A 72089-nucleotide genomic window follows, 5' to 3' on the forward strand; every position below is an offset into this window, starting at 1 on the left:
AACAAATGTTGAATCAGAAAATCCAGACCAATACCTAACCAGTGATTTCTCCAAACTAAAAAGAAACACTTTAGCAAGTCCTAAAAGGTAAATTCAGCAAATCTAGCCAATGTACATCCAAGATTTTAATGAAATGCAAAACCTGAGCATTCTATGTGAATCTGATGCAAACTAGCTCAAGCAAAGAACACAATGTTGCAAGGCCAACAAATCAATTTCAAATTACACAAGAAAAGTGAGGACTTTGGGGAAAATGGTGACTTGAAGGAAGCATTTTTTAAATGATCCAGACCTATCTAGCTGTTTGTACTTACCATGTCAGAAAAGACCCTTGCCTCTTCCCCATGGGGGAAAATCAACTGACAAGTGAACCATGAGGGGTATGTGTGTGATCTATCTAGCTCTACCAAGGTCTGATTCTAGCAAGGGCAACGGAGACAAGGTGGCTCCTGCTTTCAAAGTCGATCCCTTCAACTTTTATTTTCTCTTTTTTATTTCTCTATCAAACTTGTAAAAAAAATGTGTTTACAGTTCTTTTTAAAACACTTTACCGGACTATCGCTCCAACACAGGAGATAAGCAGATTGGCAGCAGTGGCTTATTGCAGTGGGAAGAAGAGACATATTGAAAAATTATGGCTTTAGGAAGTAACATGTCAGGAAAAGAGAGAATTTATTTCTCTACTTGTGACCTTTAAATAACATATACTTAACAAAAGATTTATGTGAACTGTGCTGAATATGTTGTTGGACGGCCATCTATCAGAACCTCCAGTTTCCTTGACCTGTTGTGGACTAGTTCAAGCAGAGTTGTGTGAAGTTAAATTCAGCTAACACAGAGGTCCTCTGACCTGGCCTGGTGGAACATACTGCCTAACGAATTCAGGGCCATTCAGGACCTTAAACAATTCTGCAGGGTCTGTAAAATGGAGTTGTTCCACCAGTCCTATGGGTGATGTACCAAAATCACATCTGAAAATTGCTGGCCTCCCTTTCCAAGTTTACCTTATTAATTTACATCTGGGGGCTATTTTGTTCTATTTATTTGATTTCTATTACCACCCCTCTCAGTGCTGCCAGCTTGGGGGCAGTTTATAACATTTAAAACCATACAAAGTTTCCAGCATACATAGAGATGGTGGTAAAACCAATAAAATCAGTATGAAGTCATAAAACCAATCAGACCAACTACTGATGTCCTACTCACTAGTTACTTATCACATTTAGGGGGTTTATTTGTACTGAGGGGAGCCTAGTAGATGTTATATTTCAGCTACATTCCATCTATTGTCTCCTCCTTTTCTTCTTTTTTTTTGCTAAAAGATACAGTGTTAAGAAACTAGTTTTTAAATTCATTATAAATTAGTTTTAAATCTATACATTTTAAAATCTTGTAATCCACCCTGAATGTCTGGGGAAGGATGGACTAGAAATCCAATAATCTGTACTATATAAAATACAGTTGAGGTTGTGGGAGGAGTTTTTGACCAACTCACCACATACCTGATTGGGCATCTGTCCAATGAATGGCCAATCAGGTAGGCTGTCTCACCCCTGACCAAAGTTCTGAAGTCTCCAACTACTGCTCTTGCTCAGGATTCCCCACCCCCACTTCCCTTCAGGCCTGCTGTGAAGGAAACCTCTGACTGAGGTGAGGGATGAGATCTCCAATCCCCCCCCCTGTTGGCTATTCCATGTTGGAAATATCCCTTGAGGTTTGAAGGTGGGGCCTCAAAATATTATAATGCCTCAGAGTCCATCCTCCAAAAGAGCAAATTTTGCATGTAGAGCAAATGGGTCATAACCACACCACTCTACTCCACTCCAACTTCAGTCCATAAGCCAATACTATTGTCTCTGCTATCACTGCTTATCTCTAGACTATAAAGATCATTTCTGCAGACAGAAGTTGCTGCTTTGGAGAATGGACTTTGAGGCATTGTAATGTTTTGAGGCCCTGCCTTCAAACCTCAAGAAATATTTCTGATCTCATCTCTCACTGCAGTCAGGGGCTGTCACAGGCTTTCTTCACAGAAGGCCTGAAGGGAAGAGTGTTTGTGCAGAATCCTGAGCAAGAGCAGCAATTGAAAACTTCAAAACCTTGGTCAGGGCAGGACAGCCAACCTGAATGGCTATTTTTTGGACAGATGCCAAATCAGGTATGCAGTGAGTTAGTAAAAAAATCCTACCACAACCTCAACTGTATTTTATATATGTTTCAGATGAGATATATGAGACTTTCCTTTGAGCTATTAAAGGTTACAGTGAGTTTGTAGAAACAATGAAATATGTAATATTGAATATGTAGTAATGGTGAAACTAATAATGAATTCAACAAAGAATGAGGTGGCTGGATGGAGTCACTGAAGCAGTCGTTGCAAACTTAAATGGACTCCGGGGAATGGTAGAGGACAGGAAGGCCTGGAGGATCATTGTCCGTGGGGTCACAATGGGTCAGACACGACTTCGACCTAACAACAACAGCAATAATGAATTTGCAAAATAAATCAGTTACAAAATTTGAAATTTAAAATGTTGAATGTAAAAGTACCCCAACAGAAGTAAGGATCATTGTATTTGATAGATAATATCTTTAAAATTATAATGGATGTTGGAGAGAAATTTTTCTAGTTTTTAAAATTTATAGACCACCACTCTTGGCCCGGCCAGCTTGTGGCAGTTTACATTTAAAATATTAAAAAAAAAATTACAACCCAATGTAATTAATACGATCAATACAATTTGGTGGCAGCAACAGTCAATACCCAATCCTCTCCTGTAGAGCCTCAATTCTTCTTTTCACAGTTATAGTGTCAGAATAGATGACCCCAGTCAAGGGGGTGCAGATTATATGATCCTTCTTTTCCTTTTTGTCTCCCCTCTATACTATTACTTGGTTTTCTAATAGCTCTAGGTGTGTGTGTGTATAGAGAGAGTACACAATAAAAGCCAAAGCAACATGACAAGCTAATATGCAGAAGAAGACACAGAAATACAGTAAAATTAAAGGGAGAGGTGAGTCCTGAAAGCCTTCGAGATTGATTTAATCAGGTTTGGGGAGTCAGCCAAGAGTCAGGAACCTCAGTTATCAAGCAGTCTAAGTCAATTATTCATAGTCAAAGGAAGTTGTAGAGGATTGAGACAAAAAAGCTTTTTATCAAAGTACTCAATAAACCAGTCCAGGATCTGTTCACTTTTCATCATGCCCATAGGAATTCCTGCTAGTTTCATTGGCCTCTAATTTAATGTCAAGCTGAATATTTTATCCATGCCTCTGGCAGTCTAACTTAAGGATCTTTCAGGGTTAACAACTATAGGGGTTCCCGTAGGGTTGTGTGTGTGTGTGTGTGTGTGTGTAGACTTGTAGGTATTACTGGAAGCAACAGTGAGTGGCTGAGCATATTAAACCAGCATTGTAGTCGCCCCTCTCCCCTGCTTTGTCTGTCTTCTTTTTTTCTGTGCTGGCCTCATAGCAGCTCATGTGTATCTGTAGTTTCATTTTTAGGAAACAACATAAGAGGAAAATATAATGCTTCATTCTCCGGCTCTGTGATCCTGATTCAAATTCTGCCTTCTGCTGCTGTTTTTTTTAATGCTAGACAACATATTTTGGTATCTAATCACATATTTCTCCTTTAACATATAATGGAACCCTGACACATTATAGAAACTTTTATTTCTAAATGTTATTCTATTATTATTTTTTATGCCTTGAGAGACAGAGCTATTCCACCAGGCCTATGATTGAGGCCAGGAATATAATACTCATAGCATCTCACTCCTCAATAGAACACCTGCCCAAACATCGAGAGGAAACTTCCTAAGAAAGATTTCCAAAGATTTCCAAAGAATGGAAATCCTCCTCAGTGATTGAGTTAATTGGTGGTGGCATAGGAAGTTCTAAAATGTATTAACTATTTTAAGATACTTTTAATGTTACTTATGACCATTTTACTGATGTTTCCCCATACCAGAGCTAGGCTTTTCTAGAGGAAGAGGAAGAGGAAGTGGAAGAGGAAGAGGAAGAGGAAGAGGAAGAGGAGTTGGTTCTTATATGCAACTTTTCTCTACCTGGAAGAGTCTCAAAGTGGCTTACAATCACCTTCCCTTTCTCCTCCCCACAACAGACACCCTGTGAGGTAGGTGAAGCTGAGAGAGCCCTGAAATTACTGCTTGATCAGAACAGCTTTATCAGTGTTGTGGTGAGCCCAAGGTCACCCAGTTGGCCCCATGTGGGGGAGTGAGGAATCAAACCCGGCTCACCAGATTAGAAGTCCAGGCTCCTTACCACTGCACCACCACTACACTACACCAAATATTCTTTAATGAGTACATTTTTTTAAAGTATGGCAGCAAATATGATATTGTTCCAAGAATAATGTTGTTTTGAGGCACTCCTTTTTGAAGTCAAATGTGAAGTTTCTTATGTCACCCTTAATTCCCACAAATGGGTATGCCTCAAGTCTGTTTGTGTTCCAGTCAGTCCACCAGAGTCTCTTTCACATCAGAGTTTTCACCTAAACATTTGCAACTGCAATTTGAGTTTTATATTTGTAGGTTATTCATTGAGGAGCTGTTCCTTCTGCCTTGTAAATCAAACTATAGATTTTTGTAAGGTTTCACAGGGCCATTTTAGGTAACTTTTAATTTTGTTTGCAAGTTGAATTTTTCACATAACAACAGAATTTTGTATTAGGCACATTACAGCCCCAATCCACAATCCAATTAAGTTGAAACTGAAGTACTTTGATTTAAACTGATTTATGACCTGATGCAATAAGCCACTTCACTAACCCAATGGCACATAGATTCAGGAATAAAGACCCAGAACTGCTGCTGGAACACAACCAAACAGGATTATTTTAAGCTTCAACGATGTTATAAATTGGACTTCCTTTAGCATGGGCCAGAAAGATCAAAAGTAAACTGCTGGAATGGAAGCAGCTATCTGGGTCCTAAAAAGTTTTTGGGTTAGTTCAAACTTGAAATGATTGCATTATAAAATAGAAAAGGTATGTGCTGATTTTATTGCAATAAAGTTAAAAGATCATTTGAAATAACTGATTTGACCTTAAAATAATCAGTATTTTTTGGATTCAGATTTTGAGAAGGCCCTAAGAACTGATATTCATGGTTGCGAGGACCCTTCCCATACCATTTCAGGATACATGTTCAGTGTGTTTCGGGATTCTGGAAAATTTGGGTTCCATTATTCTCTATGGGGAACTTTTGGGAGGCAGGAGGAGCTGAGGTGGCTGTTTTTTAAGCACATAACATCAAAATTACGGATAATTCCATAGTTGTGCACTGAAAATGTTTCATACAAATCTGACTAAGGATCAAGCACTATAGGGTTGTAAACAGGGTGCCCTCAGCCATCTTACTTCTCTCGGTTGTTTCCTATGGTGAGAAAAAAATCAGAGAAGCCAATAACTAAGTACCCAAGAACAACCAGTGGTAAAAGCCTCCAAAGGCAAATGGAACCAACAAGCGCATCAGAACCAATGTTATGTTAGAGAATCCCAGCAGAGACATGGATCATTTTGGCAAGCTCAGTACAATAAATGTCAAAGCAGAGAATCACAAGGCTGATGTGACAAGTCCAACAGAACCAGCAGTATTTCACCATTGGTGTTTCTGTTCTCTCCCACCCTTGTAAAGAAGAAACATAACAGCAATACAGAACGTATGAGCTTAATTTTGGATGCTTTAGCCCATCCCTCCCTGTCCTGACTATAAAGCTTATACCCAAGGATGACTGCATCCCATTGATTTCCCCCAATTCCACCATGTTTCTGAGACACCCATTATATCTAAATTGGCATTTAGCACCAAGAACTTCAGCTCCATAATCTTGGCTCAAAGATTTCTAACATTGGCCTATGGACCTTTATAATATATTTCCCTCTTCTGCTACCCTCACCTACTTCTACCCCTTTGTCACACACATGGTCTCCTTTGCCCTCCTGCCCTATTCTGCTTCTATCGATATTTCCCTGAATATTTATTTAATCAACCCGCCGGATTGACGTGTCCTGAATCTAAGACTTTCCAGTACCGATTGGTTTTTTTTGTGAACATGTAGATGCTATTATATGGTGGGGGGGGATATATATCTGTCAAATTTATATTGGGCCACAGTAATACAATGGCTTTGTGGCAGATGTGTTGAACTCATTTATTAAGAGGGCCAAATGTGACACAAATGTGATTTTGTCAGGCTGGGCCCTGTGTGCCATAAAACAGAATGCCAGGTATTGGAGATATAAACTTTATACAGGATAAAGGTAAAGGTATCCCCTGTGCAAGCACTGGGTTATGCCTGACCCTTGGGGTGATGCCCTCTAGCGTTTTCATGGCAGACTCAATACGAGGTGGTTTGCTATTCCCTTCCTCAGTCATTACCGTTTACCCCCCAGCAAGCCGTTTACTCATTTTACCAACCTCGGAAGGATGGAAGGCTGAGTCAATCTTGAGCCAGCTGCTGGGATTGAACTCCCAGCCTCATGGGCAGAGCTTTCAGACTGTATGTCTGCTGCCTTACCACTCTGCACCATAAGAGGCTGTTTATACAGGATAGTAGCTAGTAAACTCTGTGTTGGTATGTTCTAACTTCAAGGGCAGATGCTCATATGCTGCCTGGAGAGGGACAAACCCCTTCCCCAACCTGTTCCAGGGCCACAGGGTAAACATGAAAAATAGCTGGTTGCATGCTCTCCCTACCCTTGAGAAAAGTTGAATGCTCTCCCTACCCTCTCGCCCTGCCTACAGAAGCTGTGTGTGTGTGTGTGTGTGTGAATATGGTGGCAGAGCTGACCTCAGCAGAGGATCATCTGCACATAGAGAAATGTGAACACTGATCACTGTGACTATCTGGAACAGAATCCCCAGTGATGAAGCCAAGCGGAGAGGCATGCAAACTCTCCTTGGAGTCCTGAGCTGGCATTAATGGTGCTGTGGTAGCACCCAACTTACCAGTGAGGCTGCCACTGAAGCAATGGGGTTCTGCTTGACTGCTGCAGATGAGGTTGTTGTGCCTTGCTTCAGCCACTACTTCCCCCCCCCCAGTAACATCCTCCCCCCCCCCATAGCAGTTGCTTGCTGACCAAATAAGAGCCATGGACTGGCTATTTCTGGTCCCTAGGCCTTATGTTTGATACCCCTACTTTATAGGCTATAGGCATCTAAGATCCAAAGTTATATAAGGGTGGACATGGGAAATCTAATTTGCTTCATAGCTAGATTGTGAGGCTAAACAAAATTAATCACTTCAGCAGACTATAGAACCAGAACAAAATTTTATGTTCTAGAAACTCATTGATTTTAGATTTAGGTGGCTAGCCATGTTGGTCTAAAGCAACAGAACAACATTCGAGTTCAGTGGCCCTTTTCTGACCAACAAAGTTTTATTCCCAGTTATATGCTTTTGTGTATACGTGTACTTCTTCTATGGCAGTGGAGCAGTCAGCTGGAACAGCAGGAAACAAGAAACTGTAATTGTGTCCTCAATTGAAGAATATATATCTGAAGCAGAAGCATGAAATGGATACTGCAAGTAATGTAAGACATTGGGATAGAGGAACCCAAACTCTTTGAAGACAACTAAGGGTGCATAAAAATTGCACAGAATGAGATGATCAACTCACGAGTTAAACATATGGATGGGCTTGTTGAGTTAGAATACTGTCCTGCAGATGAAATTATTGCAGATGTACTCACCAAACCACTTTCTCGAGACAAAAGTCTACATAAGAAGATTAATTTTATGGATTTTGTAGACCTTTAAAAAGGTGTTAGAAAAGACAATGTTTGGTGTACAAGAAAGAAGGGCAGAAGACCCTGCAGGGGGCAGCAAGAAGACAATTAGGACAGTGAGTTTCTGAAGAAACACGTGTGCACACAAAAGCTTATACTTTGTTGGACTTAAAAGTGCTACTGACCTCGAATTTTGTTTGCTTGATTCAAGTTTGCTTCCAATAATTAACCTTTAAAGAACTATTTGGAAGCTTCAAGATCTTTCAGCCTGTGGTTTCCCTCACATATAGCTAGCAATTCATGGATGCCTTAAATATGGCATAAATGTGGAGGGCACAGATAACAATGAGAGTATTGTACTTACCATTGATCTAAAAATTGATTCAAATTGATCTAAAACATTTGGAATTGATCTAAAACATTTAAGTGGTTTATACTATGTCATGCAGGGATAGAGGAAATGTCTCTGTACACACAGGCATTGAGATTATTCTTGAGACTTTTAATCCTTAATATTTCTCATGTTCATTTGTCCAACTGCATCTGCTGGTTGAGGACTGATTTTAAAATTCATCAGTAAACCAAATAAAATGCAAACTGATTGCTCACCCATTACCTGATTGGCCCTCATCCAGGAATGGCCTGCCCATGTAGTTTAGACTCAATCAAGAGACAGACCTCAAAGAGGAAGGGCTTAACAGGGATCAGCTCTCCACTTCCAACTTCCTGGTTTCAGAGGTTTGCTGGGTGGAAGAGGAGCCAGCCTGTTGCCAGTAAGTTGCCCTGGCCTACTGGCCCCTTTCAACTCAGAGGACATGGTGGGAAGCTGTGGCAGACTCTGCGCTCCTTCTGGAGATGGGAGTCTGAAGGAGGACTAGAAACAGCCCCCCTGATGGCTCTCTAGGACCCAGGATGCCCAGGAAAAGCCTCTACTCATGAGTAACACATGTGAAAATCGCAATCTGAGAAGGGAGGAATGCTTTGAGTGTAGCCATTATAGGCAATTGTAGCAGGGGAAATAATGCTGATGTGAGTAGAACTTGGAAGATGTAGACTTTCCCTTTCCATATGGATACCATCTTGGTCTTGCTGAAATCTTTCAGAGACCATCACAACAAAGCAAATTTGAGACCACTGGCATGGAAGATGGGGAAACTGTAAGGCGGCACAGAAGCACCATGAGACCATGGGGACATGTAGAGAAGGGAGATGCTGTTTCCCAGTAGCACATTCCCAGTAGAAAAAGAGTTGGTTTTTATATAAGGTGAGCAGATTGTCCCACTTTTGGAGGGACATCTGTTAGCACCTGGCAAATTGTACTTATGTTGCAAGTAATATATATATATATATATATATATATATATATATATATATATATATATATATATATATATATATATATATATATATATATATATTACAATACTATTTTTGCATTCTATACATTCTATGAAAAATTTTGTTGCTCCATATAGACCAAATTTTTAATCAAGAACCCCCCCCCCCCTCCACGGTCAATGGTATACTGCTTTACCAATGTTAAAATCTGGTCACCTTATTTTTATACCCTGCTTTTCACTGCCAAAAAGAGTCTCCGAGTGGCTTATAATCACCTTCTGTTCTTCTCCCCACAAAAGACACCCTATGAGGTAGGTGAGGCTGAGACAGCTCTGAGGGGAACTGCTCTGTGAGAACAGTTTCTAACAGGATTGTGATTAGCCCAAGGCCACCCAGAATGTAGAGGAGTAGAGAATCAAATCCAGCTCACCACATTAGAAGCTTCTGCTCTTAACCACTGCACCAAGCTGTACAAATTGCCATTGCCTAAAAGAGATGCAGCTACAGCTCAGGCAGAATAAGCTGTTGCAGAAGGATGGTGTAACACTTTTTTGACTTATTCAATGACTGTTATGGGATTCTTTTCCTTTAAATTTCAACCTTTTGTCCAATAGCTTCTCAGAGTAATCCAAAGAGGGAGACACTTGGGTATTTCCTGCATGGAAAAATTATTGTGTGGTCAATAAGGTTTACAATTTCAGAGGAAAAGAATGCTTTTGCCTTCTCTGTCTCTCTCTGACTCTGTCTCGGTGTGTGTATGTGTGGAGGGAAGTGCCACACAGCCCCCATCCCATGCAGCGCTTTCCTCCAGGGGAATTCATCTCTGCAGTCCGGAGAGGAGCTTTTATTCTGGGGATTCTCCAGGTTCCACTGGAGGCTAGAATCCCTGAACAGTGGTCGGAATGCCAGCCTCCAGCTGAGATCTGTAGATCCCATGTCTGGGGTTTCTTGAAGCCTGAAGAATATTTCAGGGGTTTCTCAATGCTAAAACTAACATGGAGGCAGTAATTAAGAAACCCACTGTAAGTTCTTTACCACCCAATGTTTTCATGTTTGATTATAACATACATTTGTGATTTACTTTGATATTGAACTGAACTGAAGAATCTACAGACTGAAAGGTTTTCAATTCTTCAAGCAAATTTTGCTATTAATGAAATATTTTAATTGAAGGAAGACATTATGAGAAATTTATGAATTATTTGATGTTTATTGTTATTATCAATTACTACCACATAGCATTTCTCATTGTTTCCCACCTGAAGCCTGGCATCCCAGCACCTCCATGGGATCTAGAGAGTCCCGCCTCTCAAGTAGTCCTTTTCTCCAGGGGGACTGATCTCTGTTGCCTGGAAATCACCTGCACTTCAAGCAAATCCCCAAGTCCTAACTGAAGATTTGCACCCGACAACCTATTTAGGGCACAGTGCCACAGAGTTCCCCCCTTCAAAGTGGCCATTTAATCTCCAGCAGCCTGAAGATGATTTGTCATTGCAGATTCCCCCCTTCAATACAACCATTTTCCATTTGGGATCTCTATAGTCTGCAGATGACCTCCAATTCCAGAAGATTTCCAGGCAACACCTTGGGGTTGGTGACCCCTGTGTTAGGAAAACTCCTTTGGAGGCAGGACTTCAGTGGTCTGGGAAACCCAGCTTGGCTTCTGCATTCTGCCTCCCTGTCTGTCTGTCTTCCTTCCTTATCCTTCCCATGATTTACGCTTTTGCCTTGTAGTCAACCCACCCATGATTTACACTTTTGCCTTGTAGCCAGCCCCAAGGAAGGAAACAGTGCATCCTAGTGCCCGTTGTTTCCCTAGGTGCAGCAGGCTTTGCCTCTAGTGCATATATAAATACATTATTCCTTTATGAAATGTTATTATTACAGCTGATTTTGGGAGATTTTTATAATGTAGACTGTGATTTCTCTCTGGTTCCTTCTGAAGACCTCAAATAACTTTCTAGAAAGGTAACTTTGAGGCATATGATTTACCAATTGCCTGGAGGAAAATATAAAAGGCCACTTTGCTCCCCCAACTGCTTTATGCAACAAAGTCTGGCTGAAAGCTAACTGCAGTCAGCAATTTTATCCACAGTAACAACCCTAGATCGATTCAGTGTATGCAGAAGTCCTGCTGATAATCATGAAGGGGTCTCCAAGCATGCTGAAAACATCATAATTGTCTTCCACTTAAAATACTTGAGAGGCAACTAAAGCTTTAGAGTGACAGGAAAGGACTATTGATCCCTTGATGGGCCACATGCATGTCTAAAAATGACTTTTGCTTTCTGTTAATCTGCTATCTTGGCCCATTTCAGTTTAATTCATGCATTTAAAGAATAATGAATGCTGAAATGGTAGCAAATGGCATCTTCTATGTCACTATTAAAAACTCTTAACCTTCTTCTAAGAAGTTAGGAACCATACCTGGTTCTCCTATCTTCCATTTAATCTTCCCATTAAAACTGTAAAATAAGTTAAGCTGAGAGACAGTGACAAACAGAAGATAAGTGAGAATTTACTGCAGTCTTCCTACTTAGTAGTGTCTTTGCAGTCCTAGTGTGACATACTATACCTCACTGATGTCCTAGTGACATAAGACATGGAACATGAACTGGTGTGTGGTTATCCCAATCTGACTCAGAACCAGATGTACCACTAAAAGTATTTTACTGCTTGCTATATGTTATGTATGGCAGGACCCTGCTCTATAGACTGGCATACTGTCCCCCAACAACCAGTTGCAACCCTCAGTAGTCTAGGCTTATTCCAAAGCCAGACACTATTAAAGTCTGCCAAAACCCAGAAGGGTCAGACTCCCCAGCTTGCTCCTAGCCACAGGTTCAACAAGACAGCTGCAGCCTGGGTCATGTCTTGCCTTCCTCTCTTCCACCCCACTCCATTATATTGCTGACTGAGAGGCTGGCAGAACCACGTTTGCCTAGAGGCTTCTAAGCAATCTCCTTTGTCTCACACCTCTGACTCACTCAAAGCCACTTTGCCAGGGGAAATTGTTTCCCTTGCCTCCATAGCTAAACCCATTGAGACATGATGGTTTCCTTTATTTGAGTTTTTCAGCACCCATCTCTGGACCTGGCTAGGCCATTTCCCAACTTCATACCCATGGAAAATTCCATCATGTGCTCACCTTACCCCTATCATGCCCCTCATCATAAGATCAGGATGACCCCTTCTCCCAAAAACATATAAAAACTCTGACTTTGGCAAGCCAAAGTGTGCATCTGATTCAGACCCCTTCACACTGCTGGCTGGTCATATTGCTTTCTGCCTCTCTGCTCTTCAGGACTGGTAAATATACTGATTGCAATCCTTCCCCCCCCCCTTTTATTTTCCTCTCCACTTGACTCTTAGTGTGCCAGATATGATTGTCTATTTCTTTTATTATTTTCTTCTTACTATAACCACCTGATGTCTGCCTTGATTTCAAAAGGGTTCAATTACCTCATAAACATTGGCAAACATTACCAATCTCTTGTAAAGCAGCTCCCCATTCCTTATATATAGACACATGTTTTGGACATGTCTTGGACATGTGTGTGGGTTTCTGGTAACATGTAGCCCAAAAGCACTATGAGGGGGAGGAGGGAATTTTGTCTTCACTCCGACATGATTGTCCTTATTGAAAATGGTGTGGGGAGCCTTTTGCTGAACTGTTGGGCTGAAAATGGTACCAGGCACATGATCCCCAGCACTATGAGTCCAAGAAAGGGGCAACAAGACCTCCATGGCCATTTCCACTAAGGAAAGCAGCATGGGATGGAAGTCTAAACCCCCTCCCTTGCAGTACTCCTGAGCGATGTCAAGCAATTAAGTACTTTCTGAAGTGAGTCCCATGATAATGTAAGTCCCCCAACTTGACATGTGTCACATGACTCATGTAGCTATGCCCTTTCTTTAATGTAGGGTCAAAATTGCTAGTTGGACCTCTTTCTTTAACTATCTGGTTACTTTATTTCTTTTAAATTTGCTTAATATTTCTCCAATGCAGGTAAGCAAAACAAAATAAAAGATGTAGTATAAGACCTAAAGCCAAATTTTAGGGAGATTTTAGGGAGACTAAAGGTTAGATGTTATCTTTTTTTAGGGAGACTAAAGGTTAGATGATATCTTTGCAAATCACAGTTGCTTGAGATACTTTGTGGCATATGATTCGGAAATATTAATGGAAGGCTGTTGTTTTTTGTAACGTACAGAACAAATTATAGTGATCATCCTAATTTTTCATTTCTAGCAGCTGGGATTATTAATCTTTCCACTGGAATTCTAGGTGGTTTTCTTTTTTTCTTTTTCTTTTCTTTTTTCTTTTTGTTCTCTGGTACAAAGCAGTCAGAGAACATGTGGATGTGTTGCTTGGCTCTTTGAGCTATCAATCATTTAATTTGCCAGGCAGATTTCATTCCTAGAAAGCCTTGAATGTACGAGATTGATGTTTCTTTGAACTGAGTTTGACTAAATGGAAAGAACAGCATCTCACAGCAGTGCCATTCCTGTTCTAAAGAGAGTGAAAATGATTAGAACTGGCTTTAGTAAATAACACACAAAATGGGAGGTTTGATTTTCCATCATTATTATTAACATGGAGTTTGGGGGAAAGAAAATCATACTTTTTACTGATTTTATCTCCTTTTAAAACTTAATGCATACCATGTGAATAGATTGTAGAAGCTCTTTTCCTTCAGAAAAGAGCTTGGCTGAAGAGTGAGGTTAATTGTGTTAACCAAAAGTGACAGTAAAAAATTGAAGAGAATTTATAAGGCCCTGTTTAGGTTCAAAAGACCTATAGGAATTTCAAGATGATCAGATGGATTTCTCTGGGGGAAGGGTTTGTGTATTTCTGATGCTTACTGCTGGCAAATTAGTTCCTGCTGCCTAATGTAAGCCTGCTCTGCTTAGATGCCACTTTAAATGGCCATTTTATGCTGTAGGATGTAAACCTTTTCACTATCATTCTAATGCTGATAGTGTATTGCTGAATGATTACTGTAAATCAATGCAATTAATAGGAATGGCAACACATGAAAGAAAAAGAAAAAAAACAGAGGGTTAATGTATAGGAATGGGCAAGTGAAGGTTTTCATTGCATAGACGTAAATAACATCAATTGACAAATAACACCCCAATAAGCCTCTATTAAGGAGCAAGACTATTTTTTCCAGGGGTCATCAGTTATATGTTATAACAACATTTGGTTAAGATTTATGTAAATATGAAGAGGAATCACTGAAGGTTTTTGCTTATCTTTGAAAATCAGACTCAACCACACCTGCAGTTTTTGAAAGATATTAGAAAGGCATAAAGTAAAAACAATTATTTAAAATGTCAAATTTGAAAGGAATTATGCTAACAAAAGAACAGTTCAGGAAGGTACTTTATAAAGGGGAATAGAGTACAGACTATACTACTGGGTTTGGGATATATTATCTGTTTCCTGTTATCACTGCATTTTTTCTACTGATGCAATATTTTTGCATTATATCTGCACACTATATCATAAACTATGCTCATTATCTGTAGCCATTGTTCTAATCCCAATGCATTAATTATTAGATATTGACTGTATCACTTTACACTGTATAATTTATTTAATTTGTATACTGCCTTCTTAGTAAGCCAGCCCAGGGTGGCAAATAACAATAACAGTCACAATAGTAACAATTAAAAATTAATAACATTTTAACATTAATAACCATATTAAACCATTTTAAAAACACATTCCGTAAACTAGCAGCAGCAATCTGTTCCATTTAATATTTCTGGTAAAACCTTGGAGGAGGAAAGTTTCTCATGGCTTAAGTGCTACTCAGTGCTTAACATCCAATCAGGGCAGCTGTCCCAACCCTCACTGCCTCTTCCTCCAACTGTCTGTCTAGTGGCCACCTAATCATCTTTCGTCCCCCACCCCTGACCACCCCCTCCTCCTTCCATTTCCCTCTGGGGCTTGGAGGTTGCAGATCGCTGCTGCATGAGAGCTGCCCCTGCCAGTGAGTTCCATAACAGCTGCCTGCAGCCTTTCCAGGTCTTGGGGGCAGTGGGAGGCTGTCCACAGAGTTCTTCCATTCCCCCCCTCCCAATCTAACACCTGTTATATTACTAAATGCAATGGACTTGACCCCTAGTTGAAATATATTTCTAGCATGGTCTTGGTTCAGTGATGTTTCCTTGGTGTGTGTGTGTGTTTTAGAGGGTGGCCCATTGATTTGCTTTGAGTATTAATGGAGAAAAAAAGGGATAGGGCAAATTAAAATAGATAGATAGATAGATAGATAGACAGACAGACAGACAGACAGACAGACAGATAATATATTGTAAGTTCTAATGTGTTTTTCTTTATAATGACCATGGTCAAATAATAGACATTCTGTGATTAGTTTTTGATTGATCAATTAATCAGCATTCCATCCTAGACTGAGGCTATTTTTATTATTTGTTTCCATTTTGTGCATACAAATTCTAAACTTACCTTCTGACATTTTAGATGGCAATTAACCAAGCCTTATCATTTGATTTTTGTATTAATTAATAAAACAAATATTTGTAGTCACAATCACCTGCAGGCCTTGGCTTCCTTTCTATTTATAATAGGATTAAAAATAAATAAATCAAGTTAGCAACAATTTATATTCTCTCTTTTATAAAATCTATTTGAGTGTTGAGTAAAAACATTCAAGTCACTATTAAGTGAATTTTTAACGTTCATATTAGCTAGCACAGAAGCATGATAGAACCATATGCAGAAATAAATTATCTTAATTACAAGTTTCATGATTATTTAGTTCTTCAAATACACATACACACCTGCTGGCGAACAGTATTTATTTACTTATTTCTTCTTAGCCTTTATTTATTATATCTGATTACTTTGCCTTTGTCCCATTTTCATCTCACTTTTATTGTGATCATTCAGAGTGACAATAAAATCTTAAGACAATCTATCTGTGCAGCAATTATTAGATCTGAACTAAGAAGACATTACCAATGGCAGACCAGTAATTTCTAAAAACTGTCTCAAAAATTTGTATAAAGTAAGTTACCAACACTGATTGTGGTTACTTGGGGCCATTTCGCACAGAGCTCAAAGTTGCTATTTGGTTGCCGTTTGTGAAAGCGCTACTTCAAGTAGCGAAATGTAACTAGCCGTGCCCGTAACGCACAGCTGCGGTTTTTGCGGAATTTGGCACTTTCACTTCTCGCCACTTTCGTAACCCACAGGCTTCCGGTTCTCCGTCTTATCGCTACAAAGGAGGTCCCTTTTTAGCGCTTCTGGCCTCCCGTGCCCGTCAATCAAACTGCAGGCACACCTTTGACCTCGACCCTGAAGCCGAACTTGTCGGGGTTCCCTTTTTTTTTAAAAAACCCAGGAAACCCCGTAGCAACGCGTTATCGTCCAATCATTGGCGCCCTTGGAACGTGTTTTCTATTGTTTTCTAGGAACCAGATGCATTGACATGTTTGATTGGTTAATCCCCGCCCACAGTACACGCCCACAGGTTACCTGCTTATATGCACCTGGGCAGACACGCGGTCGGCCTCACTCTTTTGTTTGCGTAGCCTACTGCCCGCAGCACAGGTCAACGTTGCAATGGAGAGGCTTATTTTTCAATTGCTGGCTTACATGCTCGCGGTGGTCCAGCGCATGAATATCGCCTTGTCGCGTCGGACGTCTGCTATCGCGGAGTACCGAGAACGGGTGGCCGGAACGCTGACCAGCAGCAGAAGACGTTCTGTAAGGGTAACCATGGCGGCCAAGAAACGCTGGCAAGCTCTGGCAGAGGTCCGGTTCCCCAGACAGTTCTGGGTGGACGAACGATCCTCTGACTGGTGGGAGAATTTTGTGTGGACTCGCTGGGATGATGACCACTGGATTGCCAACTTCAGGATGTCGAGGGGGACATTTTTTGAACTCGTGGAGGCTCTACGTGGACGCATGGAGAGGCAAGTCACTGGCATGCGGCGCCCCGTTCCAGTTGAAAAAAGGGTGGCTGCCGCATTGTGGTACTTGGCCACCCCTCAGTACTTCCGGACAGTAGCCCAGCAATTCGGACTCGGAGTCACTACGGTTGGCGATATCCTTAAGGAGTTCTGCCTCGCCATGGAGGCGGAATTGTTCAGCAAAGTCGTGTGCCTCGGAGACCGGCTTGGAGCGGTGAGTGTCATTCTATCCCCTTTGCCCTTTAAATTTTTTTTCTTGTTTGACAGGTCAGCAACGAAGACGCGATACACCCCACGCTGACATGCCATGGCTTATATTCTTTTCTTTCCCTTATTCCAGAGTATGGACGGGTTTGCCAGGCTTGGATTCCCGCATTGTTTTGCGGCCGTCGATGGAAGCCACATCCCTATCCGTGCCCCCGGGGGAAGCATAAAAGAGTACGGGAACAGGAAGGACTTTTGCTCTGTTCTCCTGCAAGGAACAGTGGACTTCTCCGGCCGGTTTATCGATGCCGAGGTGGGGTGGAGTGGCAGGAGGCATGATGCCCTTGTTTTCAGGGAATCCAACCTCAGGAAAGCCATGGACGAAGGGGTCTTTGTTCCAGGAAACCCCACCGCCACCATTGAGGGCGTGCGTGTGCCGCCGTTGGTGCTCGGGGACGGAGCCTACCCAATACGACGCTGGCTCATGACTCCCTACAAGCGGCCAAGGACAGACGTGCATAGCCACTACAACCTCACTCACTCCCGGGCAAGGAATGTAGTGGAGCGTGCCTTTGGACGTTTGAAGTCCCGGTTCCGTTGCCTGATGTCCCGACTACACGTGCATATAGACAATGTGACTCCGCTGATCATCGCGTGTGTCATTTTGCACAACATATGCGAGGACAAGGGACATAACATCCCCTTCCCTGTGGATGAACCTGATCCTGTTGTCCTTGAGGACACACAAGACATCCCTGAAGCAAGGAGAAGAAGAATCTATGCAGAGGGGTGCAAGGTTCGGGACGCCATAGCCACCCACATCTACAGAAACAGGAGGCGTGTTTAATTGTTTTTCCCACTCTCTTGTTGGTGAATAAAGTTTTGTGTTATTTGTTTAACCTTGTCTTGTGCGGTTTGTGTACTTTGCCAGCAAAAAAACGGGGATTCTCTGGTCCAAAAGCACTTTGACAGCCCTAAATGCTAACTCCCAACTGAAATTGACAAACACAATACGGAAGCGCTGAATGGGGAAAGTTCGGGGAGGCGGGTAGCCAGGAAGTATTGGCGACCCCTGTCAAACCGGAGGATCAATCCACTCATGTTCCAAGGAATAATTTTATTGGTGGGCAGCTTTGATACATTTAAAAAACGGGGTGGTCGATCGGAGCAACGCACGTTCGTTCCCTAACCGTCATTCCGAAGATGCCGAAGCCACGGAAGGGCTCCTTCTGGCAGCGCGCCGAGGCTGAGGCACTTCTGGAGCTTGTGCTACAATCAAAAAGTGTTGGCCGCCTAATGGCCAGCACCCATTGCCACACCAAGGGTGCCTACCTGGTGTTGGCTTCAAAGCTGAGGGAGAGGGGCTACGTCCGGACCTGGGAGCAGGTCCGGACAAAATTCAAGCGCCTTAAGCTGGACTTCCTAAACAGTCTGGAACAGTGGGGGGGGATCCCGCAGCCAAGTGGGAGGACGGTCTTCCACGACCAGATGGTTAAAATATGGGAGAAGGCTGGGAAGCCCCCCCTGGACATGAGGAGGCATATGGGTGAGTGCTGCCCTCGTTGTGTTTTGCCCTTAAACATGCATGGAATGACTAGCTGCCTCTTTCCCCTACTGTCCCCAATGAAATTCGAGAAAGTATTTAGATGCTGTCAACCCCCTCAGACTTAGCCAGCCAGTACTGTAGAACCACTTTGGTTATGCGCTTAGACTCTAACTGTGGTGTGTCTACCTGCTGTGTTTCATCTCTGTTTTGTGTGCTTTTAATTATGATTTGTCTTTTTCTTTGCCCAGCCACACAATCACCATCCAAGCTGGCAACAGCACCTGAGCGTGAGGAGGGGGAGGAAGAGGGACCTTCCACCTCGGGACAGGCTGCAGGTGAGAGTTTTATGCCTGTGCGGGAGACCCATGTGTGTGTACCCCCATGGAGCCATATGGGAGCCTGCTGTGATGCTCCCATTTGAAGTGTTATTAAATTCTTTGTTTGATTTCTATAGCTGAAACTGTGGAGGCAAGGCTGCGTGCCATGGAGGCCAGAGTTACTTCCCTGGAGGCTCAAGTGGCAGAGCTGAAAGGGGAGATTGAGCAGCACAGGCAACAGAGGGAGGCGGAAGAACGTAGGTTATGTTCCCCACTGCCCAACTCATCTCACACTGTGGCTAAGGCCACTTAAAAGTGTATGCATGTAAACTAAAGAAATTTGAAAATATGTGTGGTACTAATGTGTACTTTTTCTCCCTCCCCACAGTTAAGAAGAAGGAGGACGAAGAGCTCTTCCGGCGCAAAGTTAGGGGGACCGTGGGACGGCTGTGCAGGAGAGTTAGGGCGATGGAAGGGGCTGGGGAGGGGAGCGGTGGGAACTGAGTTTTGTTTCCTGTTTGTGTTTTGGGGTAGGGGTTGGGGGGGGGGGCTCCAAGTTTCATTCCCTAATGTTTTTCCCCTGTTAAATGTATACCTTTGTTAAAAAAAAATAGGTTTTCCAGGGGGGTGGGGGGTGGTGGTGCTGGTGGGGCTCCAAGTTTCATTCCCTAATGTTTTTCCCCTGTTAAAATGTTGTTTAAAATAAAATGTTATTGCAAATTTTATAACAAGACTCCAGTGTGACTTCTTAAACTCGCACATATTTAACCCCACACCACACTCCTAAAACTCCTTGAACTAACACCCCTCCAACCTCCAACCCACACAGCAGTACCACAATATACACAATCACTAGAGAGGCCGCTTTCAGCCTTGCAGATTCTACAGTAGGGTACACAGAGACAGAGTCAAAAATATAAACTTTATTCAACAAACAACAAAACACAGATAACATGAAATAGAAAAAGTGGGCAAAACTAGGAGGGGGAGTACTTTTCTGCTGGTTTAATTTTTCTCTTTCCGAGAATAGTCCTCCTTCTTGTTTGGGTGGAGGCATTCTGAGAGGGAGTTGGTGGGGTGGGTGCTGGAAGTGGTGGTGTTGGTGTGGGTGGTGGTGGGGGGGCGATTTGTGGAGGGTAGGCCCTTTCCATGACCGCTACTGCCCTCTCCATGAGTCTCCTTATCAGTCGCACCTCCTCCACGCCTTCGCGTAGGATTTGGTTTGTCTCTCTAAGGACTGCCCTCAATTTTCTCCCCTCCTGGGCAATGAGTGTGAGCATGGCTTGGTCAGCGGCCGCGGCACGCCGTGACTCCTCATAGCAGTGCTCAAGGAGCCTCTCTCCCACGCTTGTCAAGACTGAGACGCGCCTCAGCCTGCCGCGTTCCCTCGTAAGCCTCTCCTCTGCTGGGAGCGCACCTCTAGGTGGTGGGCTGCCTGGAGGCAGGGGTGGTTCCTCCTCCTCATCTGAAAGAACCTCTGTTGGCAAAAAATGAGAAACAAAACTGTTAGTAACATCAAAAAAGTCAAAACACACCATGGTGGACATGGTGTCCTTTTTTGTCCCCGTGTTTTCCTGCCAAGAATTTAAACAATCCCCGGTGAGCACATGGCCATTGTTTGTTTGCCCATGTTGTGCTTTTACTTTTGCCTACTTTCACAGCAGGACTCTCAACAATTAAAAGGGAGCACATGGTTAGTGCCTAGCGACATTGTCCTGCAGCTATGGCTCGAAAGGAACAGGTCATGCACGCTCACCATCTTGAATCTGTATCCGCCTGCGCCGGGCAGGAGGTCCAAGCACCCCAGGCTGTTCCTCCTCCTGTGTTCCGGGTATGAAATCTGCAAAAAAAGGAAAAAAAAAAGATCTAGGACCAAAGGGTGGCAAAGCCAGCTTCAAAGCCTACACCAGCAACGCAGAGGGACTCTCTTCTTTCTCTTAGCAGTGCTGCTGCCCTGCACAAACAGAAAAGCACAAAGCAGTTAAAACAGCCCCCCCCCCTATTTTTACTAATACTTACCAATGTTAGTTGATGCCCCCGAATCACTATCCACGTCAGGTGCTGCTGGAGACTCTAGGGGCCCCGTCCCTGGCAACTGTGTCTCTGTGGACAAGAGCAGAAAATAGTGAAAAATGAGCAAGCATACACCATGAACCACAAAGCAAGCTCCCAAAGTAGTGAGCCAAAGTACTGCAGAAGGCCTATGGGCGAGGCATGCAGCAAATATTTTGGGGCTGTGGGTTAAACATGACCGTTTAAAATACTAACCACATCAAGCACTCCACAGCCAACCATCTTATTAAATCTTTTAAAAATTAAAATTAAATTATAACATTAAAACCGTTTCAAATAGTAACCACAGCAAGCACTCCACAGCCTACCTTCTTTTAAAATCTTTTAAAAATTAAATTATAAAATTATAAAATTAAAACCGTTTCAAATAGTAACCACAGCAAGCACTCCACAGCCTACCTTCTTTTAAAATCTTTTAAAAATTAAATTATAAAATTATAAAATTAAAACCGTTTCAAATAGTAACCACAGCAAGCACTCCACAGCCTACCATCTTATGCGTTGCAACGAACACACGAGAAAACGATGCCCAAACGTCAGAACACACATTTGCTCAAAAGGAAATATAAAATAAAAAGAAAATCACTTACCGGAGGCAAGGGGCGTTTGCTCTGGAGCCTCCTCTGGCTCCCCAGGAGCGATGGCGATCAGGTCCAGCGTTACCGATTCCGCGGCTCGTTGCTGGACGGGGGGTGGAGGGCGAAAGCTGGACGAGGTTCCCTCGCCGGGATCCTCCTCAGCGGGTGGTTCCTCGACCGGGGCAGCCGGCTTCCGAACCACCTTAAGGCTCCGGCCGACGCGCTTCGGCCTGCCGGATCCTTCCCCGTCCCCGTACAGCTGGCGCTGCTCCTCGAAGTAGGGGCAGGTAACCTTTTCGTTGCCGGAACCCTTATTATGGTTCACGGCACGCATGTACTCTGCCCTCATTGTCTTGGTCTTCGACCGGCATTCAAGGCCGGTCCTGTTGTGGCCCAGGGCGCGCATCTTAATAGCCACTTGTTCAAAAACCTCCCTATTCCTGTGGGAGGACTGGAACGCGTCCTGGATTTTCTCCTCCGAGAAAATCCCGATCAGGTCCCTGATCTCCGCGTCCCTCCAAGTAGGGCCACGGCCGGTTGCAGGGACGGACGAGGCTTGAGAAGACGATTCCATGTTGCTTTCGCTAGTAGCTGAGCAAAATGGTGGTGGGAGGTGCAGGGTGCAACGGATCATATACCTTCCCGCACACAAAGACAAAGGGACTAGCCGGCTCCTGATTGGTGGAGGGCAGCAGGGGACACGCACATTGGCCACATCAGGTCACATGTCACGTTCAAAACTCCTCGCGCGGGAACAGGATCTGCTCCTAATGGCCAGATTGGCGCCCTTGTTGTTTGACTTAACGCATGCGCGTATTCGTTTACACGCGAGAAGAGCAGTTTGAACATGCAGCGGGAGCCATTTTAGGAAAATGTCCGCCATTACACAAACGCATGCCGGTGTTCAACCGAGAGCAAGTGCGGCAGTACTCGGCAGTTCCCCAATAATATTCACCAGCCACAGCATAAATCAACCAAACATGACATGTTACTGGCGTACGTTCGTTGGCACGCTCAGAGGAATGTTTTTTAAAATGAACGGGGGACGGCGACTCCGCTTGCCGGAGGTCTAGCCGCCAATGGAAGGGGTTGTCCGCACCCAAGCACAAGCACGCACCGGGAACCACACAAAGACCCACTACACATAAGCCGCCCCTCATGATATCACCACGAATCATGTCTATTGAACCCCTCTAAGCTAAGCAGGAGACTGCGAGCGGCGAACGTTCGTTGGCACGCTCAGAGGAAAATTTTTTAAAATGCTCCCTGTACGTTGACTCCGCTAGGACTGGCCGATGGTAGACGGGGTTTTAAGCTTTGGGCAAATTTTGGGAACGTGACGGTGTGTGCCACTGTGCTTGTGAAAAACTCTTGTGGTGTCCGGGCAGAATTTCCGAAAGTGATCGTGCTTGAAAGCCAGTCGCTGTCCCGTTGCCTCGTAGATCCCCGCTCGCTCGGAGAAAAAAAAAATGGCGAACAGTTCGCCGGAAGTTTGGAGGACAGGCTCGGGAGGAGGGACTTTGAAGAACCCGCAACAATGGTAACGCACAGGTCTTTAGCGCTAGTGTTGCAGATTGGTTGCAGGAGTGTATCGCTATCCGGAGGGTGAATCCAGTTTTCTGGATTCCCCTAGAAGCGCTACAACGAAGCGCTTTTGGCGGTTCGGTTTCAGGATTGTTGCAGATTGTTTACGACGTCGTGCGTTATGGCAAATTAGTAGCGTTTTCAATCAGCTACCATTGTGCTATTTTTAAGCCGTGGGAAATGCCCCTTGGAACCATGTAGCAATTTGTTTTAGATTTTATGGAATAATTCTACATGAATTTAGACATTCATGTAGAATTATTCAGTACATTCATATACTGGAATTCACATGTAAAGAATGGGTGGTATAAAAATTCAAATAAATAAAATAAATAAATAATGGATGTAGCCTTGTTGTAAAGAGACATGGTTGCTGTTCTCCCATTCTTGAAAGGCTGAATGAAAATGTCATCAAGTACACAAGGTGATGAAGTCCGAGACTGCAAAAACAGTATCTTAGGACAGGCTAGACCAGTATGGGATAGCTCTAAACTCTACCATGAGTGATCATTTTGCTACCATGCTTTGGAAGGAAGACACAAGTTGTGTACATGGAGAGCCCCCCTACTCTCTTCTGATCAAAATTTCCACTAAGCCTCAGTAGTGAAAAACTATAAGGTAGGCAGTTTAACTATATTTTAAATTATTTTAAACCTAATTATTTAATTTTAAATAGTATGACATATATTATTGTATTCTATTGTTGTTTTATTGATGTTACCCAACCTGAAACTGTTGAGAAGAGCAGGCTATAAAAAATAAATTTATTATCATCATTTAACTGGATTCATGAAACTGATCTGCAGCTCCTTTTCAGATTAATTGATTCATCCTCAAACTTGTGCAGGCAGTTGTTAAAGCAGACTAATGAAGGCTATCCGATTAAGAGAAAACCCATCTTGGCTCAAAAACCCACCTATTACTTGTTCATCACCTACACAGAATTTTGTGAGCATTACAAGCCTCCATGCTGTACAGCAGCCAGTGTTCAGAGCGATACTGCGTAGCTCCATTTACACTGGGAGCTCCAGTCTTGGGTGGTCCCTTTAATCTCAGATGCCTCAGGGTGCTTGCCAGTGATACCCACCAGCACTTTTACTGGTGTCATTAAGTGTATTTTTAGAAGTGGTTGGGTCTGTTTAGGGTTAACCCTGCAGAGTTTCTTATTGGCTATGTAGATTAAAATAATTTCATTTCAGTAGCAACCAGTAGGCATGTGCACACACAACAAATTGTACCATTTTGAATTTGGCTCAAAATGACACAGGCTGAATCTGAATCACACGAATACCTTATCACTTTTTTGAATTCGGGGTGAGATCGGAAGGCAGCAGGTAGTGCACATGTTACTATCAGCTGTGTAGTGTCCTGCTTACTTAAAATGCTTTCTCAACCTTTGCAGACAAACGATGGGGAAGCATTTAAAGTGAGTAGTGTACCAAATTTGTAGTGTACCAAAGCCAGTTTGGTGTAGTGGTTAGGAATGCGGACTTGTAATCTGGCATGCCAGGTTCGATTCTGCGCTCCCCCACATGCAACCAGCTGGGTGACCTTGGGCTCGCCACGGCACTGATAAAACTGTTCTGACTGGGCAGTGATATCAGTGCTCTCTCATCCTCACCCACCCCACAGGGTGTCTGTTGTGGGGAGAGGAATGGGAAGGCGACTGTAAGCCGCTTTGAGCCTCCTTCGGGTAGGGAAAAGCGGCATATAAGAACCAACTCTTCTTCTTCTTCTTCAAATAGCTGATAATGACCGTGCGCCACCTGCTTCCTTTGAATCCCTCTCCAAGCTGCCTGAGAAAGCAGGGGTGGGGGTGGTGCATTTAAACAGGCCGAATTTTGGCTGAATTGCCAAATTGTAATTTGACCACTGCTGATTAAAACTTTTTAAATGCAGGAATGGATGGTTCAGCTCAGATAGTTTTGAAAAGTACCAAATTCAGCATTGATTTGGGTACTTAGTGGCTTATCCAAACAAATCCACCATGTCTAGCAACCAGTGTTGGTTTTATTATCTTTCTCTTCTTTCCCAAAGTATAGGTATTTTAAATAACCCCTCTTCTCCCTGGCACTTGGGTGTCCCCTATAGTTGTGACTCCTGCTTCTGCCGCAGTGATTTTTTGGTTGGCTCCTCCTTCTACAGCAGCCATTTTGTGGCTAAGCACCTCACCCTGAATCAATGATTCAAAAGTGTTACCGCCTACAGGTTCAAGAAGTTTGGGAACTCTTAATATAATGATTGTTTTTAAGACAGTGGTATAGTTCCAATTTTCACTCATTCATTTTTACTATAACACCTGAAATGTTATGCTGGACTCAAGATGCTCCTCCTCACAGAACCTGCAAGGTAGAATGGCTAACATAGCTTGGAACTTTAGCACCAAATTGGTTGCTTGGGAATCCTGAAAGACCTGATGTGTGATTTGAAAAAGCTAAAATGTTTTGCCATTTTACACGTAATAGAATGGTTCTGCTTTCTACCACTTTTCTGACTCTAGTTCTTCAAATCTGCATGCTTAATCTGTCTTAATCACTACATTGTAGTATCTATCAAAGACTGCATCAATGTTACTGAACTTTGTGCATTCATGGATAACAGTACAAATGAAAACATCGGTAAAGACTGAAATCTGCTACTCCAAGGAGCTTAACATTTGTAAATACTAGATCTTGCCCATCAATAATTAAGTTTTCATTTTGCCAAGATCTATGGCAAGGAGAGCTGAGGGACAATCAGCATTGGACTGGAATAATTTTTCTTGAATCCAGTTCAACATTCTTTTTTAAATTCAATAATTACACATAGTTTAGCTGGCTTCCATTGTCACTGCTGGGGACTCTGTGCCTGGAGGGACCAGGCATGGAGTGAGGCTGTGGGACTGCTAGTTCCAGCATCCCCTATGGTGGTGGGAAATGGATGGGTGCACCATGCAGGGTGGTAAGAGAGGAGGGTCAAGCCAGGTGCCCTTAAAAGGGGCCTGTTCATATTGTCACTAAACTTGAAGTAAGAGAAAAGTCTGAAATCCAGCCTGAAATCCAAGGCAGAGGTGGAATTCAACTGCATCATGAACTTCATGAACTGAAGTTCATTTGGCACCCAAAAGTTCATGATTCACAAACTGAACCAAACCATACTGCATTTTGGGGGGTTTTGCCTGTGCCAGAAAGCACTAGAACAGTAAAGTACAAAATGCTGAAGTAACATCAACAAGTAAGTGAAGGTTTAAAATTCTTCAAATGAGAGGTCTTGAGCTGCATGCACCCCGACTGGTTAGCAGCAGCTGAGAGAGAATTGATATAGTAGCTTAGTGCTGGAAGGAGTTTTTTCTGATTCAGAAAGAGAGAGAGCATTCTGACAGAACCTGCCCTTGCCTTGGCTTGAAGAACTGAGGAGAAATTTTAGTTTAAGAAAAAAGTATTTATAATGCCTAAAGAAATGGAACAGTTATTAGGCTTTGGAATTTGGGCAATGAGGAGATGCTCCCAATTTAGACCAAAGGAGAGAAGGGAATTCTCCTAGGGAAAGAAGAGTATTCCTGCCCAAGAAAGAAAACAGGTGTGAGGATTTCTTTGGACTTTTGTGAGAGAAAGCTTGCTTCAGGCTCCTCAACAGACAGGGGGATATCAGTAATTCTAGGAAGTGCAATTGAGGGTACCAGCAGCCAAGTTGTTAGACCTGGCACCAAGGCCCCCTCTAGCCAGTAAAACCCAGTTGGTTTTTATATGCTGCTTTTCTCCAGCAAGAGTCTCAAATAAATCTTACAATCATCTTCCCTTTCCTCTCCCCACAAGAAACATTCTGCAACGTAGGTGAGGCTGAGAGAGCCTTGATATTACTGCTCGGTCAGAACAGCTCAATCAGTGCTGTAATGAGCCCAAGGTCATCCAGATGGTTACATGTGGAGGAGTGGGGAATCAAATCCAGCACACCATATTAGAAATTATTGCTCCTTACCACTTCACCAAGCTGGTTCTCTAGAAACCAGGGGAGTTCAGGGGAACTCATAGGCAAAAATAAGCACAGTGACAGGAATCTCTCAGAGTAAAAAAGACTCAATAACTAAGAAATAGCATTTAAAAACTCTCAAAACCCTGTAACAACAAACTTCCAACTGGATTATAGCTGATTTGATAGAAAAATGCTTTGATTCCTTATTCCATCTAACTTTCTCTTCTTTGTAAAATAGAATCTTTTGTTTGTTAGTTTTTAATAAAACTTCAGTGCCATTCTGATAGGCATTAAGAAAAGTAGGCTCTTACATCTTCCCCATGGCCTGATGGTGCTTCTGTGCCCTCTACATTTTCCCCCATCTTCCATGCCATTAGTCTCCAATTTGCTTTGTTGTGATGGTCTCTGAAAGATTGCAGCAAGACCAAGGTGGTATCCATATGGAAAGGGAGAGTCTACATCTTCCTAGTCCCATCCACATCATCATTATTTTCCTTGCTGCAATTGTCTGTAATAGCTACCCCCAAAGCATTCCTCCCTTCTTAGACTGCAGATTGCAAACTTCACATGAGTAAACATTCCTAGGGCAGAAGCTTTTCCTGGGCACCGTGGGTCCCAGAGGGCCAGCCGGGGGTGGGGAGGGGCTGGTGCTTTGTCACTACTGAACTGCCTTCCCATGGGCTTGATGTCTCTTTCATTCCTGCTAAGTGTGAGGAGAACCTGATAGACTGGTATAGCAACATGAAGTAGGGGGCTGGGTACCCTGGACTCTGACATACTGGTTCTAGATCTGAACCTTCAGGTTTAGGTCCTGTGCCAAAGTCCTCAGAATCCAGGAGCTCTGGGTCTGGAAGGGGATTCAGTGATCTAGGGCAGTGGTCCCCAATCTTTTTATCACTGGGGACTGGTCAATGCTTGACAATTTTACTGAGGCCCGGGGGGCAAGTGTAGTCTTTTGCCAAGGGATGTCGCCACCGCCTGAGCCCCTGTCCACTTGCTTTCCCACCAGCACCCCTGACTTCCCAACGCTCACTGGGGGGTGCTGCCAGCAGCAGCTACACAGTGCCATGCTGAGGGGGAGCCCAGGGGTTGGGGACCGCTGATCTAGGGTATCTCTGTGCTTTCAAAGACAATTTCTGTTTTTTCCTGGTGATTCTGAGATTAGGACTTCTGGGTTTGGTCCAGGTCAGGGAGAGTCATGGTGACACATCATGTCCCAATTACCCAGCATGTGTTCTCATTCCTTCCAAGAGAGGTACTGGCAAAAATCTCTCCTCCCCCTTTAATGGAAGGAAACAAACTTGTGTTAATAAAATAAATATTATGGAGCATCATAAGACTTCAGTGCTTTCTCTTCCAAAGGGAACTGAAAGTCTCATCCTTAGAGCTTTATATTGATCTAACTTCTGAGATAACTAAACAGTCTGCATTATAGTTGCAAAAGGAGATTAGCAGATGGAGGGGTGGCAAATCAGTCACATTTCTTCTTATACACAAAAGGACATGAAAGCTTATAACTCAAATAAAACTTTATCAATCTTAAAGGTACCACTGGACTCAAACTTTGTTCAGTTGACAAAACAGGCCTAGAACAGCTGTAAAAATATTATCAAGCTTGAACTTTAAAAGACATTGTGGAGGGAATGATATAAACTCCACACATTAAAAAAAAATCTTTAAAAATCCCAAATACATATTGGTACAAAATTTTCCAGTGGTTGGTTCATTGTAGTACTTCATTATGATGGATTAACTGTTTGAAAGAGCCTCTTGTGGCGCAGAGTGGTAAGGCAGCCGTCTGAAAGCTTTGTCCGTGAGGCTGGGAGTTCAATCCCAGCAGCCGGCTCAAGGTTGACTCAGCCTTCCATCCTTCCAAGGTCGGTAAAATGAGTACCCAGCTTGCTGGGGGGTAAACGGTAATGACTGGGGAAGGCACTGGCAAACCACCCCGTATTGAGTCTGCCATGAAAACGCTGGAGGGCGTCACCCCAAGGGTCAGACATGACTCGGTGCTTGCACAGGGGATACCTTTACCTTTACCTTTAACTGTTTGAAACAATTATTTAGCATTATAAATAATCTGAGTTCTTTCATTGCACAATGGGAACCATGAATTTAGGACAGCTTGTAGCCCATATCCCCGGTCCTGGTGAGGCAGTTGGACAATACCTCATGGTTGACCACATCAAAGGTGGCCAACAGATCTAACAAAATGAAAATGGCTGCCCTGCCCCGATCCAGCTGGTGCTCGAGATCATCCATCAGGTTGACCAACACCATCTCCATCCTGTGGCCAAGATGGAAAACTGGTATGGATCAAGAGCCGAAGTTTCATCCATGAATGCCAGAAGCTGGTCTGCAGCGGCCCTTTTAACTACCCCAGAAATGTAATATGTGAGACCGAGTGGTAGCTGGCTGGTTCCCATGGATCCAGCAATGATTTCTTAAGGCAAGGGTGAACCACTGCCCCCTTCATTAGCTAGGGAGAATGAAGAATGAAAAATATACCAGTCAAACTTGGAGAAAGGGTGAGGTTGCTCAAATGGTGGCAGCCATCTTGGCTTCCCCTAAGAGCCACTGAAAAAGAAGCAGGAATTTAAAAAATAATTATTGTATGTTCAAACTATGCTATTTTATGCCATTTCTATATTATGCATCTTTTGTATGCTGTTTCTCCACTAATCGTAGCCAAGTTTATTATCAGGCCATATATAATCAAAGGGCCATAATGACTGAAAAATTCAGTCACATGCCTAGCACAAACATGTCCACCATCCTTTGGAGCCATGGCTTCACAATGAGCAATTTAAACAGGTTTGCATTGAGATAGCCACTCAGAAAACAAGGAGACTGCTTCAGGAATATGATCCATCAGTTAAATTGTTGACTTTGTGCATTAAGGTCACCAGAACTCTGTGCTGATTACTAGATTCATAAAGAATGATGTGATCAGATGTGACTTTACTATGTCAGGAAAGCAATGGTTTTCCTTCGTAATCAGTCATGAGGACAGCAACAACCTCGAGGGATACAAAAAGTCTGGTCACCTGCCTGCAGGTCATATTGGTAACACAACAATTTCAGGCTTCTTACTCAGGGATAACCATGTTTGGCATGCCTGTTTCTCCCAAGAGACTTTTCTGCATGCAAGGTTACTGGCAGAAAAGAGATTGACAGAGACATTGGGCCATATTATTTTTAAGGGGCAACTTCTGTTGACACTGGTCTCTGAAAATGACACGTCATAGCAAAGTTATAGCAGAAATAGTTACAAGAAATTTATACTAAAACTATCAGCTAATGATTTTTGATGCCCCACTCCAATATTTATTAAGAGAGGCTCCAACTGCATAGGGGTGAAACCTCACCATCCGGATTCCCCAAAAGCCCCACAAGTATGGGCTAAACTATATTTCATGCAGTGGCTGATCTGGATCATCAAACTATTCACTCAACTTCCAAGTGCAAGTCACAATTAAGTCACAACATTCTGACTGTCAGCATTTGGTCAGCACTAATGTGATGTTCTCTGGCTGGGGAATTATGCACAAATCTCTGTTTGTTTGTTTATTGTTGCATTTATTGACCACCACTCCCAGACCCCACTGGTTCATGGTGGAATTAATGTAAATGAATATAACATTAATGAAATGCACCATTAGCAATAGGTTATTTCTACTGCTATAGTAATATGACCAATTGTCCTGTGACATTTTGAAGAAAGGATATGCCAGCAGAGGCTAAGTTACAGCAACACTGCTTGTCAAGTAATAGCAGGTTAGATCCTACTGGCTTTTAATCTCTGTCTTGCAGTTCCTCTGCCCCTATCGTGCATGACATTTATCCATGTGGGACCTATGACTACTGATGTAGCTTCTTCAGTTTTAGAGCACTTCTCCCTCTTTTGCTAGCAAAAAAGTTGATAGGATCCAACTGGGATCAGTATGTAAAAGGGCTTTAAAAAGTAGGCCTGGAAACAGCACTGACAGTAGAACAAGCTTCCTTCCCAGTTGCCCTAATCCCCTAGCCTACACCAACTGAAAAGAGGACAAGTGGAAGGAAGGAGAAGCCTTTCAACTCCTGAATCTAATATTAGCTTATTTAGTATTAACTGATCGAAAGTGGTTAGTTCAGGGTAATGATAACACATTCTTTTCTGATCTTGAACTGCCTGAAAGCCACATATCTCTGTAATGATAAAAAAAGAGAGGAAAAAAGAAAACCAGTTGACAAAAGGGGAGGAGAAATGGAGAACTGGAAAACTGAAACTCATTTTAGTCCCGAAGAGTCCAGCAGTTTTGTTTTGTTTTAAAGACACCATAAATATATTGGAAGTGTAAACACCATAAGTTGCCATTTCAAGGATGAACATTTATGAACAACCTATAAAATCTATACACCAGAGCAAATGCTCATGTGCTGAAACAACATGATTTCATTGCAAAATAAAAGGAAAAGAGAGGAGGACATAACATTAAAAAGTCTTCTGCTGTCTATCTCCAAAGACAACTTGTTACATATTATGGTTACAATAAGTATACCAATGCAGTATGTGATGAAGGGAGCTTTGACTCTTGAAAACTTATACCCTGAAAATCTTTTTGATCTCTAAGGTCTTACTGGACTTGAATCCAGCAATGCAGTATATTTTGGTGGGCGGGATATTCCATTCTGTTGATCATCTGGAAAGGAACTAAGAAGAAAACTCAGAGTAACATCCTCACATAAGTCTCTGGTACAGCCCCATTTGGAAAAATTGTGTAGTTTTGTTTTGGGGGGTTTTATTTGCCATTTTAAAAATAGAAAATGAACTCCAAGAAAAAGTCAATCAAAATAATCACGTGATTGGAGCACCTTCTCTATGATGCAAGTCTAAAGGTGCTGGGGATTTGCAGATTAGAAAGCAGGACAGTGTGGATGACATGACAAAATTAAGTACATTGCTGAGAATGTGGCAACAAACTGTGCTTCCTCTGTCATGATACTCAAACTCAGGCATCACTGCATGAAACTTATTGGCAATAGATTAAAGACAGACAAAAGGAAGGACTACAAGGGCAAAACATGTAGCTGGCTTATGGGACCAAAAGATGTGGCAATGGCTGATAGCTTTAAAGGAGTTGGACGGGTTTATGGAGGAAAGATCTATCACTAGTTTTGCCTTTAGAACTGAAGGGGTCCTCAGGATTCAGAGTCAGAGTGCCTCAGCATGTGAGATTGTTTCAGTAGGCCCTATAGCAGCTGATGAGCTACTGCTAAAAACTTGATGTTGTTGGAATATGCAAGATTTATAGTAAGCATTATTTAAAATATTAAAACTATCCTACGGGGGGGGGCATGCCAGTGGATGTGCAATTAGCAGATTTAGATTAGGAATTTACTGGTTTCTTCCTGTGTCTGGATTGGAGACCTCCTGCTCCTTTGGGTGCACTTCCTCCTTGATTGCCTTCAGTTTGGCACTTAGGACTCTCTCTCCTGTCTTCTTTACAAAGTTGTCTATCTTCTTAATAAAGCTATTTCTTCTTTAAGAAGCCAATGCTTTGTATATTTAAACTCTGCTAACAGATGTTAGGCTCCATGGATCCCTGGTTGGATCCACCATGGCTAGAGTCTAGCTGCTAGACTTTTGTTCTTAATAATATAGTTCAAGATTCTGCCAGCTTTTTCATTTAATTCAGGTTTTACTGCAGTTTTTTGCAAAACTTTGGAAGAAAGCAGGTTTGAAAAAGGTCAGTGAAAAGCCAGGTAAATGCCTCCCCCCACCCCCGAGGTGCATGAATGTGCCGTGATGCTGTAGGGGAGCAGGGGAAAAAAACTTCCCCAAAAACACTTTACTTTGGGCAGATAAACCTCTTCAAAAATAGCATCAATGATTTTTACCACAATCCTGCAAAGTCAGATCATTACACTCATACTATATTAAAGACCAAATCTTGAGACAGTAGCTTGCCAAAGTTCACAGCTGAAGTGTGATTTGAATTGCAATATTAGTACTACATTTGTGAAAGCTCCGGCAAATGTAGAGTCAAGCAAAACATATACTTTATTTATGCCTTTTCATCTGTCCTTCATGCTCATTCTTCACTTGAAGTGTAAACAGAATTAATGCTAGTTATAAATAGGGGAAATTGTTCATAGCTAGGATGAGTAAAAATTCAGCTCATTCACAGAAGATCACAAAAGATCATCTGGTAAAGTAGGCAAAGTGTATTAGTAAGAGGTTGCACTTTGCGGGCACCATGACATACTTCTCTGTAGGTCTAACCGTACAACTGAAACTTCTGCACTCACAGTGGTGTGGTCAAGATGTTTGTCACAGTTTTTAAAAACCACTTTAGCTTTTAACTGCTGATATGTAGGGAGGTAGAACTTGTTAAATGGTATCACCATTTTGTTACAAAAAAAAGTGATATGCTGAACTTTAAAAAATGTCTAGTGCTTTACTGCAGGGGTAGTCAACCTGTGGTCCTCCAGATGCTCATGGACTACAATTCCCATGAGCCCCTGCCAGCAAATGCTGGCAGGGGCTCATGGGAATTGTAGTCCATGGGCAACTGGAGGACCACAGGTTGACTACACTTGCTTTACTGCATAAACCAAATGACACAAAACCCGGAACAGTTAAATGGCTTTGATTATTGCTCCTAATGTTACCTTACAGCTCTTTAAACTAGATGACTATCAAGGTAAGCATCAACATGTTTTAATAAATATATTCAGAATGTAATCAACCACAATCTAAGATAAATATCTTGTGCCCGTTAATCTTGGACAAGTTAACTAAAGTGAATGAAATTACCTCCAATTTTTAAAAATGAAACTGAATAAGCAACACGAAGGTGCTATTTTTGGTGCTCTCGCAACATTTGTTGCAGCATGCTTTCTTCAGTTTGAGTCCCTGTGCTTTCCATAACTTTTCGTTGCCAAGGGTAGTGAGGTAAGGAAGGGGCAGAGAAGGAAAGATTTAGAACAGTGGTCCCCAACCTGCGGGCTGCGGCCCAGTGCCGGGCCGCGAAGGCCACGGCGCCGGGCCGCAGCTCCCTCTCCCCGTCCCCCCACAGTAAAAAACTTCCCAGGCCGCAAGCTTGCAGCCCGGGAAGCTTCTTACTGCGGGAGGGCGGGGAGAGGGAATCAGGGCCGGGCCGCGATTCGGGCCGCGATTCGGGCGCGCATGGCACATGCGCCATGTGCGGGTGTGTCCCGCGGGCGCGGCCTGATGCGGGGGCGTGGCCCGCGCGGGGGCGGCCCAATGCCCTGCCGGTCCCCAACCTCAGAAAGTTTGGGGACCACTGATTTAGAACATATACCTGACCAGGAACTCAAACAACCAGTATGTCCCTGTGGTATTTGCCACACTGATTTGGAGAAAGCCCTAGGGCATTACCCAGAAGTGATTCATTTTTGTGTCACTAGGGTTGATGATGCAGGGGCAGGGAAGGGTGGACCAGCACCTGCATGACAGTGGGGCTAAAACCCTGCTTATGCACGATGCCAGAACCTTCCACACCCCTTCCTGGCCCTGGCCCACTCTAGGGCCTCTGATGACCTGTGGCAAAGGAATGCTGATTTTTCTGCATTCCCTTTCTTGCCACAGTGCCCATCAGAATCTTGGGTGCTGCAGGAGGCTTATACATTCCTAGTCCCACCCCTGTGTGCCATTCCCAGGCACCTTGGGCTGCCCAGCACCATCAGGTGTCACGCTCCTCCCCCAGGTGAGCCTGTTATATGCCAAGGGGATCATCCTTGCCCTGTGGTCTACTTCTCAACTGTTGGGGTGGAGACCCCCATGGAGACTGGGCCTTGCCAGTCCTGTGTGTTCTGAATCTGGTAGGGGCACTGCCGCTTTCCCACACCTTGGAGCTTATTCCGCCAACATCATCCAGCTGCCACCAAGTTCCTGGGGCCTGAGACCCCCCACTGGCCCCCCTACTGCTCCAGGCCTACCTGGTGGGGGATCTAGCTGCCCCACCTGTAGCCTTGTGCATGCCAGTAACAGCAATGGCCAAGCTGCTCTTGCCTTCTGGATGCTTGCTCTCCACCCTCAGGGGCCACCCTCAGCCTCTTCCTGGGGGGCATTACCTCCCCTCGCTGATGCTTGATATCAAAGCTCCTTCTCCTGCTACCTCCAGATCCTCAGCACCAGCCTGGTCAGAGCTAGAGCAATACACCCTTCGAGCTTCATGGGGAAGGAGGTAGCCTCCCTTGTATTTCATGGCTCAACTCCTCTCATTACCAGATCATGGCAGCACAGCAGCTGAGCAAGCTCAGAGCACATGCTGGTTTATATAGCCACAGGCTTGTCCTCCTCCCCCCCCCCCCAGCCATGTAGCACGCGCTCCGAGCAAACCTTCTCTTCCTCCTACGTTTTTCTTTGCCCGCCTCGTCTCCATGTCAATAGCGGCTGGGGTAAGTCCTGGCCACTTTAAATGAGAGAGAACTACTGTTTTGTGGTCTAATACGATCTCTCAGACATGTTCTTAAATTGTAGCAAAACATGTTTTTAATTGCAGTCAACTCATGTATTTCTGTAACTCCCCCTGCATCTAATTGGAATTTACTATATTTATAACTCTCCAATTAGGAACAATGCAAAAAAAATCAGACATTGTATGTCATAATAAACAAAGCAAAAATAGAATTACAAAAGTACAAAACAATGCAGTAAGAACACGATATTCCGTACAATAAACAGTGGAATAGAGCAGGGGTAGTCAACCTGTGGTCCTCCAGATGTTCATGGACTACAATGCCCATGAGCCCCTGCCAGCAAACGCTGGCAGGGGCTCATGGGAATTGTAGTCCACAAACATCTGGAGGACCAAAGGTTGACTACCCCTGGAATAGAGTATAAAACTGTTACCTGTTTTACACAGCTTGGTGAATACCAGAATTTCTGGAGACTTCCTGATTTCTTCAGACAGATCATTCCACAGGAAGAAAGCCACAGCACTAGTATGGGAAGATATCAGTTTTACCTATTGGCAGGGTGCAACTTCAGAAGGCTTTGCTGAGGTAAGTGAAACTGTCTGGGGGATCCTTCACATATGAGAGTCCAAAGCCACAAAGGGCTTTGAATTTGCTTTTTCTTATATGTATTATTTGGGATGTCATGAATTTTCCAGCAAGCCTATTTAGGAGCCAAACATATATTACCTTTGAAACTTTAGCTCAGGAAAACAACTGCTGGATGGTTCAAATGCCAACTTTCTGCTGATAGGGGATAAGTTGGTTCAGAGAAATTCTCATTAATTCCTCCTTATCGAACTATGGTTTTTCAATTCAGATATGGCCATTGTTAGTGCATATTAATTTGCAAATTTATTTCCACTCAGGGCTCCTGATTTTAATTTACTGGGCCATTTGACCACAGGCCATGACTTGTCAATTCAGATATCACATCCAACTATAGATTTGTTCTCTTAAGCATGATTAGGTGTGATGTTTGAACTAAACTAGGGAATACAGAATAAAACAACAAACCTAACAACATATGTGAACAAACATACACACACACTTGTAATGCTCATGGAAGGATTAAGAGAACAATTACCAGTGGCAGTCAACATCCCCAGACAAAATATCAAATAGGTAGACAAAGTCAAGGGAAATAAATAATGCTTAAGATGTTTCTTGGGTTGTTGATGGGAGTTGCAGTGCTGGCCTAAGATTTGGTGGACCCAGGTTAAAATCTCCAATATTCTACAAAACATTCTAGGAGATCTTGGACCAGTTTCTTTTTCTCTCAGCCTAATGTGCTTCAGTGGGTGGTTGTGAGCATAAAACAAAGGTTGGGTATGCTGAGTTCTTTGGGTAAAGGGCACACTAAAAATGTTCAAAATAAATAAATGGCTATTTATAATATATGTATATACACACAATATTTTCAAAAACATGACTCCAGATATTTAACGTAAAAGTCTCATGCCAAAATTAGTAATTCAGATGTATGATAGCTTTGTTGGTTTGTTTACATAAATACCCCCTTTGTATCAGCCACATTACCTTTCTCTGATGCTTTTGTTTTAAATACAGGTGTTCTCACTGATCTGATGTCATCTGAGGAGAACTATAGGAACTTAAAGGTAGGTACTGTCAATAAAATGAGTACACAAGAACAATTTACACATTTTTTTACTGGATAGCACTTGAGGTGATAGAAGAAAGTTATGAGGACAAATTGTACAGTTCTCAAAAGGCTCTTGTTATTTCTGCTTAAAGCTCCAGTGCCGTCCTGAGCCATTGTCCCGAGTCTTCGTGGTGTGTTTCATGTTATGGTGTTATCCAGCATACATTTGATTTTTTTTTAAGACTGACTATTCGAGTTGATATCTGTTCCACAAAGCACGAACAATGTCAGAGGCCCTTGTTGCTTATAAACACTGCCGTTTGTCAATTGCGTTCACTCAATAAAAGGAAAGCTAAATTATGAGTCTATCAATTTCCAGGCGATTGAGCAAATTTTGACTTTTGTCAAGTGACAGGTGCCAGGGGATTTCCGAGAGGAAAAAGATAAACATGGCTGATTTGACATGAGGGTTTGACGTTGGCAATGCGACCGCTGCTGCTTTCACACTTTCAAAAGAGATGCCACATGACATAAAGTAAACGGGCTTTCACCCTTGTTAGTCACAGTTTCCCTTTCATAGAGGATACATCCAGTCACCCCCTTCCCCATTAATGTGGTGCTGTCATAATGATTCTTCATCTACTTTATATAGTTGTGGTGTATGCACAGTGCAGCTCAAAAACAACATAATATTTGAATCCTTTGGTAATGCTAATTACTGGAAAGTACTGGGGGTCCCAATCCTGTCATTTACATCAAAAAGCCTAATTGGTCCTCAGTTGCTCAGAGGAAAAGGACAGACCACCTCAGGATGGAACTTTTCAAAAGCTAATTGAGATGGCAGCAAAACAAAACAAAAATCCACACTTGTATTATCATATATAAAGTAGTAACAGTGTTAAAACATTATGTTTTTCGTTAATTCAAAACTGTTGAAAATGCAAGGAAAGGGGATGCAGGGGGCATTAATTTTTATTCAAACAAAAGGCATTCCAAAGATCTGGATTCAAATAGATCTGAATTCAGCAGGATTGGAAGCAGGAGGGGAAAATCTCCATGCAGATTTATCGCAGGTCGGGGCCAGGACCAGAAAAACCCTGGTGATGGTCAAGGCCAGGCGAACCTCCTGGGGGCTGGGAATGACCCGTAAGTTGAAACCTGCAGAGGGGGGGATGTAAGGCAATTTTAAAACCCCACAGCATGTTCACAATTTGAACAGGAATGGAGAATATTGTGTTGTAGACATTTTTTAAAAGGTACCCAATTTGAGTTGCTAAAACAAAGAAAATCCTTCGTGCAAAATCAGCCAAAATCAAAATATAGAAAAGAGCCCACCGTGGCATGACACGGATTCTCTTGGCCACTCTCTTTGACTTCACTTATTAGGTTAATCACATGGAAGCTGAAGTTGTCTAATTAACACATGTCAATACTACTGTAACCTCTTTGCTTCCCATTGCTGGTCCCATCGCTCTCATTCTCAATGCAAACTAACTCTGCCAAATCCACTTACCTCTGCTTCACTTTGATTCCTTCACAATTCATAAGTTTTCACATTGGCCTCCTACGCACTCTCCATTAACACCAGTCATATAATTCTTACTTTAAAATGGAGCTGAATCTGACTTTTCCAAATCCTCCTCTACATTGTCTGTGAATTCCGGTGCAGAGTATTCTCAATGAAAATAGGTGGCAAATATTTGATACTCTATAGCAACCCTTCACATATAATGATTTCAATGTTTTTGACATTCAGTGACAGATGGCGTCTAACAATGCTTGAAAAAAGCTATGCAGTACTATCTTACATTAATTACCGATCGAACATGGCGTGATGACCCAGTTGCTTTAAAATGAGAGAAACAGTCCATGCCCACCTCCTATTCTGAGAGCAAATTTTGATTGCATCCAACAGTTATTTGTTCCCACCCCTCCATGTTATCAAAGGAAATATTTACTATGATATGATCATATATACAATTGCATTATTTAATATGGCAATTTACCAATACTAATTTACATGTATATATCAATAAACACCACAATAAAGGAATGTTGATAAAATGCCATCTTATTTTCAATGAAAAACATGCTTTTTTGGAGGGAGGGAGAGAGAGAGAGAGCATGCACACACAAATGTACACATTGGTGGGGGGAGGGTTTAGTCAATTTGGGTGGATTTATAAACTGGCTTCCATGTGTGCCCCCCTTTGTTGCAAAAGTGGTCCTCTGCTGTGCATAATTTCTTCTAGATCTAATTTCATGTCAATACCATGTTAATCTGTTGTAGTAGATCAAAACTCATGTGTCACAATCAGGTATATCTGGACAGGTTTAACTGACAATAGATATTAGGTATCTGCTGAAGCAAGCTTTGACTCATGAAAAGTTGTGTCCTGGAAAAATCTGTTGTTTTATTTATTTATTTATTGCATTTGCATACCACCCTGTTCACATAGAACATAACAGAACAATAAATCAAACTCACTTTTAATGTTAAAGAGTTACTGGGCTCAGATTTTGTTCTCTGAGTCTAGGTCATTGTTGGCTGCTTGAAAAATGTGAGTCTTCCATTAGCAGATGCTCAAGTTCACAGAGGAGGAATGCTCTTGCAGTGCAGCACACACTGAGAAGCCCCACCTGTACCCAGAGAAGCAAGAGTTTGATCGATTATGCTGCTGGTGCATTGTACAGAGCTGCATGTTCCACAGCGTACTGTGTTCCCATGGGGGACACATTTCAGCATCAGATTGTCTCCAGTGCTGAAATGCATTCTGCAGGAGACACATTTCAGCATAATACCCAGAGCCCTGCTGAAATGTGTCCCCCAGGAAACACAGTGGCAGTAAGAAAGTTCTGTTATGGGGGGGGGGGGGGGAAGGGGCGTCTGGAAGGTAAGATTGCATTCCACTCAATCCCACCTTCCTGCAAAATAAACAACAATTGACCTGGTCTGCTATGCAGTGCCCTGAAATGTCACAAAGCTGTCCAGGGAATTCTGTGTCCCTGCAGGCATTAATAGCATGGCTCTTCCTGTCCAGACGGTCCTGCCACAAGAGGCCCTGTTGGCCCCCGCAGTGGCAAAAGGGAACATTCTCTTATTGTGGGACTTATGGGGGCCAATCTTGATAGATCAAAAAAAGAACAAAATATCAGATGTCATCTTATTGTTAATTCGAAGTGCCTGTTTATATGGGCTCAAATTATTATATCAAGGCAACTATTGTTATTTGTTAGGAATTTTCCTCACCAAACAAACAAACAAACCACAACACAAAAACTTAATACTCAACCAATTAATTAACACTTCTGGACAACTGTTTGAAAGTAATGTTGTCACACCTTGAGATGAAACACAGTCATGTTTCATGATGATATAAATTCAGCCTTTTTGGTATTTACATTTTTTACAATGCAATCTATAATTGGGAAAGCTCACTAATTAGTAAAAACCTGAACTCACATTTAATTTCATATATTTAAAACTTTTGATCTGTTTGCTCAAAATCCAATCAATTTATATCTCTGGAAATATTCTAAAATAACTTTCTAAAATAGCATGCATGTATTCTATGATTTTATTTCTACATTATTTGTTTACTTGTTTACTCCTTTTATACCCTACCTTTCTCCCAATCGGAAGCCCCAGGTAACTTACATTGTTCCTCTCCCCTCCATTTTATAGTCACATTAATCCTGTGAGATAGGTTAGACTGTGTGTATGAGACTGGCCCAAGGCTTAGGAAAATGTCAACTCAGTGGGCAGTTCTGATTTGTATTTACTCATCCCCACTGGCTCTTGCATTAGATTTACACTGCATTGCATAGCAGGTGGGCAGGTTTCTTAAGCCAAAACGCACTCAGACACAGTGAGTGGGGTAACAAGGCCACATGTTTTATTTACAGGATCAGGGCACAACATGGGTGGTGCTGTCTTCTGGCAGTCAGTGGACTGCTGGGCCCCCAATTCCCAGAGGTCTCACTTGCAGCTGAAGAGCAGACTCATCTTGGAGCTGTCCTGGGGGCAGCAGCTGTTAGGTGCCAGTGGGCATGAGCCTCTTAGTGGCACCCCACTTGTACCTGGCACTGAGTGGGGTGGACCCAGCTCAGTATGCAGCCAGCTTCTTAAGAAAGCTCCTGTTCCAGGCAGTCTAGTTTGCAGATGTAGACTTCCCAGCAAAACAGCTCCTCCCAGGCTCAAATTGCCAGCTGTGAAAACAAAAACAACCACAACTGATAACTGGTCCACCTCATGGTGTGGGTCCCTCCTTACAAAGTAGAGTCAAATATAGGGTGGGAAGCGACACCAATGGCCAGAGGGAAGAGGGGGGGGCATGCAGGCAGGCAGCCCCTTAAATAGAAAACTTTACCCTGCCCCTCATCCCGCCTCCAACTTGGCCCAGGGCCAGCCAGCCAACCAGCCAGGTCTTCTGCCCCTGATCACCCATGCCCATACCAAGGCTTCCAGCTGGGGGTCACTCATTTTCTGCCCTCCCCCCCCCCACGCGCCTCACCATATCTCCAATGGCACAACCTTCTGCTAATTCAGTTTTATCCTTGCCATTTTCAATATCTGTTTGCTGTCATTTATTAATGGATATTAGCATGATAGTTGATAAGGATGGTATGATTTTCATGAGATTTCTTCCCACAGTAGCTGAACACTTAACACAAGGAATTACCTTTCCACAATTTTTGCTTCTAATAATGCAATTAATCAATATTTTGGGGCTAGGATTACAAAGCTGCAAAATTATACTTTGCCTATATGATTTGCACAACATGTAGCAAAAAGGTGGGGAATATAAACTCTATCTGATGGATTAGAAAAACCAACCAAGTACAATTATTAATATTAGGCACAATATTTTTTTCTATGCCACAGCAGTATCAAATCTTTACAACTATTTTATGTAGTAGGGCTGGTCTGAAAGATGGTGAAGTGGCCTTCCCAAAGTGCTTTATGAATCACCGTGTTGTCTTTAAGGTCTCTTGATATCAATGGATTTAGACTGGAGTAACTCTGCAGAATCTGGCTTTTTGCAAAAATGAAGTTTTGAAAATGGAGAAGTACTTTGCTGTCTAGTATGTAGGGAACATTTCCCACTCACAATACTATTCTCTTAGCATAGAATCCTACTATATTGTTTACCATGTACTGTTTTAAATGCAAAGAATAGGGAGGAAAAGAACTATAGAATACATTGTTCAAGAAGGCAACCTTTGCGAGTCACATGCTCCAAACACCCCAAAGCTGCAACCTGAAAAGGAAACAGGGTCATTGTGTAGCTTCAGCATTTGAACTCCAAAGGCCTCTGACAAAACAAGCACAATCAAGAGGACGAGAATTGTTCATTCAAGTATGAAGCAGCTGAAGCTGAAATTCCCAGCATTTGACATGCACTGCTTTAAGGGCCATTTCCTTATCCAAGAAGTGCATGCAGGCTTAAGAGAAATGGATCACTGTGCTTGCGTGCATAAACCAATTTGTATGAGAGCAAAAATATCCAGCACATTTAATTTTATTTTGATCTTTTAAACCACTCCAATGTATGCCTCTTGGATAAATGAATATTAAATTAACTTTAAGAAACAACAACTCTGCCTTGAGTCTGATATGTGGAGTATTATTGATTGCAGTAAAACCTGGTGAAGAATTCCCAAAATCGTGCCTATAAAATATAATTTCTGCTAGAATAACTTGAATTCCTATGAGTCTATTGGATAGCTAGAAGCATGACAACAGAAAAGCAATCTAACCTACGAAGTAAAGCTATTGATAAATACTGAATATGTTGTATTATACAATTTTATATCATGCTAAACTCAAGGCTTCAGTTTATTGATTTGAAATATTTATATCCCACCTTTCATCCTAAAGTCTCAAGGTATCTTACAGCAAGAATAGTGAACAACACCCGTAAAACTCTAAAATCTAGATTAAGATCCAAGCAGCAGTATTTTATACAAAAATGCACTATGACCAAAAACCAAAAGGTTGTGAGGCTGCAGTTTTAAAGCATGGCTGAAAAGTTCTAAGGGGCAAGGGCAACAGAGTTGTACCTCTTGAGGAAAGGCAGCAGTGAAAAGGCCCTTCTTACCTCCTCCAACAATCTGTTCCCAAAAAGTTATTACCGTGACTGAGAAGGTGTGGGTTCTAGCAATGATAGAACTGACAATCCTGGTAAAGAAATTGCAAACAATAGCTAGTTTGAAGAATAAAACTAGTGCATGGGTACCCTTCATTTAAAGCAGGTTTTCAAAATTTTATCCCAGAGTACCATCTGAAGTCAGCACCATCATATGATACTGTCTCCTTCTCCAGTGTAGCAATGTGACAAAGATGTCTTTCAGACAGCCTTAATGTGCTGGTTTGATTATTCTTCACATCCTTCCCTCCCCCCTTCTCACCACACAGTTTCATTAATAATCTTTTGCTGTTCCTACTTTTCTCTGTTCCCTCATGTTGGCTTCATTTTTAATTATCTAGATTCAAGACTTGGTGTTAGAAACATCCTCGATAATTAATCAAGCAATCAAACTGTGTGAGAAGATAAAGATCTTTATTCAGCCACTACAGAATAAAGACTTCTGCAAGAATCATCCCCCAAATTGTTGTTAGGTGAGAAGTCATGCCTGACCCATTGCAACCCCATGAACAATGATCCTCCAGGCTTTCCTGTCCTCTACCATTCTCTGGAGTCCATTTAAGTTCACATCTGACCTATGAAGTAAATTAGAAGCCCTTAAAAAGAAAATTAGAAGCCCAAATTAGAAGCCCTTAAGAATCCCAAAGCAACTAGCATTTATACATATGCATATTCATTGTGTTCGTTCCCAAAACCTTTCTTCTGAAACATGCCCTCAGTATTAGCATTTTACGCATGTGTTCTGTAATTTTCTTTGTCCTGTCAAACCAATTAAAAAGCCATCTCATCCATCAGTGAAGTGACAAATTCTTTCGCAGGGATATTGGTCTCTGTGTACCAGCAAGTAAAACTGTCCAAGGCCCCTTTTAATGAAACATCTCTAGCCTCTTTGGAATTCCTGTGTTCTCTAACAACTGATAACAATTAAAGGATCACAGCTAACTGCTATAACTTTTAATAAAATTGTATTAAATCCATTTTTCCCCTACTGGATTTTAAATCATGGGCCATATCAACACCCACACTCTTTCCCAAACCTGTTTTCCCTAACCTGTTTTCTAGAAATGGTTTGATTCTCAGGGGTGGGGGCATCCAATTCCTGTCTGTAATGGCTGTGCCATTGAATATTATATGGCAGTGACATAGTAGTGTGGCAATGTACCAAGCAAATGCTAAGGGAAGCAATAGTCAATCCCAACATTGGAAACAAGCAGCCAGCCCTCTCTTCACGGTCACAAGGAACATGTCTTTTCATGGCACACCAGAGAACAATGCCCGAGCATCATTTTCAAACATTGCATGCATTGAATGCTTGGTTCATTTTTAACATGCTGTCGAAACAGAAAGACAAGCCTCTGGGAGTCCATAAGGTATCCTGGAGAGAACTTTATTCTGAACTGTTACTATTAGCAATTCAGGTAGCATTCATGATATTTGCCACCTTGTGGACTCTAATCAGGTAGAAAGGCAGGAAAATCTTCTTCAATATGGTTTAAAGGCACAATCCTCACCAAAGAGAATCACTCTATCCCCGATGATTTTAGTGGGAAAGACATAGAAAAATTGGCAGTCTTGGGGGTCTTTTCTGAGCAGGTGATCTGAGACAGCAGTGAAGCAGCTGGCAGCCCAATGAACCTCTTATGAGTACGTAAACTGATGGCTTTGATCTCTGCTGGCCAGCATGGCATACTGCTGAGTACCAACACAAAAACCTCTGGATTCAGGTTTTAGTATGCTGCTACAAATGCATTTCTTGGCATATATAATTATATTCTGGTGTTTTAGGTGACTAAACCAGCATTTGCCTCACTATTAACCAATCCTCTTCACCATACTGACTCATATATTTTCTGTGAGCAAAACTTGTGCATTTTAATAATGGAGCAAAATTCTTCACTGATGAACAGATAAAGCCACCAATACTTATCTAAAGGGGCCATTGCTGCTGCGGGGGAGGAACGCCGACAGGGACCTGGCTGGTGGGAGAGAACTCCCAGCCCTGGCAGTCTCTGGGCAGGGTGTGTGTTGCCATGGCAACATGAAGTATGGCTGAGCTAGGTGTAAGTTAAACAGATGGCCTGACATTGTTCGGCCTTTTTCCCCCTTCAGGGCACCCAAAGACATGAAACCTACCCTCCCTCCCTGTTTATGAATTGTTGGACTATTTGTTAGATGTTGGATTGTATTATTGTTTAATTATCACAGCTGACAGAAGTATAGCATGGGAAACATCAATTTTGGGGCAGCCAAGCTTGCGCTAGCCTCCCCTAGATTTCGGGGCCCCCTTAAGGGACTGCATGGATGCATAGCCTGGTTGAAGCTTGCATTTCCAGGGAGCAGGAGAACCCTATAGGGGTTGATGCCAAGAGGGGTCACTCCATGTTGCCTCCCCCCTTTTCCAGCCTGCCATTATGTTCAGGATATTGGGCTGGATAGCCAATGCAACCCGTTGAGGGGCAGGCTGCAGTGGGCTGCCTTATGGTCAGCTGATCACAGGAGGACATTTCTCTTCCCATGCTTGCCATACTCAATGTTGAATAAAGGCTGTGGCCAAATTGTTGTCAGCGTCCTCATAAGGAGGTCAGTATCCTCCTGCAAGGCAATGGGCCAACAAAGCAATGTAAGGGTGCTTTGAAGAACCTCAAAAACAACCTTCCAAATGAACAGCCCCTTAGCCTTGTGATTCATTATGATCACAGCTATATCAGATTCTTTAGTTACTGTCATTCATTCACAAAAGGAAGGGAGGATGGCAAAGCCAATTAAAACAACCATTCAACCAAGGAAAAGAGCTCACCAGTCAAAGTCCACATACATACACAAGGAATGGTTTGCTCATGGGCTTCTGGGATGGCAACTGTATCAACTAATAGGGGCCACTGGGGGGAAAGACAACAGTCAAATGAAGCTTCACACTGTGGGACAATTGTTCTGACTGCTCTATGAACTAAGGGGGTCTGTAGCAGTGGAAAATATCTAGTTCCAGGCTGGAAGACACCAATGATGGGTGATTTTGAAGGCTGCACTCATACAGATCAATGAACAAGAGAGAAGTAGATCTATTTTTATAGATTCGCAAGAGGTGTATAATGAGGTTATTATGAAACTGAACTATTCAGGTGACTATCAACTGAGTTGCCTTTATTCCTGCTATGGAAGGAGATGTTCCACTGCTTGCTGTTACTGCCCAATCCCGAGTGGCAGTAGGAGTAAAATAAAAATGCTGCCAGCCACTATGTTAGTGTATCACTTCCGGGTACAACTCAGAAGTTAAAATAGCTAGCTCTAGGAATTGATGTTACCAGTCTTTATGGATTCCATCACTAATGTCACCCCTGCCATGTCCCCACTTTCCAACTCTCATGCCTCTTTAGAGGAGACAAACTGTCAAGGTGACCAGGTTGACATGCCCTGCTTTACCATACTGAGCTGCTGCAGGGCAGCCAGCCATTGTGGCTAATAGCCAGCCCCAGGACAGCATGGCAGAAGGAACCTTTGACCCAACTCAACAGGGAGACAATCCATCATATCGTCATCCAAGAATGATCATTTTGAGTCATGCAAAGACTTGGCTTCATCTGGCTTCAATTATATCACTGTGAAATCAAATAACAGTTTTACTCCCAAAATGATTGTGGGTAAAAAAAAATTCAGTGTGATTATAGGGTTATAATTATAGAATTATAGGATTATAGGGTGCACATATCTTAGAAAGAGAACCAACAGCATTGGTTCACTTGTGCTGGGGCAAAATCAATGAGCATTGGCAATAGAAAGAAATGAGCAACCTGCACATTGCCAGAGGCATCCCTAGGAAAAGGAGTACATTCAGAAACCAGTATTTAGGATATTGTATAATATATTTTTTACTGGAGAAAAATATGACTGAAGCAAGCTGGCACACTGCAAAGCAACTTTTCACATGCTCTTTAATTTACTACGCCTTTAACATTTTGCTTTTCATGTCTGCAGGAGATCCACAGCAGTCGGCTGGAGAAGCGAAACAAGCGCCTGTCTCTTTATTGTTCGATTTTGGAAATGGAAACCATTGCTGAGCTGAGAGTTTGCAGCATGTGTCAATAAGTTATTTATTTGGCAAAGGTGGGGAGAAATGCTGTTTGCTGCCTTGGCAGCCAGGAGGAACAGCTGGTATTTTCTCTTCTTGAAATGGAATGCCAAGGATAGGAATACACGGGGAACCGGTAGTGCAAAAAAACCTCAGAAATCTGTCTAAGCAGCTGTTACTATAATGTGCCTAGTGCAAACATGCAAAATGTCACTGTTAAATTGCCAAAGACTTTGGCAGTTTATAGTGCTAATGTGGGGTATTCTCTGGCTGGCTACAGTGTCAAGGCTCTCTGCTCAGCAGGCTCTTCAGTCTTTCATTTCCTTGCCTGTTTGCTGAAGCACTGCCAGGGAGGGAAGCACAGGTAATGCAGAAGTATTGAAAAGCTTCATTAATTGTGTCTATGGTTTCTTTTTAAAATTGAATTTAGTCTTACAACTAATTGGGTAGGAAGGAACCAATTAGCCGTGCTTGCAACAGTAGAGAAATAAAAGGGATTAAGCCTTCACTAGCACAGCAATCTTTAAACTGCAGATAAAGCTTAGCTGATTATTGGTAAGGGCCAGCGGGAGGGGAGGGGGTTAGAGAAGAATACACATATTTACTTTGGAGGCTCTTTTGGTTAATATAAGAGGAGCCCTGCTAGATCAGACCATGGAGTGCAGCATTCTGCTTCCCACAGTGTCAGCCAAATCCTCTGAAAAGCCTAAAAACAGGGCATGGAGATAAAAGCATTCTCCACAACACTAATATCTGGAGGGTTCTCTCTACTAAGTGTAGTGTTACTATGGATGCATTTACTCATTTACAGGGAATTTGGGGGGGGGGAGTGAATGAGCTGAGTGCTAACTCAGGAGTAAGTCCATTTTTATTCCCAGAAAAGTATAAAATCACCACTGCCAACACCAATGCAGTGTGCTGCAGGGCATGGTTCTCTCCCTGATATTATTCAACATCTTTTTGTGCCCTCTCACCCAACTGGGGGTTCAGGCTTGGGTATCACCAGTATGCGAATTAAACCTAGCTCTACCAGTCAATGAGCAGCCAGCCAAACATTCCACATGATACCTTGGACAGAGGTCTGGGAGCCATGACAGAATGGCTCCAGCAAAGCCACCTGAAGCTTAACACCCTGAAGATGGAGATCCTATGGCTGGGAAGGAAGATACTAGAAGAGTAAGACTGCCTCCCCTGTCTTGAGGGGTACAGATGCAAGCTGCACAGACCATCAGGAATCTGGGGGTGACCCTCGATGCCTCCCTTAACATGGAAATACAGGTCAAAAAAGTAGCTTGTCAGGCATTTTTCCATCCATGCTAAGCAAAACTACTACAACCCTTCCTGGACTGAGAACATCTAACCACAGTAATCCACATGGCAGTAACCAGGCTAGATTACTGGAAGTTGCTGTATATAGGCCTACCCTTGTCACTTTTCTGGAAATTAAAATGGCTACAAAATGTGGCTGCCCAGAACCTCACAAAGGACCCCATGGAGAACTCACATTTAACCTGTTCTTCAGCAGTTGCACTGGCTGCTAGTTGAGTTCTGGATAAGGTTTAAGCTGTTGGTTCAAGCCTTCAAGGCCTCATGCAGCCTGGGGTCTGCTTATCTTAGGGACTGCCTCCCCAAGTATACCCCCCAAAGAGAGCACTACCCAACTAGTCCCAACATGCTGGTGGCCCCTGCCCCCAGAGAAATGTGCCTGACCCCAACCAGAGCCAGGATCTTTTTGGTCCAGACTCCAGTTTAGTGGAATGAGTTGCCTGCAGAGATCTGGGCCATTTTGGAACTGTCAAATTTCCTAGGGACCTGTAAAATGGCACTCCTCCCCAAAAGATCTAGTGCTGCTACCTGGAAAGATGTCAACTATCCTCCCTGGGAAGAACTCAAGGACAGAACTTGCTGGCAGTTGAACACTGTTCTGAGTGCCTTGGAAAGCCAGCTTCCTAGTACCAAGCTGCCCCACTTCATTGTGCAAGGAGGAAAAGGGGAATGCCACAAGAAAGCTTGAAGACAGTGCAAGACGTTTGTAACCTGCCATGAACCAGTCTACAGGAGTGGTAGGGAATAAAAAATAATAATAATAAGATAGAAATGAATGTCATGTGTGTATTGGTAGCAGATCAGTCCAAATCTACGAATGACTTCTTCTACAAGTTTTAGATAGTTGCTGAATAGTATGGGGGACAAGATAGAACCTTGGGGAACTTGGTCATCTAAAGGCTAAGTGATAGAGCGGCCTTACCCTATATCTAATTGGTTGATTCCCCTTATCTTTTCAGGGGTCCCATTCCACAGAGCAGGAGCCGTGATAGAAGAGGGCCAGGCTCTGGTTTATACCAGATGGAACAACCTAAGTTTTGGAATAGCCAATAGATGTCTGTCTACTGACTACAGCGGAGAAGACCATAGGGAAAGAGTAGGCCCTTCAAAGATGTTGGTCCCAGGTGGTTAAGGGGTTTAAAGGTTACAACCAGCACCTCGAATTGAACTTGATAGCAGACTAAATATCAGCATGAATAATGAAATAAACTATACAATAACATACTACTAGTAGTAAAGTAGATATTACTAGTATAAATAGATGAGAATGGAACAGAATCTACTGTGGGGAGGCAATCTTGGACTTGATCCAAAGTAATGCTCAAGACCTGGTGAGAGATGTAGACATTATAGCATCAGTTGGGAACAGTGGCCATAATGCAATTAAGTTTAGCATTTATGTAAATGAAGAATTGCTACCCAAAGACCACCACAACCACATTTAACTTTAGAAGGGGTAAAGGTATCCCCTGTGCAAGCACCAAGTCATGTCTGACCCTTGGAGTGATGTTCCCTAGCGTTTTCATGGCAGACTCAATACGGGGTGGTTTGCCAGTGCCTTCCCCAGTCATTACCGTTTACCCCCCAGCAAGCTGGGTACTCATTTTACCGACCTCGGAAGGATGGAAGGCTGAGTCAACCTTGAGCCGGCTGCTGGGATTGAACTCCCAGCCTCATGGGCAGAGCTTTCAGACTGCATGTCTGCTGCCTTACCACTATGCGCCTCAAGAGGCTCGTAGAAGGGGTAACTTCTATCAAATGAGGGGGCTTGTGAAGAAGAAACTGAAAGGAAAGGTAAGGAGCGTCAAATCTCTTTAGGAAGCCTAGAAACTATTTAAAATGACAGTCCTGGAAGCTCAGATAAAATGCATACCACAGGTTAGAAAAGGTATAAATAAAGGGCTTATATAGTTTTTAATAAAGTTTAAAAAGCAAAGTAATGGAAGTAGTAAAAGGTAAAAAGGATTCCTTCAAGCAGTAGAAGGCTAGTCTGAGACAGATAAATAAAAGGAAACACAGACTTTAGCAAGCTCATGATCACACAGGCTCTCTGCAGCTTCAGAGCAGTCTGCTGGGGAGACATTTGAAGACCCCACCAAACAGCAGAATCTGCTATTTGGCTGGGTCTTTCTTTGCAGCAGACCCTGCCTGAGGCAGTGGAGAGCCCATTCTCTGCAGCTTCAGATGGGTCTGCTGGGGTCTTTCTCAAGCGGCTGAATCTTGATTCAAGAACCCAAAAGTTGAGCTGCAAAACAATATTAAAAAATCATGACAAATATTTGTTAAACCGAGTGTACTGATACAATGTCGGTGCAAACTTAAATGGACTCCAGGGAATGGTAGAGGACAGGAAGGCCTGGAGGATCATTGTCCATGGGGTCGCGATGGGTCGGACACGACTTCGCACATAACAACAACAACAACTGATACAATGTATTAAAAACAAAGTAAAAACAACACATATCTAACTGAGGAATAGACCAAATGCGTTTTGACCCCCAGGGCTCTTCCTCAGTGGTCACATTATTCTGTGAAATGCTCAATTGTATAAGATCAAAATATAAAGGCTTGCCAAGTGGCAAAGAAAAATCTGTTAGGTGTAGCTCCAACTAGAGTTTCTAAAGTATCTGATTTGGAGCCCACCTTCTAAAATATGTATTATCTGAAACCACTACTCTCAGCTTTTGCCTAACTCTACATCTAGAGGCTGGCCGCCTGATGGATGATAGCTGGCGCCAGTTGGATTGAGGTGGTTCAGTCATTCTCATGCTTTTAGATCTGTTGGCTGTATTTGATGTGGTCGACCACGAGATTTTGGCCCACCTCCTTGCCGGGGCTGGGATTAGGGGGACTGCACGAAAGTGGCTAGTCTCCTTTCTCCAGAACCGCACACAGAGGGTTGCAGTAGAGGAAAAGTTGTCAGCCCCTTTTGGGCTCCCATGTGGAGTACCTCAGGGGATGATACTCTCCCCTGCACTTTTCAATGTCTATGTACCCTCTAGCCCAGCTGGTCCAGAGCTATGGGCTGGATTGCCATCAATATGTAGATGACACCTAGCTCTACTTCCTAATGGATGGCCGACCAGACTCCCCCCAGATACATTTGCCAGATGTTTAGAAGCAGTGGCTGGATGGCTCAGGCAGAGTTGCCTGAAACTCAACCCCTCCAAGAAGGTCCTGTGGCTGGGTAGAAGGGGGCAGGATCAGGAAGTGCATCTTCCATGCCTGGATGGGGTGCAATTAACATCAGCACCAGAAGCCAGGAACATGGGTGTGACCTTTGATGCCTCCCTTTCAATGAAGGCTCAAGTCATGAAAGTAGCCCGAATGGCATTCTTTCCTCTGTGCCAAGTGCAGCTACTAGCACCCTACCTGTCCTTGGACCACTTGGCCACAATGATCCATGCAATGGTCACTTCCAGATTAGACTATTGTAACTCGTTCTACACGGGCCTACCTTTGGCTCTGACCCAAAAATTGCAGCTGGTACAAAACGCGGCTGTAAGGGTCCTCACTGGAACATCGTGGAAGGCCCATATTCAGCCAGTGCTATGCCATCTGCACTGGTTACCAGTCTTCTTCTGGATCAAGTTTAAGGTTTTGGTTTTAACCTTTAAGGCTATATGTGCCTGAGTCCTGCTTATCTCCGGGACTGCTTAGCTGCTTATGCCCCCCGCAGGGCTCTTCGCTCTGCTGGAATGAATTTAATGGTAGTCCCGGGGCCCCAGGATATATGCCTGGCCTTGACCAGGGCCATGGCTGTTTTGGCCTGGAGGGACGGACCAGAAGTAATGGGATGAAATTAATTCAAAAGAAATTCCATCTAAACATCAGGAAACAGTTCCTGACAGTTAGAGCGGTTTCTCAGTGGAACAGGCTTCCTCGGGAGATGGTGGGTTCTCCATCTTTGGAAATTTTTAAACAGAGGCTGGATAGCCATCTGACAGAGAGGATGATTCTGTGAAGGCTTAAGGGGGTGGCAGGTTACAGTGGATGAGTGATAGGGTTGTGAGAGTCCTGCAGAGTGCAGGGGGTAGGACTAGATGACCCATGATGTCTCTTCCAACTCTATCCAACTCTATGATTCTATGATTCTATGATGGGGATAATTAAGAAGGGGATTGGGAAATCAACAATAAGCTGTATAAACCTATGGTGTGGCCTCATTTGGATTATGGTCTACAGTACTTGTCACCACACCTCAGAAATGATACTATAGCATTGGAGGTTAGGGCTCTTTGGCCTGGAGAAATGATGACTGAGGGATGACATGATTCAAATTTACAAAAATCTGCATGGGATAGAGAAGGTAATTTCCCCCCTTTCTCACTGTTCAAGAACTCATAGATACTCAATGAAATTATTGAGAATAAAACAGATACAAGGAAGTACTTCTTCACCCAAAGAGTAATTAATATGTGGAATTCACTGCAGCAAAAAGTGGCAGTGGGCAGCTACAAATACAGACAACTTCAAGAGAGAACTGGATGAAAAAATGAAGAAGAGGTCCATCAGTGGCTGTTGGCCACAAGTATAGATGGAAAAATATGCCTGGGCAGTGATAATGTATTCTTGGTACGTGGGGGGCAAAGACACCTGGGTACTGTGCAACACAGAGTGTTGGACTGGGTAGGCCATTGGCCTGATCCATCACCTGAGCATTTTGGAAGAAAGGTAGAGTCAAAAGGAATTGGTAAACCAGGTGATTTGTTCACACGGAACACACAGAGAATGACAATCGATTTGTATGAACTAAGCACAATATTAATGGTTACTTTCTCTATTTCAATTATTGGCAAATTGAAGTTTACAAACTCTTTTAAATGCAGTTGTAGTCAGTTTTCAACAAATGTTTCCCACCCACCCTGTTATGCTGGTTTAATTTCTTGTGGTTTTGCTGGCTGGAGATGTAGGCATTTGGACTGTGATCTTGTCACAGTTTGGCATGGGATGAGGCCTGTTTGGGGGTAGTTTGGTCTGTGCATTGGACTCCCCATACCAGGGGTCTTTTTAAGAGATGGCAGGTCTGTGACCAGATACCGAACCAGCAGGGGAGGCAGAGGGCTCGCAGTGCCAGGCGGCATGGGGCATGGGGTGGGACCAAAGGGAGATGTGTGCCCCCCATTGGCCCCAAGTGGGACACTTTCCTTGGGTGGAATTCCAGGAGCAAGAGGACTCGTATTCCTGGCAAGGAACTGGTTAAGCTCCCCAGGAGGCTGCTGGGGCTGGGTTCTCTTGGTCAGAGGACTACAAGTTCAGGCTCCCTCTCCCATGCCCTTGCCAACACTCCTGCTGGAATTAATAAAGCTTGGCCTTAATTAAGCCAATTAACATGTGTACGTGACATCTTTAAGCCCCAAATGTCCTCCTGCTAGTCAACTTCAAAGATGCTGAATTATGCTGATGAAATAATTCTTCTGCACTAAACTAAACCTGCTTCCCTTGGTCTAACCACATTGCAACCCCTTATAAATAATGGGATGAAGGTCATTTTACCCTTTGCTATGTCAGGGGGAGGAAAAAACAACAACTAGTCTTATGTGATGGTACCAAAACTGCAGCAAGTCACAGGTATAAAGTGTGTTACCATAGTAACATAATCCCATACAATGCACCAGCAAAAAAAAAAAAAAAAAAAAGCTTTCCGTTTATTGCCAGTGTAATAAACACACCTTCAGAGTTTAGAGACAACATGGATTAAAATACAGTATGATCTTTTACAAATGGATATATACTATGTATATGTTAGAATATAAATAGTTTTCAATGTATTGCTTAAGAGATTAAAGGGATTGTCATTTCGTTTTCAAATTGGTAATGTTACAAGGCCTCATTTAAATCTTAACATTGCATGAGCTATATTCAAAATTTGTTCTTTCTAAATATGTTCTCTTATAATAAATGAATGAGGAAGGCAGTAGCTTTGGGACAAGAGGGTGGAAGGTCCCCTGATTTCCAGATGCACCTTGCTCCCCAAATCCCCCCCCCAAAAAAAAGAAACCTTACCTTAGCCTGGAAGAATGCTGCATCATCTGGAAGTGACATCAGGATGCTAGAATCATTGGGAGGGGGTGACATTCTTTTTTGGGCAAAACTCTATGATTTGAAGCAGTGGCATATAAATGCAACTATTAAATAAATAAACAGACAAATAAACAAATAAATAAAACAAATCCGGAGTATCACCCCTGATATCTCCAATGTGCCAAAGTCACTTCTGGTTGATGTTAGCACATTGTACAGCTCTCAAAAAGTTCCCCCATCCCATCTCTCACTGGCAGCATCGATGGACCTGGCAACCCTACAGGAAATGATGATTCATTAAAACTGAAACATAGCACTCTTATCATATGATTTGTATCCCCGGTTGAAAGGACAGGAGCATGTCCAGGCTGTCATAGGTTCTATTCCCAATCCCTAGCACTTCTTCTCAAGCCTTGTTTTATTGTCTACCTCTATTAATGTCTATATTCTTGTCCAAATCTGCTGTGTTCATTGATCAGCCTGAACTTTTCCTCAACTGTACTCCTTCTGGCATAGAGATTTTGGCACTTCCGTGTGCTCAGGAAGCTGTTGCTAACTCAATAAATGTTACATAGTAGTGATGACAGTGAAGCACACAACAGAGATGAGAGCAAGCCAGACTAGAACCCGAAGACATCTTAAAAATTACAAAGGAGACACAGAAGCATTCCACAAAAGGGAACAGAAGCTCAGTGAAGTGGAATATTTCCATTTTTATTAAATGATAACAAAATATAGACCAAATTAAAATTTGGTCAAAATATACCTTGTTATGCAGTTTTCTAAAGAAACTGATAATTTTGATGGTGTATCTTGAGATTAGGAGGGAAATACCCTCTGAAGCATGATTCTTCTAAATTATTCATTGTTTGGGATCAGATATACTGCAATCATTAGCTCCCTTGCTCTTGGTCTATGAATAGCATTGTATGCACAGATGGTATTTTTGGAATCCCAAGATCAGAATGAACTGTTTGGCTGTCAGCCTTCTAAAGTAGGATTATGTCATCTCCCACAACTACTAAGATACATGACATAAGCATTTCCTAGCAATGCTATGCTTAAATATGCTATACTGGAAGCAGTGGTTTTAATACCTACTTTAAAGTTTCCATCTGGGTAGAAATCAAATTTTATAGCTTCCAACTACAAGAAGGGCCCTAAAATAAGCCATTCCCCCCCCCCTATAAGTCTACCAGATGTGGTGTGCAAAATATATTATATGCATTTGCTGTAGAAATTATAGATCTGGGCAGAATTTAACAGTAGTACTGCAACCAGAGATTTAAGAAAGGAAAGTCAAATACAAATCAATGGTTTATTCTAGATTGGTTGATAATTATGCTTCTACTTAGGGTCAACTATTTATATATATATGACCTCATCATTTGCCTTTTAAGACAAAATAAACCATTTATTCATAGAATTAATATATCATTTCTCCAGAGCACTCCTTGAGGCAGTTTACAACTAAAAACAATGCCACATACATTTAAAAAAAAATCATAAATTATCAATTTAAAAACAAAATATGTCATTAGAAAAGAAGTCTCGGGTATGAAAACAGAAACAAAAACTACCCCGGAAAAGTCAAAGATCAGTTTTTAAGTGTTATACACAGACAGTATAAGATGGTGGTTGATTCTGAGTAAAAACCTTTGATGTCAGATTATAAATTCAAAGTTTATCTAAGTTATTGTTTTACTATCAGTAACAGAGTTTCTAGTCAATGTTTTTATTTCAAAACTAGCATTCTTCTTTGTTACGTGTTTTATTCAATATATCAATTTTCACTATTCACTTCTTCTAGTTCTTGTCTCCCATTGGTTTCAATAGGAAACTTATTTGCAGCAGCTTGTAATTCACCCCACCCCAGTCCAATATGAATGATGTGTTCAGTCTTTACCCATTGGATGCTGCTTGCTAAATTTCAGGCAGAGATGCAGAATCACCCATGTTTTATAGGAAATTATACATTTTTTTTAATTTGCAGAGGGTAGCTGAATCCTTTCAAGGCATGGCTGTAAATAACATCACTTACAAGAAAATGTCCCATGACATCTCTCTTAAAGGAACAGGACATTTCACCTGTTGACAACCCTACTCAGATTCCCTTTGGTGCATAGCAGTGATGTGTCCAACTGCTACTATTCAATGTGCCATCACCAGGTCTCACCCCATGACCTAATTACTGGAGCGTGTCCAGAGGAGGGCAACAAAGATGGTGAGGAGTTTGGAGACCAAGACGTATGAGGAAAGGTTGGGGGAGCTTGGTCTGATTAGCCTGGAGAGGAGATGACTGAGAGAGGATCTGATAACCATCTTCAAGTATTTAAAATGGTGCCATATAGAGGATGGAGCAGAGTTGTTCTCTCTTGCCCCAGAAGGACAGACCTGAACTAATGGGATGAAATTAATGCAAAAGAAATTCTGTCTAAACATCCGGAAGACGTTTCTGACAGAGTGGTATTTCAGTGAAACAGGCATCCTCAGGCTGTGGTGGGTTCTCCATCTTTGGAATTTTTTTAAACAAAAGCTACATAGCCATCTGATAGAGAGGCTGATTTTGTGAAGGTTCAAGGAGGTTCAAGGAGGTGGTAAGTTACAGTGGATGAGTGATAGGGCTGTGAGTGTCCTGCATAGTGCAGGGGGTTGGACTAGATGACCCATGAGGTACCTTCCAACTCTATGATTCCATGATTCTATGATTCTACTGATCCACTGATTCTCAGGGTTTGGGATCATAGGGACCTTACAACCCTACTTACATTTCAATGTCTTAGAGCTCTTCACATAAAATTTCTGGCTAGGGGCAGGTAGACCTCTCCATATTTACCTGTTTTCACAAATAGTGCAACTTCTATACATGGCAAATACAACATCTGTTAAAATGTTACTAAAAGACTATTAACTTGGTTAACTAATATAACATTTACCTGCACTTGCCAGTAAAATATGCAGTGGATTAAAAGTGAAGTCAAAGAGAAGGATCTTATGTCAAATGAGTTACATATGCCATACGTGATTAATTCTATGTTACAACTTTGTTAGGTATTGGCTTCTATTTCTCAAAGTTACAGACCTTTGAGGAAAGCATTTACTGAACTGGGATTTTTAACAGATACATTCAGCATACTTAAAAGGAAGGTGTGCCAAAGGTACTGTTAATTTGTGTTTTGTTTGATTCGCTACTTCTCCACATGCAACTACCTGAGTGACCTTGGCTAGCCACAGTTATCTATCTATCTATCTATCTATCTATCTATCTATCTATCTATCTATCTATCTATCTATCTATCTATCTATCTATCTATCTATCAAATCATAGAGTTGGAAGGGGCCATACAGCCCATCTAGTCCAACCCCCTGCTCTACGCAGGATCAGCCCTAAGCATCCTAAAGCATCCAAGAAAAGTGTGTATCCACCTTTGCTTGAAGACTGCCAGTGAGGGGGAGCTCACCACCTCCTTAGGCAGCCTATTCCACTGCTGAGCTATCAAGATATAGATATAGATATAGATATAGATATAGATATAGATATAGATATAGATATAGATATAGATATAGATATAGATATAGATATAGATATAGATATAGATATAGATACAGATACAGATACAGATACAGATACAGATACAGATACAGATACAGATACAGATACAGATACAGATATAGATATAGATATAGATATATCTCCCTATATCTTTCTTTCTTTATTATTATTATGGTACTAGACCAGTAATCAGATTACAAAGTACATAAAAACATTTGGCATTTACAAAGTACATAAAAGCATCATTGATAATTGAAATAGTATAAAATTTGAAAACATTCCAGCTATAAGAATCAACATTCTAATTTTAAAACTCACAAGCATTATCTCAAGCAATTAAGACTATCTCTACCTAAGTTGCTCTGAAGCCACCCAGCTCTTCCTTGTTTTGATTGCAAATCTGGCCACAACAGAAGTTATTTCTGTGTTTTTTTCTGATAACATATCTTTGATCGCCTCTGAGTTGGACTTATTCTGCAGAGATGGTATAAGTTCTCTCCTGAATTGATCATATAGCCTACATTGGAGTAATACATGATCAGATGTCTCAATGCTCCCATCCTGGCAGATGCATAAACGATCACAGATGGGTATTTTTTTGAATAAGCCTTCCATAAAAGCAGATGGAAGCATGTTATATTGTAGGAGAGTAAATGCTGTCCTATGATCTGTGAAAACAAGATTAGATAAATAAGGTAATGGCCTCAAATTATTGGAAAATTATTTTCCAATTATTATTGGAAAAGTGGATTTTTTACTTGATTGAAATATATAAATCTGAGAAGGTCTGTCTTGAATATTCATGGTCTGTCTTGAATATCTCCACACAATAATATTAAAATTACTGTATTTGTCATATCTGCCCTCAAAGCACCTGCCGATTGGCCCGGCCGATTCCCACCCTGGCGAAGGGAGCAACTGCGAGCCGCGCAGAACGCGGCTCACAGTTGCTCTCTTGCCAGCGGCCTGACAGTTGCTCTCCCTGCCTGGCGGCCTGACGCCACGACAGCAGCCGCCCAACAGCGACAACCGCAGAAACAGCGACCGGAGCCACACCGGACGAAAATGGACAATACCCCGCCACAGCCACCGTGGCCCCCACCACGGACAACAATCACCCTGGTAGGCTGCGGCGCAGGGGGGGGGAGGACAAACTGCTAGCGCCCACTGTATTGCAGCTACAGCGGGCTTAATTACTAGTTATATTAATTAAGCTACTGGACAGATTCTGTCTCAACTTTGTTACAATTTTGGATTCGTCCACTTTTTTCGTACATGCTTACATGCATGGCAAGTATACCTGACAGCCTGAATATAACATTGTTGGCCACTTTGTTATTGGGAGGTACTTGGATTTTCCCCTACATCTTGTTGTTAAAAGTATGGCAAAGAGCAAGTGAAAGGTAAAGGATTCCACTTCATACCCTTGGCTCCCCACATGAGCTGGCCCTGGCTGCAGCTCTGTCTGGCCTCCTGGGGGAGGGTCGAGCTTTCAGGAGTACCAAGAAGATGGAATATTCCCTCAGGTCTACCACTCCCCTGTATAGTGAACCCTGCCATGGGAGCCTTGCTCAGTGTGCTCCACCCATAACCCCTTGTTTATGTGATTCACAGCGGTCTTTGGTCTTTTTGTTTGTATGTTTTTTTCACAGCTTTGGTAGGTGGCTTGGTCAGCAGAATGGATTCATGGGGAAAGGGGGCAGCTAAGCCTGCATGTCTGTCTCTCCAAAAGGGTCCTGGGGATGGGATCATTCAGTGACAGGGCCAGAGTGAATGGTGGTCACTGGTTCTCACCTCAGGTGACAATACAACTGTTCAATGGCTTTCACTTATGTGAGATCCCAGTACTCCCCTCCCTTATGTTGTTCCCCTGGCAGCTGCGCTGGATAGTTGGTCCTATCAGCTGACACCATTATCAACCAACAGCCAGATCACCTGTGCCCTATGCTGTGCCAATGCTTCTGTGGTTGTTTCCAATAAAGCTGTGACCTATTCCTTGATTCCAACCACATTGTCTGCTTCATTTGTCCTCCTTTGACTTTCTCTCCCTACCTGGCCTTTAGGACTGGACTTGAGTTTGTGGCTTTTATGTCACAGTCATGAAATCTCTCTCTCTCTCTCTCTCTCTCTCTCTCTCTCTCTCTCTCTCTCTCTCTCTCTCTCTCTCTCTCTCTGTCTCGCAGTTAAATTGCCAAATCAAATAGCTATTGTGCGAAGCTCATTATTGCTTGTATTTCACATTCTATATGCATAATATTTATTGTCCATTAAGAAAAGTAAATAGCATTCAATGACAGAACTCACTGGATAAGACTGGTGATTATATTACATAGGCTCAGAAATTTGTGGCCGATACTTGTCCAGAAAATTAAAATGATTTCTTTCTTTCTGCTCTGTTGCACCCAACCTTTAAAGTATAAGCACCATGCAGAAATAAGTTTTACTATGAATTCAAAACAACCTTTAATACAGTGAGCTATGGCTTCTGTAGTACACTTGCTAGTAAAGTAATATCTTTTCCAAATGTGCTACTTTGTCTCATTTTAAATCATGTTTAGTAGAGATTATGAGACTCTTTAAAGACCATCAGGGAACATTTACTGGTGGTTTTAGGAAGTGAAGGAGGGCATACTGAGTGCATTATTAAGAAATGACACCGGTCCCTATACTCATCTTTGCTATCTATGTGGTAGACTGGGAGACTAATATATTGGGAAGGTCTCATCTACTTTTAATGGAGGTCTGGGATGCATGAATCCCTCTGGCTGTTCATCTTAACTGCTATTAGAGGCACAGGAGCACTGCTCCCAAAATGACAATTTCATGTCTCTTTTTGCCTTTTTCCTACCTTAAAATTCTACAGACCATTGCCAACTGGAGGGCTTAGTGGCATCGTTAATACATGGGACTCAAAGCCATAATTGAAAACCTTGAACCAAGCCTGACAGAAGTCCAAAACTAGCATATACCAGAGAACTGTTTTGATGCCTGGGTAAAGTTGCCAAGGGGCTGGTCTTGAAGCTGTTGGTAGTACAGTCTGTCTGCCTGTTTCCAATGAACATTGCCTCGGAAAAAAGTCTGCAGAAAGCTGCTGTGCTGGAACCCAGTCATCCCATTCTCTGACACAACAAAATCTCCTGTTAATTCTCCAAACCAGCTTTTCAGCTACTTTAGTGGTAATCTGGCCCTGAATTTTTAATTAAGAAACAAATAAAAACCCCATCAGCCTAAATTAAAATAAAGCACCCAACAGACTTAGAAAGCCTCACACATATAAAATTGCATAGGTAGTCAACAATTGCGACACAGGCATAAATGCAAGTCAGATTTCATTTAATATTGTAATTCAATTCTATTAGTTTTTAATTGAATTCTACCTCAGCTAATATTTGCAAATGAGAACTGCTTTTATAGGAAGCCATCTCCCAGTGTGAAAAATCTGAGGTAATCAGCTCATTGCAAGAGCTTTCGGAATGTCAAGAATTATGATAATTAAATGAGTATCCTATTTAACACACTCTGTGGAATGCGATTTTGTGAACCTTGTCCAAAAGGTATGCTGAAAGACTATAATAATAGTTGAAAAGGTGACATTTTCGTTCCAAGAGAGAGCATATTTTTGTTTTCTTTTTGCCCCTTTCTGGTCAGATTTGTATACTGAAAGTCAGTTCAGCAGAAGGCTGAAATCAGTATTTCCAAGGTTCATAAGTTTGAAATGATGGAGGTTGAGGAATGCTACTGCTGTTTTGACCATGGCAAGGTAAGTTCTGTTCTTATTAAGCATTATAACAAGCTAGTTATCATGTGGAGAAGACAACTGGTCCTTTATATCTGTGTTCACAGATCTAAACATTTGAAACAGCCTTATACAGAATGAGGCTATTGGTCTGTCAAGATCAGTATTATCTGCTTTGACTAACATCAGCTCCACAGGATCTCAGAGGTATTTCACTCTCCCTGATCCTTTGAATTGGAAGTGAAAATCTGGACTATGTGATTTTAAAACAGACGCTCTACCAGTGAGCCACTGTCCCAGCCTCAGCCTCTTTCCTTGGAAGCTGGGCTGCACTGGGAAAAGAACCATAACTCAACCTGGCCTTTATGCAAGACTGGTCTTACCGTAGGGCAATAGGGGCATCTATGCTTGGTACTGCAGTGTGGGGGGGGGGAGCAACCACATAAGACCCTTAAGATGGAATGAAGAAGAACAGACTCCTGTCACTACTTGTACCTGCCCTGTTTGGTGCTCTGGCTGCTGGCTTCTTACAGAACTTTGCATGGGGTGAGGGTCTTCCCTTGTTTGGTCCTAGCAAGGGGGGCAGCAATGGGGTGGCAGTGATTGTGGGGGTCCATCCTAATCTTTTGGCCAGGGCCCCAGCATCACTAAGCATCCCTGTCTTTGTATGCTTTCTCACATTAGCAAACTATCCATGAAGCAACAGAGTAGACCATGCGGAGAGAAGGGGAAGTATGTCATCCCCTAATAACTGTGATGCAGCTTCTGCCATCCACAAGCAAGGCAGAAGACTTCCCTGTCCTACCTTCTGAAGCAGCAGTACAGCTTCCTGATCTCTGACCTTTTCTAACAGAGAAAGCCTGTATCAGCAGATTTCAGACTGTATTTCAGACCTGTTTAACTTAAGACCCAAAACAAATGCATGTGCCATCTTGTTTAACATTGTCCTAAATAGAGCTATACTCGTCCACAGAAGTAAATAGTCCAAGAAGGGTGTCATTCTGCTATGTAGTACATGGCTAGAGTCTTTTTTGGATATATAGAAGCTCCGATTTTGATAAACCTCAATGGGAAGAGAGTTTTGTAGATATAGGACTTTTAATCAAAATGGGTATAATATGATTTATGAGGCTATTTTTTCTGGCTTTGCAGCATTTTTTTAAAAATGACTGTTATCTTATAATGAGCCTTAGAGGTGACATGGGATAAAAACTGAAATAAACAACCATAATGTATTTTTTTATGATCATAGAGTAAATATAGGTTGAACATTCTATATTATTATTTGCTTTTTATATAAGTAAGTTACTTCTACTGCTGTGTTTGGAATCAAATTTTCCATCACCACAATGCATTATTTAAATGCAATGTTACAATGGTTTAAAATTATTTTCTTCATTCTATGATTCAATGGACAATATTTTTTTAAAAAACACTTCTACTAAATATAGGGTTTTTTAAAGATTTAAAGACAGATTCAGAAAACTTAAAGTCAATAAATACATTTCCATTTAAAACAATTTATAGTTGTTAACATGAAACTCAAACTGATGTAGATTTATCTCCTGAAATATTTTCCCCTTTATGGGTCTGGATGCCTCCATCAAAAGGCAAGGACAGGTGCTTGTTGAAGGGAGACCTAATTCACCAGCCTTTGTGTATATGATAGCACCATACTCTCTCTGTGCCAAGTTAAATGTTTCTGATGTTTGTGACAGGTTTGGAAGTAAAGATTTTATATGACCTTCTGAAGAGAAACAAAAGATATGACTTATACACAAATCCAAAATATGTAATTTAAACAGTGAGCATTTAAGAGAAAGAATAACCTTCTTTCCTGCCTCAGCTGAGATCAATTCAGTAAGAGCTTCACTGTGAGAGGGTGGTTAAGAGAGGGATTTGATTTCCCATTCCTCCACATGCAACCAGCTGGATGAATTTGGACTAATCACAGTCCTGTTAGTACTGTTTTCACAGAGCAGTCCTGTCAGAGCTCTATCAGCCCCACCAACCTCACAGGTTGTCTGTTATGAGGAGAGGGAGAGGTGATCATAAGCTGCTATGAGATTCCTTCAGGTAGTGAATAAAGGTAAAGGTATCCCCTGTGCAGTGAGGTATGAAAAATAACTCTTCTTCATGTTAGAAAAGGAAGTATTTTATTGGCCAACTTCACTTTGACTATATCTGGCCATTTCCACTCATCCATTTAGATCTCATTCCTCTAGGACCATGGGCTGATACCAGCAGATAATATAATTTTGTTTCATTAAACTGTGGCTTATGCTTAATGAGTTTATTTTAACTGGCTGTTTTAAAATGTTTCCTTTTTTCAAAAAAATCATAACTTCAGAAAAGGTTCAGTACATAGTCATTATGACTATGGGATACCTAGGTATGTAAGAGGAAAGGGAAGATTTTACGATGGCATGGAAGCTTAGATAGTTCACAGAGACAGATTATGCACATGGTTTGCCCTGGAGTTGTGCGTGCACTTGGGCACCTCTGAGGCATGAAGATTCTGCCACTTCTAGGAGACATGGGCCCTTTTGGAGCTTGTAGAGTTCTGCAGTGCTATGGCAAGCCCAAGGTCACCCAGCTGGTTGCATTTTGGAGCGTGGAATCAAACCTGGCTCACCAGATTAGAAGTCCACACTCCTAACCACTACACCAAGCTGGCTCTCTTCATGGAATTTCAGTCTTCTTTAAATAGTGACAGCCTTACTGGTAAGTTTGGAGTTACAACAGCCCCATGCATTCTGGCTCAGGGTTTCAAGGAGAGGTCGCATACCTTTCTGCTCAGCCAGCAGCATTGTTTCGTATATGTGTGTGTGTGGTGTGTATGCATGTGCAGATGATCCTCTGCTGGGACCTGCTGGTTGCCTGTTCCACCCCTGTATTCAAGTCCCATGCTTCTGCAGGTATAGAGATGAGTTCAGCTTGCCTTCCTAACCCTCCTCCATGGTGGCTTGGGGACCAGGGTAGAGCTTACTGGCTGCTGGCTCACAGACTGGCAGAGGGAGCAGGCTGGGGAAAGAGTTTGCTCATCTCTGCACCATGGGTTCTACATTTTCCTCTGCACACACACCCAGCCCAAGGGGTCTTGCAGTGAGGACACGTCAAATGGGAGCTTAGCAGCTGCTGTCCTTTATAGTTTATATCTCCAGTACCTGGCATTTTGTTTTATGGCACACAGGGCCCAGCCTGACAAAATCACATTTGTGTCACATCTGGCCCTCATAACAAGTGAGTTTGACATTTCTCATGTAGCCATTAGCCACAGAAATCAAAATTATAAGCATGAGCATCCAATTTTAATGGACTTTTCATTCTTATTGCCTGGACTCTGTGCTTTAAACTGGCAGATTGTTTGAGCCTCTGTGCTGTAGACTTCTTTAGTGAAGATTAAATTGTCTGGTACAATATGCTGAGATTCAAAATTTAAGGCAGCTATTTGTCTAGGACTCTTTTTTGGCCCTGGTACATTACTCTCTAGCTGGTAGCACTAAAATTCAGAGATTATTTGCACACCCTAGATTTCATAAATGTTCCAGAGGCATAAGCAGCAATCCAACTATTCCTGCCTTTCATATCTTCATTGACAGATGACAAGCTTCAGGGACAGTTCTTTGCTTTTTGAAAGAACAAAACAATCCCCAGTTTTCTTCACTTCAGTTTGGATGATGTGTGCATGCATGCAAAAGTTTATCCCTAGAAATTAAACGTCATTGCTTTTAAAGTTGCCCCTGGACTCAAACTTTGTTCCTGTGTATGCAGTGAATGGTTTTCTTGCTCTCCCTTTTAAAGGAACTGGGTGATGCTGTTGAAGATGGGTTTATGTAAATCAATATCCATTAAGGAGTCTGACTGGCTGTGCAGGAGAACTAGATTGAGAAGTGATTTTTGGAGAAACCTTTGATCTTTGCATCAGTGGTGAATTAGTGGCTAATAAACTTATTAGTACTAGCTAATCCATGGTACGTTATTCATTTGAAGGCAATCAACGGCCATTATACAGAAACATAATTAATAGACCTGGTACCAGTAAGTAATGAAGACAATGGTTTCCACCCCCAAGTACATGCAAGTACTCTAAAATCATCTATTTTATTTATTTTTAGATCGATATCTCCTGTGATCAACAAAGGTTTCAACAAGCCATATTCAGACATTACATCACTGTCCCTGCTAGCTCACATACCTGGAAAGTGTGCTACATGCAATCATCCTGATATGTGACCACCATTTTGCATGAATAGGGCAACATGCATATTTTTAAAAAATTCAAGGATGACTACTGGAAAAGCAGACTTGCTCTGAGAGTACCCAGCCTACTTGATTGTCAAAGAGGTCCTTGGGAAATTTACAGAGATATGCACAGTATACGTTTCACATCTAAATTCTATAATGGAAAGTCCCTGTCAAGGAAAATCTGTTTACATGATACTATGTGAGCAAAAAAGCCAGGGGGTAAAATGTCTCAGAGCCATTTAAATTCCTGCTTTCTTTTCCCCATGGAATGAAACCATCACTAACTATGGGGACACGCAGTAGCCTTTAGCCTGTGCAAAATACATAAACATCTAGTGTAAATAGTAATCAAAACTGAGAAACTGCAGACATGTTTATGCATATTGCCATTTTTCATAACCATGAAATTAATTCATCTTGGTCAATGGCAAATTATCAGGGGAGAGAAATGGTAGCAATTAAACTGAGCTAATCAAAATTTGTGATCTCCCTTAGTCAACAATCTAGCTGTAAGACAAACAGCAATCCACTGTGTAAGTGTTTCTTTCATTGTAAGGTAAGATCTAAAGGAGGGGAGGAAATATAAGGCTTTGGGACATTAAAAAAAAACTTAAACACTTGTTTACAGTACTAAAAACCACAAGCTACAAGCTGGAATAGTGAAGAGCAGCTGGGGTCACCAGTGTGTGACACTTCCTGATGGCAAGTCCTGAAACCCACAGAGCCAGAGCAGGTGACTGTGTGTGTTTAACTGGGTGGGGGAAAAGGCTTCACCGAAGGAGCATATGCCTGCAAAGAACAAATTCCTCAACTTCTTGTACCAGATATTCCCATATCTAATAGGAAGGTTCATGCAAAAGAAAAAAATGCACCTCAAAGAATGAAATCAGCTCTATAGTACTTTCTTCAATTAACAAAAACAATAAGATGTAGCATATGTGCAGTGCTCAGTTACACGTAATGGGCTGATGGGACAGTAAATTTATTTATTCCATTTTTCTTCTCACTATGGACTCAATGCAATTGATAAGGAAACAAATGTAATTTAAAAATAAAACAACATAAACAATGCAGGTTGGATCCTAACTAAATTAGAGCAAATATTTCTTGAATCCCCCACCCACTACAATCCACTCCTTGACACTGAATGTTGCTCCTTGGGGGACAGTAGAAATTTCTAGTCCATGAGCAAAAGTTCTAATTTGTATCCAACTGTAAGCTGTAGCTCCTAGGCTGATTCTGGTAGCCCCTGAGCCAGCTCTCTCAACGCTATGTGCCAACAATCAAAGGCCAAGAGTAATTTGGTTCTTAACCTTCAGCTTACACCGTGATGTTTTCCAGACCAAGGAAGAAACCTTATGCTTTCAAGGTGTCCCTCTCCTACTAGGATATATCAGGGAGGGAAGGGAGAAACTGAAGGTCAGCTCTGTTTCCTTTCCTGATACAGGTATTTAATTCTGAGTGTTGCTGGAGTCTCTCAAGATTACTGTTCCCTACTACAATGTGGGTCAGGGATTCCCAACCAGAGCTCCATGAGAGCTTCCCAAGGACTCCCCAGCCTATGCTGCCCTAGCTGGCCACACCCGGTAGCAGCTGCTTCGGTGAGCCAGGAGGCAGCAGCAGGGGTGTGACACAGCCTTTCGCCAGTACTCTGACTTAATGCTTGCAGCATAGCCAATGGACTCCTAGTCAAAAGCTCTACGAGAACTTAGTCAAGCCCATAAAGAACCAGTAGTGGCTTCACAGCAATCTCTCCCTTGCTGGCTGGCAAAAGGTTCATTGATTTCTCGAATGAGATAAATTTCTCCACAAAGAGAAATAAAAAGAAATGAAGGATAAATCTGATTTTTCAAAGAGAAAAAAGAGAATAAGAAGAATCAATGTCTATATGTAAACAAGTAGGATTTTTGGGGGAGAGAATAAACTCCCTTCCCCATATAGGTGCTGTTTTGACATAAGTTCTCATTAAGGACTAAAGTTCATCACAAATTTTGGCCAGTGAGTGAAGTAAAGTTTGCAGGCTGAAGAATGATCCACAATGATCCACAAATTTTATGCAGTTCATTGTTGCTCATGAAGAGCAGAAAGCAGGGGTTCAAATAACTTGGGGCCATTTAAACCATTCTATGATGCCCTTATCTACTTCCCTTTCATGGAAGCAAGATTTTAATTTCATTTTTCTTTCCTTTTTGTGACTGAACTGCCCTAGTTTTCTTCTTTCCGAAAAATTTCTGGCTGTCCCACACAGTCACAGTATAATATTGTGTCTGTTTGCTCAGCCCAGGAGCCTGAGGAAAAGGAATGTATGCCCCTTTTAACTTCTACAACTTAAATGTACTAGTACTCAAGAAGTTTGTCTTTTCCAAATTAACAAAATATTTCATTCAATACAGAAGGGAAAGGTCAGGTGAAATCAAGGGTAAAATTTCTGACGTAACTCAATATTGATAACTCTGAGATAAAATCAGTACATGCAGAGACTTTAGTTCTTATATTTCAAGCTAACAAGAGTTTCTTAATCTTTTCAATGTGATTTAAATCTTTATGTTGAGAGGCTTTTATTCCAGTGTTTGTTTGTTTGTTTATTTATAATTTAATTTATATCCTGCCACTCCCAAACTGACTTGTGGCAGCTAACAATAGGTAAACCGCCCCCCCCCCCATTAAATCCACCTAAAAAGAACAAAAATCCAACAGTCAATAACAATAACAGAAGCACTTCAGGGCACTTTCTGTTACACTCTTTTCAGGATGCAAACCCCTTCTCTAGCTTCACTTCAGAACTATCGCCCTATTTAGATTGGGCAGGGAAATTCCATTCAGCCATGAACTATGAACGAAACCACAAAAATGTTATTGCCCCTTCCTAGTGCTCATAGTGTGCGAATCCGCCAAGTCTCCTCCAATGGAGTCTTGAACCATTCACATGGGTCATACCCATTCCAAGAGGCTTTGTAAAAAAATGACCTAGTAAATTCCATGCAATTTGTTTTTGTGCCTTAATGTTTTATCTTTTTATGTCTTAAAGGATGTGGCTTTCCTGACCAGCATCTCAGAGTAATAGAAAGCACTGACAAAAAAATCCATCAGGTGTTCATTTTCTTCATCTGTTAAATTATCTTTAGCTTTGAACATCTGTTTCAACTGATAACATGTTGCCATGTCCAAATATGCAAGCCCGTGTATACACCCCCAAACAAACACTGTAACTCATCAGTATACATGAAACAATCATACCTATTTTCTGATAATTCACTAGCTACTCAGTTCCCAGCCTACCTTTGCCATTACTCCATCTGTTTTGAACTAAGAATGTCTCAGCAAAGACTCAATGGGAGGGGGAACAGCCTACATATAATCACAGTAACTATTGTTATAAAACAAAACAAAGAACTAATAAAATTCATCTCCCCACACAAGAAACTTTCCCCTGTTAGCACTTACCTCAGGTATTTCACAGTGGAATGTGTTTGACACATCATTAAACACTGATGGTGCACACTCAGTAGGGACTTCCCCAAATGCATACACCTTTCTAATTTGAAAAACAAAATCAAAATGAGCTTCCTATAGATCATGACACAACGATCTAAACAGCGGTGATCCCCTGTAGGTGCAGCAGATGCAAGAACTGCAGGCACCATTCAGTCACAACGGTTAACAATAAATACACCACAGCAAACTATTCAAAAGGCTGTAGCTTATGTACCATGCATTTATAAACATAACATATCTTATTCATTCATCAGAACAATTTCTCTAACAGCTACTCTATTGAACTATCCTTGCAGTCTCCAGTGAACTCAAATATAAAATTAGGGTGGAATATAAGATAGTATTTATGTGTGTGTGTGTGTATGTATACACATGTATACACAGAGAGAGGCAAAGTGAAACAGAGTGAGACAGAGAGGGTGATTCTGCACCAGTGGCACCATTCTGGGCTGTTTCTGGTACAACGCTACAGAGCTGGGAAATGTGGCGGTAGGTAGGTTCCATTGTGTTGGGGGGTGACGGTGAGGGATGCACCACAGAGCCATCTAGGATATTGTTTGTCCCCTGCAGGTCTCCATAGGGTGGGACTCTTCCTGTCCTAATGGTGGGACAGACCCTGTAGCGGGACAAGCCCCGTGGGACAGGCCCCGTTGGCCCCTGGAGTGCTGAAAGGGAACATGGAAGAATCTGTGTTCCCTTAGCGCAAGGCTCCTGGGGCCCAATCCGCACCAGGCCTGGGAGAGCAGCGACCTGGTGGCAATGTCATATTGATGTAGGGATTTTCTCCGCCTCCATACAGCTGCCCTTTGGGCCTTTTCCACCCTTATGGAATCAGAGAGAGAGAGAGAGAGAGAGAAACCCAAAATAGTCATTCAAATTCACTTCTGCTGTACGTGACACAGTAGATTATTTGTTTATGTTTATCCCATTCCTTCTCAGGGAGTTCAGAGTGGCTTAAAGTGTTATTTCCTCCTTTGTTCTAGTCTCCTAATAATTATGTAAGATAGAGTAGGATGAAAGAGAGAATGGCTAGCTAGCTTAAAATCATGCATGTCAAAAATCAGGGTTTGAATCCAAGTCTTTCTATGTGCATGATACATGGCCTACCCTTGGCCATGGTCTGTATGTGAAATTCATTGCAATTTTGACGGATTCTTTAAGTCATGGCTCACATGAGCCCGGGTATTTATTCTGTCAATTACAATCCCATTTTTAAAGTTCCACTAAATTGCACAGCAATATAGCTACAGTCATATGCCTGAATAGTAACTACCCATTTTTTAGCATCTTGAGGAAGGCAAACCAAGCAGGTACAAAACTGACATATTAGTTCATTATTTTAAATTATATGTGGAATTTAATTTTATGATAAGAGAACATAGTTCATAGAGAGGACAGTATTGCAAACTGGATAAATTAATGCAATGATTTTTGAACTTCAGTAGCCCACACTAAATTATATTGGCTTTGTGACCTCCTATTTCCGCTTTTACAGCTACTCCATAAGCTAACAGTCCATGTCGTTTTAATATGTATACCAAATTTTGCCTTTTCAAGCAACTATGGGAATTACAATAGCCAATCTCCAGGTGGGGTCTGAAATTCTCCCAGGATTACAAATGATCTCCCAATGACATCTATCTCTCCCCCTGGAGAAAATGGCAGGTCTATGACATTATCTGCACAGAGCTCCTTCACCTCCTACAGACAATAGCTTGCCCTGGCACTAGACAACCCTAATGGGATTTCAGGAATTAACATTAGGGATGGGTGTGAATATTAAAACAATAGTTTCATTTGGGATTCAGGACAGCCCATGAACCAAGCCCTGATCTGAACTGATCCAAACAATCCCCACCCAAACAGAACTGGTCCACCTTTCTCCCAGCTGCAGTAAGCTGTGGCCAGGAGAAAGGGGATAGGGAACTGCCCTGGAAGGAACTTCCTGGACATGGCTTATTGAGGCCAGGAGAAAAGAAAGATCTCCCAGTAAAGGATTTCATTTTCCCCTTTGTCCTGGCCGTTGTTCACTGCAACTAGGAGAAAGAGGGTAGGTATTGCCTGAGAAAAGGATCTTTATATAACCTTTTGATTTTGCTCCACACTTTTGAAGGGGGATAGCAAAGCCAAA

At 42.3% G+C, this 72089-nt stretch overlaps 1 protein-coding gene across 1 annotated transcript; it reads right to left on the reverse strand.

Annotated features, from left to right (window-relative positions):
* Positions 1 to 20086: 20086 nt before the first annotated feature.
* On the reverse strand, positions 20087 to 33685 carry LOC143841712 (uncharacterized). Its single transcript, XM_077346386.1, has 6 exons — positions 33544 to 33685; positions 31334 to 31483; positions 28075 to 28142; positions 21129 to 21372; positions 20866 to 20949; positions 20087 to 20586 (listed from the first exon to the last, which is right to left on the reverse strand). Exons 1-6 carry the CDS (start codon positions 33683 to 33685, stop codon positions 20087 to 20089), a joined length of 1188 nt encoding a protein of 395 aa, XP_077202501.1.
* Positions 33686 to 72089: the final 38404 nt, after the last annotated feature.

This window comes from Paroedura picta, chromosome 7 (assembly GCF_049243985.1).
Source record: "Paroedura picta isolate Pp20150507F chromosome 7, Ppicta_v3.0, whole genome shotgun sequence".
NCBI classification, from domain to species: domain Eukaryota; kingdom Metazoa; phylum Chordata; class Lepidosauria; order Squamata; family Gekkonidae; genus Paroedura; species Paroedura picta.

Coding starts and splice junctions, on each gene's coding strand:
- LOC143841712 (XM_077346386.1), bottom strand. CDS start 33,685: ATGGTGATACCATTTAACAAGTTCTACCTCCCTACATATCAGCAGTTA. Junction 20,950..21,128: donor GGGGGCATCAACTAACATTG/GTAAGTATTAGT, acceptor CTTTTTTTGCAG/ATTTCATACCCGGAACACAG. Junction 20,587..20,865: donor GCGGATACAGATTCAAGATG/GTGAGCGTGCAT, acceptor TTTTGCCAACAG/AGGTTCTTTCAGATGAGGAG.